The 72,089-nt window shown below is 31.5% G+C and overlaps 1 protein-coding gene across 1 annotated transcript; it reads right to left on the bottom strand.

Moving 5' to 3' along the window:
• Positions 1–17,661: 17,661 nt before the first annotated feature.
• On the bottom strand, positions 17,662–49,382 carry LOC145322909 (uncharacterized). The gene is made up of 4 exons (XM_080165262.1): positions 49,020–49,382; positions 22,977–23,095; positions 21,610–21,736; positions 17,662–19,401 (listed from the first exon to the last, which is right to left on the bottom strand). The coding sequence occupies exons 1-4, from the start codon at positions 49,254–49,256 to the stop codon at positions 18,244–18,246; spliced, it is 1,641 nt and encodes a 546-aa protein (XP_080021388.1). The 5' UTR covers positions 49,257–49,382; the 3' UTR covers positions 17,662–18,243.
• Between the last annotated feature and the right edge of the window lie 22,707 nt (positions 49,383–72,089).

The following is a 72,089-nucleotide window of genomic DNA, read 5'->3' as shown; positions in this document are numbered from 1 at the left end:
ATTTATGTTATATACTAAATAATGTCTATGACAAATGGTAAAGGCCTCCCATCCCCCCCCCCAAAAAAATGGTAATCATAAGGATTTCAAAAAGGATTTTATCTTATGTTTAGGGAGCCACTGATTCCCCCATTTTTGATAAAGGCCATTTTATTCCTACCCTACAATATATAGTAAAATCGCCTACTATACAAAGTTTGCATTTATATTGTACAATGTTATGTAAGAAATCAATTCAATTCAAATTTCATCTTCAGTATCCCCCTCCCTGTCATTCATCCATTATCCTTTATCTTTAAAGGATAAACTCCCCCCGCCCCCATTTTCTTCCAAAATCTTTTAGCAGTATGCTTACATCCTAGAGAGGGAAGGGGCATAGAGCTCTTTATTACACTAGTCCCCAAAGTTTTATAATAACGTTTTCTTTGGAGACTTTTATTAAATTTTGATTATTTGATTAATTAAATTGAGTTTCAATCACTAATTGTAATGTACAGAAAGGGTTATTTTGTGTATCATCTTTTGGGATGTACATCAATTTATCAGATATTGTTTTATCCCTTTATATCCCTGGTATGTACTAGAAGTGTTAGACAGAAACACAGAGAGACATCATAGTACTATTGATGAAGACACACTGTCAAAAAGAATATTACTATAAGAGGAACAGACAAATATCTTAGTATTAGCTAGGAAGATTGTACATGATATATGTACATATTGTACAAGATTGTGTACCCTATGAGTACAAGATATGAATACTAAGGGTTAACCATATATTAATGATCAAAACTAAAACAGATAGACTTCCTAGTACTTTGTACATTAGACAAACAGAAGACATCCTATTATTAAAGTGAGGTCTGTGTACCCTATGAGTACAAGATATGAATACTAAGCGTTGACCATACATCAGGGATCTATAAAGGATAAGACAATGGCCGATAAATTCATGTACATCCTCAATGATGATACACAGGTTTACCCCTTCTGTAGTGGTTAAAACATTTCGACACTCAACTTATTAAACTAACCAATCAATGTCCCCAAAGTTGTTTAGCAACAAATAAGAAAACGTTAATATATAACTTTGGGGACTAGTGTAATAAACAGCCCAATGTCCCCTCCCTCCCTGCTATATATAATATTTATCAAAACTGGAATGTCTGCGTTCCTGTATATTAGAAAAATAAAAATGTTGTTCTTCCAATTTTGCCAAAAAAGAGTAAGCATTAGTAATCATTTTTTTAGAAGACAAAGAACTTCCAAAAATGATTCAGTGATTTAGTCTTTTTGGCTCTCTACATTGAATATTTCAACGTATAAACATTTGTGGATGTTATGACAAAGGGAAAATTTTCGTCAATTTTTGTTGCTAACATGGACATCATTCATTGGTCAATTCATTCATCCAGTAGGATAGGAGGGGATGGGGTAAAAGTAGTGGATGAGAGAATCGTTAATTTAGCCAGCTACAAGTTTCACTTATTAGAGCACATGATAATCTAGTGTAACCTCCAAGTAATAATAAATCCATTAATGTTTCATTGCTGTATTCATTCATTATCTTAGAAAGCAGATTTTACTATTTTTAGGTTTATTTCAAAATTGCTACAAACATATTAATAATCTGTTATTATATATAAACACTAAAGAAAATGAAAAAAAACACACATAAGATATATATATATTTGTAAGGCTATGGTAGGGTGTAGTAAACACATCATTTTTCATCCTACAGCCACCCACCTGTATATATAGTTCATATAATATACCAGGAGAATTTATTCCAAAATTATCACAGAGGGAGAGGACATTGGACTGTAAATTACGCTAGTACCCAAAGTTTATTATTAGTTGACTTTATAAACATTGGGAACTTTTATTAATTATTGTTTGGTTTATTAAAACTAGCATTGTCCAATCTTTTAAATCATTATTCTTAATCTATAGAGGGGGTGATTTTGTTTATCATCATTGAGATATTTTTATGTTTGTAAGGATTTAAGGAAGGTAGTAAACACATCATTTTTCATTCCATAGAAACCCACCTGTATATATTAGGGATAAGACAATGACCGATAAATTGAAGTACATCCTCAATGATAGATTTCTCCTGTCGTAGATTAAAATTAGTTGTTGAAACGTTTGGACACTCAACTTAATGAAACAACCAATCAAAATTCAATTAAATTATTCAAAGTTTTTAAACCAACGAATAAGAAAATGTTATTATTAAACCTTGGGAACTATTGTCCCCTTCCTTTCCTGTGTATATATAGATAATCAGGAGAATTTATTCTAAAATTATAACAGAGGGAGAGGACATTGGACTGAAATTTACACTAGTACCCAAAGGCCTATAATTCATTGGTTTAAAAAAAATTGGGACATTTTTCATTTATTATTAAGTTGATTCAAACCATTCAATAAATAATCTTAATCTACTTATTCTAAGTGGTATTTTAGATTTTACCCCGATTTTTTACAATGTAAGTTAATCCACAGAATAAATTAATTTTGTTCTTCAAAAATTATCCTTTATATTCTTGAGAAGTTTGTTTATGGTCAAATTTTATCTTTTATTTTATCCTTTTTTTCTTTATAATATTTTCTTGTAGCGAAGTTCCTTTAAAATTAAATGTGTCTGTTCTTCATTCCGTTGATAACGCTGTTCTCTATTCGGTACTCTCTCTCTCTATTTCTCTCTCTCTTTCTCCCTCTCTCTCTCTCTCTCTCTCTCTCTCTCTCTCTCTCTTTCTCTCTCTCTCTTTCTCTCTCTCTCTCTCTCTCTCTCTCTCTCTCTTTCTCTCTCTCTCTATTGTTGGATTAGAACTGGTTTCCAAGAATACTTAAATATTATATATAGCATCGTAAACCAGACAATTTTCCACTAAGAAAAAAATAAAAAATAGTTTTAAGCATATTCATACTATTTCTGTTGGTAGCACAGTAAAACAAACTTTTGCTAGTTATTTATAGTGTCTTTAATTAAGCTTTTCGCTATTTAAACCAGTCCTTTTTAAGGTAAATGATAAAAAAACAAAGTAGCTTATTGTGCCAAATAAAAATGATATCATACAACACAAATGACCAATAATAGGCCAGTATATATTTTACCATTGGTCAATTACAATGTATACTGGCATATATTTGGTCATTTGTATAGTATGACGTCAATTTTTACTAGGCACAATAAGCTGCTTCGTTTTTTTTTTTACTTACCTGCTTCATAAAAAACCCTTTCCCTAAAATCTAAGATTACGTATGGTAAGGGATAATGCAAACCCACCCCTGTAAAGCAAAGCCTAGGGGCGAAGCCAACAATAAAATATCTACTTCCTAGTATATGTGTGTGTTTTTGTGCCTACAAACATTTGCTCCCGTTTTTTGAAAGCGAAGCTTTTCTATAATTAGGGTCGGTCCGTCCGTACGTCCGTTACAGTTGGCTCTTTCGATAATATGAACAGGTTAGAATTGTCCTAGCGAAGCATCTTTATAATCAAGTCCTAAAAATGTATGTATGTCTTTAAACAGTATCATTTATTTAAGCAGTTTTTCAACAAATTTACTTATACATTTATGTTCTGACACTCTACAAGTCTTAATGTTCGTTTGTTCTACTGTTCCAGAGCTTCGCTTTTTATGGATATTGTCATACTTGTAGTGCCTACAAACATTTGCTCCTGTTTTTATAATATCATTTACAAATACACACACAGCTAGGTTTTTTTTCATTGTTTTATTCTTTCAATTAATTTACTGTTTAGTCGATGTATAATACTTGTAAGATTTGTACTTATTGTACTATGGATACATTAAGTACAACATATAAAGAACACTGATCAAAACTAATGCCGTCAGTTTTGTATAATGTATGTGGAATGCCTTGACAAATATAAAGACAGTGTTTGGACTTTAGGGTGTTGGTTGTCTGTAGAATGTTAATACATATCTATCTATCTCTCTCTCTGTGTCTCTCTCTGACTGTCTGTCTTTCTCTCTCTATCTCTATTTCTCTACTATCTCTTTCTCTCTCTCTCTCTCTTAATTATTATCTATTCAAAATTCAATACTACTTTTTAAAAATGTCTAAAAATTGTGATAAAAAAGTACAATTTTCTAAATAAAATTTGTTTATCTCTAGCTCTGTGAAGTAATTATGCAATTAGGAGATTAGCGGAGTAATTAACAAATAATTATACAAACAAATCTACAGGGATCTAAAGGGATAAGACAATGAATGATAAATTAGGAGATTAGCAGAGTAATTAACAAATAATTATACAAACAAATCTACAGGGATCTAAAGGGATAAGACAGTGAAGGATAAATTAGAAGATTAGCGGAGTTATTAACAAATAATTATACAAACAAATCTACAGGGATCTAAGGGGATAAGACAATGGTCAATAAATTAGGAGATTAGCGGAGTAATTAACAAATATTTATACAAACAAATCTACAGGGATCTAAAGGGATAAGACAATGGAAGATAAATTATGAGATTAGCGGAGTAATTAACAAATAATTATACAAACAAAACTACAGGGATCTAAAGGGGTAAGACAATGAATGATAAATTAGGAGATTAGCGGAGTAATTAACAAATAATTATACAAACAAATCTACAGGATCTAAAGGGATAAGACAATGGACGATTAATACATGTTTATTCCTAATGATAATCAACAAAATTACCCCTTCTATACAGAGTTTTGAGGGCTAGGACAATGTATGATAAATTAGGAGTAATTAACAATTAATTATACAAACAAAACTACAGGGATCTTAAGGGATAAGACAATGGACCATAAGTGCATGTTCATACTCAATGATAATAAATAAAATTACCCCTTTAGTAGAATCAAGTTATTGGTTAAAAAGTTTGGATACTGTTTGTTTAAACCAAGATTTTATCAGATAGGACATCACAGGGTTCGCATTACATACAGATAAACAGACAGACATACAGAAAGATAGATAGACAGACAGACAGATAGATAGAAAAAAAAGGATAATATATGTATCTATGATATCTAGACTAAATACATAACCAAAGAAATACTATATATTACATATTATATTTCCATGAATAAGGGCATAAATGGTTTGAAAGAAAAAAAATAATTAGAATAACCTAAAACCTGCAAATACTGGTATCTGAAAACATAAAAACAAATATGTAATTATTTTATATGATGACAAATAGCCTAAAACCATCTAAAGCCATAAATTTGAAAATGATATAGCCATTCTGGGACCTATGTAAAGCTTTCCTATAATGGATAACTCTATCTATTGGTTCTGTTGTCATATTATCGAGATCATATTGGACCAACACACAAAAAACCTTACTACTTTTCACTATATGTGCCTATACATAAATGTATGAAAAAAGAGTAGTGTATTATAATATGTATATAATAGGATTATTGGTATATTCATAAAAAAGTATAATGTATATAACACATATAACACTCATATAAAAAAGCATAATACTCAGGAAACTCTTTAAATCAAAAGACTAGTTGTGCAGGGTAATGTGCTACGCCCCTAGAGGCCTCTAGGAGAACTTGAGGAGTGGAAAAGTATTCCATAAGCCAATTTTTTTTAGATTTTAAGTTTTTTTTCTCAATGGGCTATTTATCTTTGGAGGGTGGTTGTACCCTCCCCCATAATAGTTATAAACCTTCCCAGGACCTTTGAGAATCTATATTGCGCTTTATGGTGAATTAAAAGATTTTCTAGAATTTAGTATGTTTGTATGGACACTTGGTTGGTATGTATATTCGTCCATCCATCATCTAACCAAGTAGAGTGTCACATTTGCCCCTTTTTTAGTAGCGAAGCTACGCTATAATACCTTTTGTCGGTCCGTCAGTCGTCTTTCAGTCAGTTCGTAACGCAATCTATATTCTTGGATCCTATTAAAGAAAGACAACTGAAATTTTAAGTGACGATTCCTATGACATCTGTATGTTGGTCATGTACTTGAAAAGATGTAAACAATACATTTTTGTTTTCTTGTTTTTTGTATATTATCTCTCTTTATTTTCCTGTTATGACAACTGAACAACTGCTCCTGTTAGTTCATTTCGTTATTTTTGTGCTCTGCTAATTATGAATATTGTCATCCTTGTTTACATTAAGAAAAAAAGATATGTGTGTTTTTTCTTATCTCATGTCTTTTTATTACTTTTTATTATTTATTCTGTCTTTTTAGACTTTTTAAAACTTTTTTAGAGAAAGATCTAACTACATAACTTTTGTGTCACTTTTGAGGAAGACGATTCCCTTTTTTCCCATCATCTTCATCTTTTGAAAAGATTTTCTTCCCCCCTTCCCTTTTTCTTTTCCCTTTATTTGACGTCATTTAGTAATCGTCTTCCTCAAAAGTGACACAAAAGTTATGTAGTTTAGTCTTTCTCACTTTTTTTATTTGTTGTATTTCTTATTATCAGAAAAGACTGAAGGTAAAAAAAGTTTTCTCAATGGCTTAAACATACTTTCTATCCTTCTCTTTTACTCAGGGCTCGAAAGCAGCGACAAAGCCTCAGATTGAAAACTGTTTGATTGATTCAATTTTTTACAAAGAGGGATTGCCATATTTTGTTCAGGTTTAGACTACCAGCTGATTTTTAAATCGCAAAAAGTTGATTTCATGCAGCTGACGCGATTCATTACCACTGGATTAAAGTCAGTTCTGAGCCATTACCAAAAACCTTGTATCGTAATATAGACAATTTTACACGAAATCCTAAATCTAATTACTGTTTTATTTGCTTGAGCCTTCCGTTACTAAGGTATATACTAAAATTAATCCTTTAACTTTTCTATCCGCAGAAAACTGTCTATAATTCTACAGATCGTACCCGTAAGTAGCATAATATATTTTTATGTAATTTTTCCCCCGAACTATTTTACTTTTATTTATTGGGAGGAAGAATGGGTTAAAGGTTAATTTAAACGTCATTAGCCTATTCATCCCTGATCTGTATATTAGATCTTTTCATGAAAATACCCTTTCTCGAATTTCATTCTTCTGCTAACCTAAAAAGTTACTTTAGGGGACTAGAAATACATGTACAAAATTTCAGCTCTTTATCTCTACTGGCGACCTAGCGCCAGGCAGTCAGACCGCTCCTTATCCACTTTTTTTCGGCCAGCCGCTAAATATTAAAACTGCTGTAGAGCAGCCAATTTTAAAGATAAGAAAACCAAATTTTATGATGAACTATTATTTTTTATAACAAAAAAATACCTTTTCTGACCATCGCCGAAAAACGAAAAATAACGGAAACTGCCAATTTTGGAGGTAAAACGGCGGTTGGCGGCGCTAAATAATATTTTTATCTGTTTATAGTTACAACTTATTAAGATATTATTCTCAGTTAAAAAAAATTGGCGCTTCAAGCACCAAAACCGGCAAAAACAGGCAGTTAATCTTCTGTACCCCTACTTAACCCCCTAACAGACCCCCCCTCTATCTTGGCTCCTGTGGTTCATGTGTATTTTTAGAGAAAATTAATTTTTCTAGTCATAGAAGTCAGACCGCTCCTTATCCGCTTTTTAGCGGCCAGCCGCTAAATATTTAAACTGCTGTAGAGCAGCCAATTCTAAAGCTAAGAAAACCAAATTTTATGACGAACTATTATTTTTATAAATAATATTTTTATCTGTTTATTATAGTTACAACTTATTAAGATATTATTCTCAGTTAAAAAAAAATTGGCGCTTCCAGCACCAAACCCAGCAAAAACAGGCAGTTAAACTTCTGTACCCCTACTTAACCCCCTAACAGACCCCCCCCCCTCTATCTCAGCTCCTGTTATAGATAGAGACGTAAAACTTGTTCATGTGTATTTTTAGAGAAAATTACTTTTTCTAGTCATAGCGGTCAGACCGCTCCTTATCCGCTTTTTAGCGGCCAGTCGCTAAATATTAAAACTGTTGTAGAGCAGCCAATTTTAAAGCTAAGAAAACCAAATTTTACGACGAACTATTTTTTTTTATAACAAAAAAAATACCTTTTCTGACCATCGCTGAAAAAATTACAAATAATGGAATCCGCCAATTTTGGCGGTAAAACTGCGGTTGGCAGCGCTAATTAATATTTTTATCTGTTTATGATCACAATAAAAGACTTCATACAAAAATTGGCTGATTAAGGTCTGGAAAGGGGCAATACAGTTAATTGTTGAAACTAATGTAACAGATTTTTATTTTAGTCAGATGCCAGACGCAGACAATTAAAAAAATTAACATTTAGAAATATTATCAATTTGTCTACAAAGGGTTAAAAACAAAATGAAAATATACAAATCTCATTATTAAAAACATCAAGGTGATCTTTTCCATCCTATTACATATTATCTTTCTTATTTTCCTTTTCAAATGCAAGATGTATTTTAAAAATTTAGCTGTTGATAGAAAGATTCTGGATCATGGAAAGAAAACAAAGTTGCTGGTGATTCTCATGTGCTAGTATGCATAAAATGACTTTAGAAATGTCTTCTGATTTTTGTTGAAAGGTGGATACAATAAGTGAAGGACCTATTTTTATAGTATCTAACAAAAAAAAGTTTATAATCAGTGATAGTGAGAAAAATTGTGTCTATGGTTGTCTTTATTTAAACTTTTGTAAAATATTTAATATTGATATAGTGTAAAAAATAATTATTTAGCGCCGCCAACCGCCGTTATTTGTTGTGTTTTGGCGATGGTCAGAAAAGGTATTTTTTTGTTATAAAAAATAATAGTTCATCATAAAATTTGGTTTTCTTAGCTTTAAAATTGGCCGCTCTACAGCTGTTTAAATATTTAGCGGCTGGCTGCTAAAAAGCGGATAAGGAGCGGTCTGACTTCTATGACTAGAAAAAGTAATTTTCTCTAAAAATACACATGAACCACCAGAAATAAGTTTTACGTCTCTATCTGTAACAGGAGCCGAGATAGAGGGGGGGTCTGTTAGGGGGTTAAGTATGGGTACAGAAGTTTAACTGCCTGATTTTGCTGGTTTTGGTGCTTGAAGCGCCAATTTTTTTTAACTGAGAATAATATCTTAATAAGTTGTAACTATAAACAGATAAAAATATTATTTATCGCCGCCAACCGCTGTTTTACCGCCAAAATTGACGGTTTCCGTTATTTTTCGTTTTTCGGCAATGGTCAGAAAAGGTATTTTTTTTGTTATAAAAAATAATAGTTTGTCATAAAATTTGGTTTTCTTATCTTTAAAATTGGCTGCTCTACAGCAGTTTTAATATTTAGCGGCTGGCCGAAAAAAAGCGGATAAGGAGCGGTCTGACTGCTATGACTAGAAAAAGTAATTTTCTCTAATTATATGAACCACCAGAAAAAAGTTTTACGTCTCTATCTGTAACAGGAGCCGAGATAGAGGGGGGGTCTGTTAGGGGGTTAAGTAGGGGTACAGAAGTTTAACTGCCTGTTTTTGCCGGTTTTGGTGCTGGAAGCGACCATTTTTTTTTAACTGAGAATAATATCTTAATAAGTTGTAACTATAAACAGTGAAAAAAGGAACATTAAAAAAGATATTTTTTAGGCCTTTTTAAAAGGCAGTTTTGAAATCCCGTTATTTCATAAAAAAATTTAAAATGCTTAGAGAATGGCTTGGAAGGTGAATTTAGGTGTTCTGCATATTTCAACTTAAACACATAAGGCCTAAGATATGATATCCCAAAAATCTTTTGTCAAAGTCTACTCTACACCTAGCGCTGGCGATTTCATTTTTCACAGGTATAAAATGCATGATTTTAGAAAACTGACTGGCGCTAGGTGTAGAGTAGACTTTGACAAAAGATTTTTTGGATATATTATCTTTGGCCTTATGTGTTTAAATTCAAATTTGCAGAAGAGCTTAAAACCTGCACATTACTGAGATATTATTAAAACCGCCGTGCTACCGTTATCTGTTGATATTTTACATGCCTGGCGCTAGGTCGCCAGTAGAGATAAAGAGCTGAAATTTTGTACATGTATTTCTAGTCCCCTAAAGTAACTTTTTAGGTTAGCAGAAGAATGAAATTCGAGAAAGGGTATTTTCATGAAAAGATCTACTGTATATCTAATATTGTTTGAAGTATGTATCTATAAAGCATAGGAAACTCAGGGATAGGACAATGTCCGATAAATGTATGTACATCCGTAAGGTTGGTACACAAAATTACCCCTTTAGCAGATTACAATTAGTAGTTGAAACGTTTGGACAATCAACTAAATGAAAAAACCAACAACAATTTCATGAAAGTCCTGACGGTTGTTAATCCAAGAAATAAGAAAACGTTATTATAAAACTTTGAGGACTAGTGTAATAAACAGCCCAATGACCCCTTCCTCCTTGAGAAAACTGCATTTATTCAATATATCTCTTTACAATATTCAATATCAAAATATTCAACAATAAAAACAGAACGAATATATCCATATAAAGTCATTTCAATCACAATAAGTTATTCTTATCGTTTTAGGAGTCACTATTTCAAAATTAAAGTAATCAAATCTTGTAAAAAAAGACATCAATATCTCTTAAATGGAAAAACTGTTATTGGTTGTTATTGAGTTGCTACACTTTGATAGGTTATTAAATATAATGGAATCCTTTTTAATAGTTTAAAATCGCTATGATGATTCTAACAGATTTTAATCTTTGCAGTAAGACCTATATATTAAAGACTTACTTCGCTTCAAAAAAATATTGATAAAAAAATATGTAAAATAGAACAAAGGACAAAAAATCTCTTTGAACCTTGATATTTGACAAATATAAGTATTAGGGTGGGTCGATTTTGGAATTTCACATTAGTAGACATTGGCAAGGGTTACTGGGCCAATATAAAACCCTGTGAAACTTGAAAGAGTTTTTTTCATCCAAAAGCAACGGGCGCGCAGGGGTTGTAAAATGTGCCCTCCCCCTTATAAAACCAAAAATTTAAATTTCTTCAAACACAGGCATGTTGCATATCAAAATGACCGCATTGAAATGCTGATTACAGATCTGAAAACCGTTTTGAAAAATATTGATTCAGTCTGAAATGATTTTCAAATAACCTACCAAAATGAACATTTTTGACAAAATCAGCTGTTTTTAGGTACTTAATGAGATCTTATTCAAACTAGGAGCAATATTTTTCAAAACGGTTTTCAGATTCGTAATCAGCATTTCAATGCGGTCATTTTGATATGCAACATGCCTGTGTTTGAAGGAATTTAAATTTTTGATTCTATAAGGGGGTGGGCACTTTTTATACCCCCCCGCGCGCCGGCAGCCATAAGAGCCAAGTCACTTTTGAAACTTGAATGGGGCTTATCATACATATATATGACTTCCACAACTTATGATAACAGTAAAATCTAAAAAAAGGGGGAAATGGGCCCACCCTAATAAGTATATGTAATTTTTTCCAGGGATCAAAAGGGATAAGCCAATGGCCGATAAATTGATGTACATTCCATATTATAATACATAAATTACCCCTTCTGTAGATTAAAATTAGTAGTTAAAACTCAACATAAGGAACTAACCAATCAAAATTCAAAGTTGTTAAGCCAACGAATAAGAAAACGGTGTTATGAAACTTTGGGGACTAGTGTAATAAACAGGCCAATGTCCCCTCCCTCCCCGAGAATATGTATTTTTTCAATAAAAAAATCTATCAGTACAACAAGAACAGGGATGTGCATTCGCTTTTGCAAAATAAATCACGATTTATTTATATTACAAATTATTTCTAAAGATAAAAGTGTTATGATTTTTATTTAAACAACCTTTATAATTTAATTTCAATTTTGTCTTTTTGTACATTAAAATATATTTTTATTTTCGTCAAGTAGCCTCTAACACAACTCGATTTTACATTAAATAAAACTATTTGTTTAATGTTATGTTGATATCTGATTATCTTATAATATTGTATTCATAAAATTATAATTTAAACTTGCAATAATATTAAGTGTTTGAGTTTTCCTGCAACCCTGTTAAAATGCATTAATGTAAGAAGAGCAATGTACTCAACAATTACATGTATCTAAGTATATTGTAAACAGGGAGTGGACAACCAAAATATATTTTCTACTGCCAGAGAAACCCTATATACTAAAATAAAATAAAAAATATCCGCAAAAATATCATTCAAGGTTGGATCAATTGTTCCATAACTTTGAAGGAAGTTTCTTATTGGTCCAGTGAAAATTTTTGACATATTGGATGAGGGTAGGAGATATAACCTGAAATAAATTCCCAAGACGAAAATAATAACACTTCGTCCCCTTCACTTGTTATTGCTGAGCTGGATCTTTAAATCATTTAGTGGTGAGCCGGATCGGGGTGCGCCAGAGGTGATCCAGATTGGCGCACCTCATATCGATCTTTATATCAAAATGGCTAGTGATCTGACAACACCAAGCCGAAAAATCTTTTAAAGATCAATGTTTTTTAGCAGTGGCTTTGGCTCATCTTCGGCCCACCTCCGGATCACCTTTGGCGCACCCCGATCTGGCTCACCACTGAAATTATTTAAAGATCCAGCTCTGCACTACTTATGGACATCTTAATTGTCCTTGTTTTTTGATGGTTTTTTCAGGGACACCTTGTTTGAGTCTTCCATTTTGGACACAAGATTCTACTCTACTGTAAGCTTTGCCAATAAGTGTTCTTACAATGAGAAATATTTGTCATACCATTATAGCAATCTTAAGAAAAAGAGTCATGAATCGAAAGTAACAAAATTTCCTAATAAATGTAGGAATAAGATCTCATTAACGGCTGGTGTTTACCCCTTTTAAAAAAATACAATAAGATAACTCTCTCAAACCATTTAAATTCCTCATTTTATACACCTATAAAAAAGCTTTGGCGTCTTTGGCATGGTATTTGAGAAAGCTTTGTAAGACTTTTTTATATTCTTTATTTTATGAATTTTATTGGGTTGTATTGAGGAAACACTTTGCGAACTATTTTGCATTTGTGCATAGAGTTCCTACAAAATAGCATAAAGTTTTCTTGAAAAATTAAAGCTGTTTTAGAGATCATAATCATCATAAAAAAATAATAAGTTTATTAAAAAAAAATTAAAGATTTCTTCATCAACATATCAGATAGAAAACTTAATCGTTGCAAGAAACGTAACAATAGTTAAATTTAAGATAAGAGCTATAGTTACAGAAGGTCACAGCTTACAGAATAGCTAAGATTTTAATGATCACTGAACCGATTTGGTATCCAATTCATTGAACTATTTAATGTAAAGATTAAAGTCTTAGGATGGTTTTATGCTATTTTCTTCCAATCTTGGAAAACAGGGGATCTTTTTTCTAGGGAAGTAGCTCCTAGTGCTTTTAAAACTGTTGGTTGTATGTTGGGAACACTAGAGTATGCACATTATATGTTGTCGCATAGGTCAGGACAACCTTAGACTTGACACTTAGAATCAAGAATAAATTATCTTGGGTGGCGCAGCCGCTATCATTCATTAATAAACATACCAGGATGTATGTCTGCCTGTCTTTACAGAGGTCCAGAATGCTAGAGGCGCTGCTTTTTAAAACTGTTGTATTTTAGGAACATTAGAGTATGCACAGTATATGTTGTCGCATAGGCAAGGACAACCTTAGACTTGCCACTTATAATCAAAAATAACATTATCTTGTGTGGCGCAGCCGCTATCATTCTTTAATAAACATAACAGGATGTATGTAGGTCTGTCTGTCTTTACAGAGGTCCTAAATGCTAAAGGCGCTGCATTTGAAAAGTGTCAGTTGTATGTTAGGAACACTAGAGTATGCACATTATATGTTGTAGCATAGGTATAAGGACAACCTTATAAACAAGAATAACATTATCTTGAGTAACGAAGCTCTATCATTCTTTAATAAACATAACAGGATGTATGTCTGTCTGTCTTTACAGAGGTCCTAAATGCTAGAGGTGCAGCCCTTGAAAACTGTTGGTTGTCTTATAGGAACACTAGAGTATGCACATTATATGTTGTCGCATAGGTAAGGACAACCTTACACTTGGCACTTTAAATCAAGAACAACATCATTTTGGGTGGCGCAGTCGTTATCATCCTATTGTATGGTAGTAAAGTTTTTTGTCTGAAGCTCATAACTAAACTAATGGATTTTCTTTTTTAGGCTAGCTTTACATGGGTTTTAGACTAATTTAAAACTGTTTAAAATTCTTTTGGAACTTTTATATGTATGTGATGCATCAAAGAAAACAGTCAATATAATAGAAGAAAATAAATATTTGATCTTTATTCTATCTAAATCACATTACCTTTTTAGCATTTCAGGCAGACGGACTGTTATATGATCATTTTTCTAATCGAACTCATAAAAGCTACATTTCCAGATGGACGGACAGACATAGTCAATTATAGACTCGTTGAGTAGCTTCACTACCAATGAAAATAAACAAAATCTAAAGTGTTGATCATTATTCCTGAATAGATAGTATCTTTATAGAAGGCGCAAAAACCTCGTTACGGACGGATGCACAGACATAATCAATTATAGAGTATCTCCACTACCAATGAAAATAAACAAAATTAAGGGGTTGATTTTTATTCTTACTGAATTAATAGTATCTTAATAGAAGCCGCGAAAACCACCTTACGGACGGATGGACAGACATATTAAATTATAGAGTAGCCTCACTACCAATGAAAATAAACAAAATTTAAAGGGTTGATCTTTATTCTAACTGAATGTATCGCAGCAGTGATAGAACACTCGGGGTAAAACAAATTACAAAACAAAAAATGTTCATATCAAGAAAAAATATGGGTTTTTTTGACAAATTTTTAGGCTGCTAGTAGCTAAACGGCTTAACGTACTGGATAAACTCGAATAATTTATTAAGCCGTTTGGCGGCTGGCAGCCTTAAAAATTGTCAATATCTACTTAATTCCATATTTTTTACTTTATCACAAAAATTAAAATTACAATATTATGTTTAACAAGTTTACATTACATTAAGCATACAAAATTAGGGATTTAAAGGGATAAGACAATGGCCGATAAATTGATGTACATCCCCAGTGATGATGCACAACATTACCCCTTTTATGTAGATTAAAAATATTGGTTCAGACGTTTAAACACTCAGCCCATTGTCACCTCTATTCCTGACACAAAATGACTTATTTTCAGGGATGTATGGGGATAGGACAATAAAAGATAAATCATTCTTTTCCATTTTGATGTATCCACGAAGTCTTAAGAACAAAAGAATTCTTTTTCTCGTATTCATTTGAATCCGGTGGATAGGAACCGGTTCTCATGAATACGAAAAAACTATGTCTAGCAGCGTATTATATCCAGTTTTCTACGAATATAGAAATGTACAATCATAAGATTAAAACTAGTTTTTTTTAGCCCCGTGGTGCCGTGTACATTCTATATCCGCGGAAAGCCGTTTATAATACGATACGAGAAATAACTATTCCAGTATGGCTTCGAAACCGATTAATATCCGCTGGATTAGAACCGGTTCTCAGCCATACTAAAAAATCCTGTATAGCATCGTATTACAGGCAATTTTCCACGAATATTTAAATAACAAATTTTAAAATTAATACCAGTTTTGTCAGTCTGGTGCTAACAAAACTGAAAACTTGTTTTAATCTTACAACTTTTCCGCGCTGAAAGCTGTCTATAATACGATGCGATAAATAAAAGCTCCATTAATAAATCAATAAACTTTTAAACTGGTGAAAAATAGTTATCCTTCAGATGATAAATCCCTTCTTGGTTTAAAATATAATTGTAATTGCAAAATCTTATTACAGATTAAAATTAATTAAATATTGCTGTAAAAGTAATTAGGATCATGTCAGCAAGTGTGTGAATTGCCAGCTGCCAAACGGCTTAGAACTAGCAAAGGAAGGCAGGGATCTAAAGGGATAAGACAATGAAAGGTAGATTGATCTATATACCCAATGATGATAAACAAAATTACCCCTTTTTTAGATGACAATTAGTGATTGAAATGTTTAGACACTCATTTTAATGAACCAACAAATCAAAATTCTTTAAAATTATAAAGTTGTAAAGCCAACTAATAAGAAAACATTATTATAAAATTTTAGGGACTATTATAATAGACAGCCGTTTACCCGCTAGAGGCCTTTTTGTAAATTAATTAATTGATACTTTTCTTTACATTTCCGACTTGATCCTGTAATTGATTTAATGGCCCTACTCCAACAGTTACACTTCTTATTATTTTAAAGGAAGGTATATTTTATTTCAAGAAAAAAAACAGTTTTGCCTTTAATTTTTCGGCCAGTAAAGTGTTAAATAAAGCAAATTTTTCTTAAAGAGAATATTTTTGGACGAATTAAGGATTTCCTGTCCCTTGCTTTTTATATTTAATCAAAAATCAAAATTTAATGAATTGAATGAGCATCAAAAGTAACATCTTTATATATGATGAAACAGTAGCAACGATCTAAAGGGATATTACAATGGTAGATAAATTGATGTACATTCCCAATGATGATGCACAAAATTACCCCTTTTGAAGATTACAACTATTGTGTGTACACTCAACTTATTAAATCAACTAATAGTAATTTATTAAAAGTTCCCAAAGTTATTAAGCCAACGCATAATAAAACTTTGGGGACTAGTGTAATAAACAGCCCAATGTCCCCTCCCTCCCTCTCTGGTAGTTGCTGCTGTGCATAAAAATGTAATTTTTTCAATGTTTAAAGTATTTTTGACAAGGCATTTGAATGAAAAGTTGACATAGCTGCAGGGAGGGAGAGGACATTGGGCTGTTTATTACACTAGTCCCCAAAGTTTTATAACAACTTTTACTCATTGAATTTTGATTATTTGGTTCATTAAGTTGAGAGTCTAAACGTTTCAACCACCAAGTGTAATCTACTAAGGAGTAAATTTGTGTATCATTATTGGGGATGTACATCAATTAATTGGCCATTGTCTTATCCCTTTAAATCCCTGGAATGGTTGACATGGTTGACAAGCTGACAGTGTGTAGGATTTTTTTTGCATACTCAGGGATCTTAAGGGATAAGACAATGGTCGATAAATTGATTTACATCCCCAATGGCGTTAGAACAAAGTTATTGGTTGAAAAGTTGAAACACTGCTATATACACTATTATTCCTTGATTATAAAACTTTGGGTACCGATGTAATTAACAGTCCATGGTCCCCTTCCTCCCTGGCAATTTGATGTAGAATGTGGAATCATTTTTGAATATACAAAGAAAAATGTCAGAGCAAAAAATACATTAATATTATAGGAAGGGTGGGTTTATAAGATTGAAGTTAATTAAATTAGTACCCAAAATATTATAAACACGTTGAATACTTTTGATTAATTTAAATTATTTAATTCTTGAAAAGGGTATTTTGTTTTTATTGTGGATCTACAGTAATTTATAGGCCATTGTCTTATCCCTTTAGATCCTTGCATATAAAGTAACTAAATGTATAGGTATTGTCTTAAAGGGTATTTTTTTCAAGTAAATTAGAATTAAGAAGCAGCTTATAGTGCCTAATAAAACATGACGTCATCCAATACAAATGACAAATGATAGGCCAGTATGTATCTTAATAGACCAATAGTAAAATTTATACTGGTCTATCGTTGGTCATTTGTATGACGTCATTTTTCAAGCTGCTTCTAAAATGAAGCACAAAAACAATGCATGATAAAATTCAACAACAGTCGATAATTAGGTTAGTCTATAGGATTTGTAAAGCTATTAATATAATGTTACAAATAAATGTACATTGTACATACTATTAGGTAAAAATTGGTCCCTTTAACTAATATAATTTAAGCAAGGGTTTTTTGATATTTTATAATAATAATAACATGGTTTCTTTACTGAATGAAATATCTAATAAGTTTTTAAAAATGAAATTTAAAATTCAATGTTTTATTTTTTTTTGTAAAAAATGATGTGATTTTGCAAAATTTAAAGTGACTTTGCCTTATAGATATTAAACTAGCGGTTACGATCATAGCCTCTAAGGGCTTAGATGAAGTATAATAGTAATTTGGGGGGTCTTTAGTTACCCTGCCCCCCCCCCCCTAAATAATAATATCACACATAAGACATTCTATTAAGCTTCCCTCAAAATAAAAGCTCAATCAGATCAATAAGATCTTATAGGACAGACAGACATCTTATCACTTTTATATTAGGATAACTAATAAATAACAAGGACATAACAAATGCACTACGTAGGGTCTCCAGACAAGGGATCGGCCGCCGTCCGAAACAGTTTAACGGGATCACCGGCGGCAAAACACGGCGGTTGACTACTATGACTATGGTGGCTGCTATCACTAGAACTAGTTGTAGATATGGTAACATCACTGTTCAACGTTGTCGGCGAGATTTCCCGGCTCCCCGCCGAGGCGGTGGTGTCACGTGACTCGCCGCCACTGCTGCTGCGCGTGTCCGCCCAGCTGCTTACGCCGACGGATGCGCGGCTTTGTGTCGGCGTATCATTCGCCCAGCCGGATAAATCTTTGCCCGCTCGTAAGCTCGCTCTAACCGCGCCGGGACAGTCTAGCGTATTTTTACTAAACTCGTATTGCTGGCGGCTTTTGCCGCCGTTTCCAGCCACTGACAGAAGCTGTTCAGTTTCACCAGAGGCTGCGGATACAAGACCGGCATTGCGCAGCCAGTCATTTGTCCCCGAAAAGTCGGTCCACGCTTCGCGCGGCAAAAAGTCGTTTTGATTTCCTGCGGCGGTGCCGTTTTTGGGATGTAGCGGCGGTTTGGTATGCGGTATTTGGTAGCGCGGCGATTCACTCCGGCCGAAAACGTCGGATTTTTTAGCCGCTGTGTTGGATGATATATTGGAAGATAGGTGTCTGACAGGATCTAAGGTCTGCATGCGGCCGCCATTCGCGGTTGTTGACCAGCCGCCACGGCTGCGCCACTGACTGTCATGATAGCCCGGCGGCGGCTGAAACATGGAATCATCCGCTGTAATATCACAAGTTTTAGCGCCACCGCCGAAAAACGGACCCGACTTAATAATTGGCGGAAGCGTCTTTTGCGCCGAAAATTTACCGCCATTTTTACTTGTGTTCTTGGTGTGGCCGTTACTTTTGGGGTAAAAGCCGCCGCCGTTATTTTGTGAATTCCGTTGATTTTGCTGATTATTTGTCCGTACTGAGATCATATTATTCTGTAGAAATGGAATAGATTCAGAATATGGAAGGGTGGCCTCGCTGTATGGCAGCGTAGAGTAGTCAGAGTTTAGCAGCTGGTATTCGCCAGAGACGGCGTAGTGTGACGCCGTTGTACCGCCAGACATCGGTGTCGGTATCTCCTCGTACAGCGGGTGCATGGTTCCAGTGTAGAATACGCCACTGTCTTCCATCTGAAAAATAGAATATATATATTTAAGGGCAAAATAATCCTTAATATCCCAATAAAAAGGCATTTGACTGTAAATTACACTCGTAACCAAAGTTTTACAAACACAATAGATGATTTGTTGGCTTAATAACTTTGGATACTTTCATTAAATCTTGATTAGTTCAAAACTAGTAGAGTTCATATTTTCCATCAATTTAATCTACCAAAGGTGAGAGTTTGTTTATCATAATTAAATGGGTGATTAATCGTTCATTGCCTACCCCTATATCTGTGTTAACAAAATAGATTTGAAAGAACCCCCCCAAAATACCAATAAATATTGTAAATATCAGGGATATTAAGGGATAAGTCAATTGACGATAAATTGAGGCACATCCTCAATCGTAATAAACTAGATGCTCCATTTGTAGAATACTATTATTTGTTGAAAAGTTAAGCTACTGTCAGTTTGGAAAAATCAATCAAATTTCAATTTGTCAATTTTTTTGAGTCAACGAAAAAACCTAATGAATTGGCTTTAAACTTTGGGAACTAGCATAATTTACAGTTCATTGTACCCTCCCTTCCAGGTAAATATAGACAGAGAAATCATAAATAATAAATAGGAAAGCTCTGGGGAGGGAGGTAATATTAAATTGTAAATTACACTGGTACCCAAATTATTATAACTTCTTTATCTTATTCGTTGGCTCAAAAACTTTGGGTAATTTTCTATTGTTGGTTAAAAACTTTTCATTAATAATTTAATCTACAGAAGGGGTAATTTTGTTAATCATCAAAAGGGAATAGGAATGTATATCAATTTATCGACCATTGTCTTATCCTTTAAGATCCCTGGAATTCTCATACAATAATGTGATTTATAACATGTACAATTTGGATTATGAATAATCTATAACCCACAGGTATCTAAAGGGATAAGACAATGAGTGATAAATTGTATTTTGTACATTCCCAATGTCTTATCCTTTAAGATCCCTGGAATGCTCACATAATAATGTGATAAAACATTTATAACATGTACAATTTGGATTATGAATAATCTATAATCCACAGGGATCTAAAGGGATAAGACAATGAACGATAAATTATTGTACCTCACCATTGATATAACAACATTGAATTAAGCCTTCTATAGATTGAAAAGTTTGTACACTGGTGATAAATGTCCCCTAAGTTTTGAAACCAGCGAATTAGAACAGGGAACTAAAGGGATAAGACAATAGCTGATAAATTAAAGTACATTGCTATTGATAACACACAAAATTACCCCTTCTATACATTACAGTAAGTATTTGAAACGTTTGGACATTCAACTTAAGAAACCATCAAATAAAATTCAATAATATTCCAATAAGTTTTTAAGCCAACGAATAAGAAAATGTTATTATAGATCGTTGGGGACTAGTGTAAAAACAGCCCTTTGTTCAATACCCTGAAATTTGAGACAAACATTTACTTCTTACTTATAGAATAGCTTCGCTACTAAAAAGCTTCTCATAACCTGATTTCTAATAGAGTGATCAAAAATAGTATTTATTCATGCATCTATTGGTTAATGGAAAATAATATATGTTAAGTTAAGACAGAACATACAAACAGACCAAATTATAGAGTATCTTCGCTACTAAAAACTAAATAATTATACAAACCTTATTTCTAATAGAGTGATCAGAATAATATTTATTCATGCGTCTATTGCCTGATGGGAAATAATATATGTTAAGACAGAACATACAAACAGACAAAATTATAGAGTAACTTTGCTACTAATAACTTAAATCATAAATACCTGATTTCTAATAGAGTGCTCAGAATAATATTTATTTATGCGTCTATTACTTGATAGGAAATAATATATGTTAAGACAAAACATACAAACAGACCAAATTATAGAGTATCTTCGCTACTAAAAACTAAATAATTATACAAACCTGATTTCGAATAGAGTGATCAGAGTAATATCTATTCATGCGTCTATTGCTTGATGGGAAATAATATATGTTAAGACAGAACATACAAACAGACCAAATTATAGAGTAACTTTGCTTGTTAGAACTAATAATATTATACCTGATTTCGAATAGAGTGATCAGAGTAATATTTATTCATGCGTCTATTGGTTGATGAAAAATAATCTATGTTTAGACAGATAAACAGACATTATTAACCTATAGAATAACTTATTAGAACTAATAATTATAAATACCTGATTTCTAATAGAGTGATCAGAATAATATTTATTCATGCGTCTATTGCCTGATGGGAAATAATCAAAGTTTGCAGAATCAGATAAACGACATTGAAGGTGGGATAAACGGGATTTCTTCTGACGTCTGAAAAATAAAAAAATATATTAATATTATTATTATTAAAAATAATTTGCCTTATAACTCTTATACACAAGATGAAAAGAAATATATATTATTGGTGGAAAAGGTGAAAACACTACAAGTTTTTAAAAGGCATAATAAAAGTTGCTTAAACGTAGTAGGATTATTGTTATAAGAATCTACAATAATCAAGAAAGAAGCTTATCTAACATTAACTGACAAAAACTGTAAATTTTAGTTCAAGATGAAACCGCTAGATGTACTCACCGTTTCCACAATAAGAATATTGCGATACAAGAGACAGTATTACAGACACTGTTGTATTTTAGTTCAAAATTATGTCACTAGGTGTATTTTTACAATAACAAGAGACTATACTGGGAAAAAACTTTTGATAGTTTAGTTCAAAATTAAACCGCTAGATATACTCACCATTTCCACAATAAGAATATTGTGATACATGAGACAAGAATGCAGACGTAATGTAATGATCATAATATTATTGTTTAAAAATCCACTTTGTAATAAAAGTATAAACTGTGTGTTTTTCGTTGGATCCTTCCTCTAGGCAAAATATATTTTAGTTCAAAATTTGACCGCTAGATGTACTCACCGTTTACACAATAAGAATATTGTGATACAAGAGACAAGATTACAGACACCATTGTATTTTAAATTATGCCATTAGAGGTATTTTTACAATATATTTGGAAGATACATTTAATATTTTAGTTCAAAATAAAACCGCTAGACGTACTCACCGTTTCCACAATAAGAATATTGTGATACAAGAGACAAGATTACAGACACCATTGTATTTTAAATTATGCCATTAGAGGTATTTTTACAATATATTTGGAAGATACATTTAATATTTTAGTTCAAAATAAAACCGCTAGACGTACTCACCGTTTCCACAATAAGAATATTGTTATACAAGAGACAAGATTACAGACACCATTGTATTTTAAATTATGCCATTAGAGGTATTTTTACAATATATTTGGAAGATACATTTAATATTTTAGTTCAAAATAAAACCGCTAGATGTACTCACCGTTTCCACAATAAGAATATTGTGATACATGAGACAAGAATGCATATGTAATGTAATGATCATAATGTTATTGTTTAATAATCCACTTTAAAAGTAATAAAAGTATAAACTGTGTGTTTTTTCGATGGATCCTGCCTCTAGGCAACATATATTTTAGTTCAAAATTTGACCGCTAGATGTACTCACCGTTTCCACAATAAGAATATTGTGATACAAGAGACAAGAATGCAGACACAACAGACAGCAACTATCACAGACAAAATGTTCATCCCATGGTAGGGGGAGTCAGCTGGCACGTCACCAACCTGAAAAAATAAAAAAAGTATTAGTTTTAAAAGTATCTGAATGTTTGTCTGTGTGTGACTAAGATTCTTGATAACCGCAGAACCTTTGCATCATTTAGCTTGCTAAGTTCCTGCGATGGTTTTAGGCTACTTTATTTAAAATTTGAGTCTTAGGATAGTTTTAAACTATTTTTCGTCCCTCCCCTTAAATGCGGAACCCCTAAGATCTAGGGGCGAACCCTCTAGTTTGATTATTAAAGGTATACATTTTTAATAATATAAAAGAATTAAATAAATTTCATGATTTAAATACAAAAATCAACAAAAAAAGTTATATTTTCAATTTAAGTCAAAATTTGTCGGTAAAAAAAATTTATATTTGTCGGAATTAAATTTGAAATAAATTAACAAGTGTTTTTTCAGCCGTAAAAGATAAATTAATTAGTAGCGAAGCTACTCTCTACATACTAGGAAATGTCCGTACGTCAATTTGTCCGATAGAGTAAAAAAAGGGCCTTAGTATTACTTTGTTATTATCTGGGATAAGACAATGGAAGATATATTTCAGTACACCTCACATTATGATAAACTATATTACCCCTTCAATAGGTGAAAATTATTAATGTAAAAGTTTGTAACACCCAATCAAGATTTTAGAAAAATAACCGAAGTTTAAAGCCTAAATTATGAGAGATCGTGTTTATAAAACTTTGGCCACCAGAATAAGAGGGGCGGTGGGGCGTAATGACATCTAAACTTAAACAGTGAGCAAAATAGTCTAAATATTGAGCTAGATTCTTAAAACTTGGTACATGTACTACATCTAAATGAAATAAAAATCTTGAATTTTAGGACCACCTTTGAGATTCATTTGGTATTATTTTGTTTATTAACGAATATCCAAGCTTAGCTTGTTATTGCTATGCCACTTTTGGATATAATTATAATTGTATTAATAAAAATGATAATCAACTACTAATTACGGGAAAAACAACACACATATATAAAATTACTAAAATATAGGAATTGTGTATTTTGAGGAAAAAAATGTTATTATTCTATAAAATATAGTAACAGGATGTTTGGCTATCTGTCTGTATGTGTATATATGTATGTCAGTAAAGATATCTTGAACGTCAAGTTCAATATTGAACTAGGACAGGTTTAAGGCTATTCGGTGGGGTTAATTAGGGATAAGTCAAAATTTACTCCCCCCCCCAAAAAAAAAAATAAATATTTTATTTAGGTAAAATTTAAATTTTCAATACATAATCCCTTTTGCTACTGAATTAAAAACTTATTATGACGCAATGAGTAGGAAAGACAAAGACAAAATTATACTTTACACCTCAAAGTGCTTATCGGTAACTGACCCCGGGCCTCCCCCCCCCCTTATTTTGTAACCAGTGGGTTGGGTCCTATCCATGCCGGGCCCTGAACTTGCAGACCTGGTATCTACCTAACCTAAAGTAAAAAATAAATAAACTGAAAATACACTCTCCCCTTATAAATTTACATTTTTTTTATATAAGAGGCGGGAGGGTTTCTAAGATCAACAAAGCACTTTGAAGGGAAATCGCCGTCAAAATAAAATAATACATCAATTCACAGTTCATTGGAGCAGACAATATTTCTAGTAGCGCAGCTACTCTACAATTAAATAAATGTTAGTCCGCCTGTTTCTGTTTTTTTTATGGATCTTAAGGGATAAGACAATGGTTGATCAATTAATGTATAATCACAACATCGATAAACAAAATTACCCTATCTTTAGATTAAAATCATTAGTGATTATGTTTTGACTCTCAAGTCAAAGCCAATGAATAAGATATTATATGTATAAGACTTTAGGTAGCAGAATATTTAATAGGCTGTTGTCCACTACCTCCTTGTGTAAAACCATCAATTTTGATTTTAAAAATACTGATTAGTATTGATTAGATAAATATTGTAAAGAATTGCAAAATATAATTCAGGGAGGTTGGGGGATAAGACAATGGAAGATAAATGTATACAACCAAAAAAAATCAAAATTCACTAAATGGACCCAAAGTTTTATAATGACGTTTTCATAATTGTTGGATCATCAACTTTTGAGACTTTTATTTAATTGTGATTGGTTGGTTCATTAAGTTGAGTGAAAAAACTTTTCAACCACTAATTGTAATCTACAGATGGGGCAATTTTGTTTATAATCATGTACATCAATTTAAAAGATATCGTGTTTTTTAAACTTTGGGTACCAGTGTAATTTACAGTCCATACAATGTCTCCTTCCTCCCTGAACGATAATACGATATTTTAAAACAAAAGCCAATATCCTGTCTTTTATTCTTGATTTTAATTATCAACTTTCCTTCCTTCCGGGGAAAAAACAATAGAACGATTAGGTATAAAAGAATGGATGTAGAATATACGTGGATACTATAACAGGAGAAAAATTGTCGTAAAATTTGGTTGCTAACATGGACATCATTTATTGGTCAGTTCTTTCATTCAGTAGAAGGGGATGGTATGGAATAAAGGGGGTGGATGTGGGTTGTATCGTTATTTTAGCCTGCTACAAATTTCACTTTATTAGAGAATATAAAAATATGGTGAAAGATCCAAGTAATAATATTAATCCAATTATAATAGGAATTAAGGAGTTTTGAACAAAATAAAAGCTTTTCTTTTTACACCAAGAACAAATTCTTTTATTTGTTGGCTTCAAAACATTGGGTTATGTAATGGAATCTTGATTGAGTAGTACAAACTAGAAGTGTCCAAACTTTTCAACCAATACTTTTGTTCTACAGAGGATTAATTTTGTTTGATATTAAACCCAATGATGAAAAACAAAGTAACCCCTTCTGCAGATTAAAATTATCGGTTGAAAAATTCAACTAATCAAAATTTAATGAAGGTTTCCAAAGTTTTAAAGCCAATAGATAAAGTATAAAATTTGGGTACTATAATAATTTACAGTCCAAAATCCCCTCCCTCCCCATTTCTTACATAATTTGATTAAGTCACTTTAAAAATGCAAATAATCTATCTGATAAACTTAAAACTTGACATTTATTTACACTTAAAATATCAAGTTTTACATTTTATTAGCATAATTTGGTAATAATTTAATTCAGTGAAAAAAAACTTAAATTTAGATTTTGAATTTTTCATAAAAATATTTTTTTTTTCGAATCTACAATTTTTAAAAAAATACTCTTTAATTACTAGATTGATCTAAGGGATAAGAAAGCGGACGAAAGATTGATTTACACCTTTATTATACTTAAACAAAATTACCCCTTGTACAGCTAATTCTTCTATATAAAAAATTTACAGTCCAATGTCCCCACCCTCCTTACCGGCTAAGCGGATTATAATGGAATATTTTGTAGAATTTTATCTCATGACAAATTAAAGCATCTCTTTTTCAAATTTGTTCATTGGATGTACAAACGTTTCAACCACTAATTATGATCTCCAGAAGGGGACATTTGTGTATCATCAGTGGAGATGTACATCAATTTAATGGCCATTGTCTTATCCCTTTAGATCCCTGTATAATAATGCAAAATTAAAGCATCTCATTTTCAAATTTGCTCATTGAGTGTCCAAACGTTTCAACCACTAATTATAATCTCTAGAAGTAGTATTTTGAGTATCATTAAAGGTACATAAATTTATCGGCCATTGTCTTATCCCTTTAGATCCCTGAATAATAATGCAATATTATGTAGAATTGTATCTCATGGCAAATTAAAGCATCTCATTTTCAAATTTGCTCATTGTATGTCCTTACGTTTCAACCACTAACTATAACCTAAAGAATGGGTAATTTTGTGTATCATCATATATGATGTGCATCAGTTTATCGGCCATTCTCTTATCCCTTTAGATCCCTTGATTATAATGCAATATTTTGTAGAATTATAACTCATGACAAAATTAAAGCATCTCATTTTCAAATTTGCTTACCAAGAACTGTGCATAGTCTTACAAACAAATACAGGATGGCTCATAAAAAATAAAACTCTGATTTTCTAGATAGTTTTTATAATAATTATTTATCGCATCATATTATGGACAGCTTTCCATGGATATTAAAATAAAAAAATTATTAAAAAGATTATATTATTTTTATGATATATAATCGGTTTCGAAGCCATACTGGAAAAAGTTTTATCAAAGATTTTAAAAACACTTTTGATGTATGCTTTAAAAGTTTATATTTTAATATAAAATATTTCAGTCCTATATATTTTACTTTAATAAATATTTTTGATTTTTATTTTAAAAACAAATTATTATGAAGTTTGGGGACTTTTATTGACTTTTGATAAGTTGGTTAATTAAGTTAGGTGTCCAAACAATTCAACCAATAATTTTAATCTACAGAAGAGATAATTTCTGGTATTAATATTGGGTATGTACATCAATTTGTCGACCATTGTCTTATCCCTTAAGATCCCTGATTATTAAACCACCTTTTTTCTGGATCACCCTGTAAAAAAAACTGCTCACTACACAATATCCTTGCTTCTGTACCCACCCATATCATATAATACTACGGTACTCATCACAGGGATATAAAGGGATAAGACAATGGCAGATAAATTGATGTACATCCCCAAAAATATCCTTGCTTCTGTACCCACCCATATCATATAATACTACGGTACTCATCACAGGGATATAAAGGGATAAGACAATGGCAGATAAATTGATGTACATCCCCAAAAATATCCTTGCTTCTGTACCCACCCATATCATATAATACTACGGTACTCATCACAGGGATATAAAGGGATAAGACAATGGCAGATAAATTGATGTACATCCCCAAAAATATCCTTGCTTCTGTACCCACCCATATCATAATTCTACGGTACTCATCACAGGGATATAAAGGGATAAGACAATGGACGATAAATTGATGTACATCCCCAAAAATATCCTTGCTTCTGTACCCCCACCCATATCATAATAATACTACGGTACTCATCACAGGGATATAAAGGGATAAGACAATGGACGATAAATTGATGTACATCCCCCAAAAATATCCTTGCTTCTGTATCCACCCATATCATAATAATACTACGGTACTCATCACAGGGATATAAAGGGATAAGACAATGGCAGATAAATTGATGTATATCCCCAAAAATATCCTTGCCTTCTGTACCCACCCATATCATATAATACTACGATACTCATCACAGGGATATAAAGGGATATAAAGGGATAAGACAATGGCAGATAAATTGATGTACATCCCCAAAAATATCCTTGCTTCTGTACCCACCCATATCATAATACTACGGTACTCATCACAGGGATATAAAGGGATAAGACAATGGACGATAAATTGATGTACATCCCCAAAAATATCCTTGCTTCTGTACCCACCTATATCATAATAATACTACGGTACTCATCACGGATATAAAGGGATAAGACAATGGTAGATAAATTGATATATATCCCCAAAAATATCCTTGCTTCTGTACCCCCACCCACCCATATCATAATTCTACGGTAATCATCAGGGATATAAGACAATGGCAGATAAATTAATGTACATCCCCAAAAATATCCTTACTTCTGTACCCACCCATGTCATAATACTACGGTACTCATCAACAGGGATATAAAGGGATAAGACAATGACCGATAAATTGATGTATATCCCCAATGATGATATACAAAATTACCACATCATTATATTAAAATTGTTGGTTGAAAAGTTTGTACACCGCTATTTTGAATCAAATAAATCAGATTTAATAGAAGTCCCCAAAGTTTTTTTTAAGAAAACGTCTGAGAGATTGAGAACATGCAATTTTCAGTTCATTGTCCTATCCCTGCTCTGCAACTATCCATGGAAAAAAATTAAAATATGATGAACCGTTTAATTTGTGTCATACTGCAAATTCAGTTTTTATGTACTACATTAAATATTGTCAGGGAGGGAGGGGACATTGGGCTGTTTATTGAACTAATCCCAAAAGTTTTAGATAAACGTTTTCTTATTCGTTGGCTCAACAACTTTGGGGACAATCTTGATTGGTTGGTCCAAACGTTTCAACCACAATCTACAGAAGGGGTAATTTTGTGTATCACCATTAGGGATGTACATCAATTAATCGGCTATTGTCTTATTCCTTTAGATCCCTGAAATATTGCACAAAAGGATAATCATGCTCATTAGTAGCGCAGTAATACCTAACAAATTTAAAAAAAATTTTGAAAAAAAAATTTAAATTGATAATAGATATTTGTCGCATCGTATTATAGACAGCTTTCAACAGGAGATATTATAATGAAAAATTATAAGATTTAAACCTTTTTTGTTATGCTTATAATATTAGTTGAAATTGTTTGTAATGATTTTTCAGTATTGCTGAGAACCGATTCTAATCCAACGGATATAAACCAGTTTCGAAGCCATATTGGAAAATAGACAGAACTAAATATGGCAGGCATTGAAAAGTTATACTTTGATAACTTAGATTTAAAATCCGACAATAAACAAGAAATATATATCCAATTTTCCTATATGAGTAACTTATGGACATTTACCATAGTTATAGAGTAGCTTCTTAATCTATAGGGTGATAAATTGCAAAATAAACTCTTATCCTTCAAAGTATATGCTTATTCTTGTTATTAAGTAGAGCGATAATTTAGTATTATGCTTGTAGCTATTCGAGTATTCGAGGTTTATATACTCAAGATTATAAAATTAGGGCTTATATTAGAATTATATTTTAAATGGACATTGCTAGGGATGGAGGGGACAATGCACTGTAAATTACATTGGTACCCAAGGTTTTACAACCATGTTATCTTACTTGTTGGCTTAAAACTTTGGGTACTTTTATTGACATTTGATTACAAACTAACAGCTTCGACCAATAATTTTAATTCATAAGGGATAATTTTGTTTGCCCTCATTGGGGATGCATTGTTTTTATCATTAATTGTCTTATCCCATATATTTTCTAACCCCATAGTATTAAACCGAAAAAGACACTCAAACCCTTTTTAGAGAAAATTATACAAAAAGAGTTTTTGGAACTAATTTCAAGTCTAAGTTGTAACTAGAGACGAATAATAAAAGACATTTTGCAACATTAATACGCCCTGTATTATGTTTCTTTTAATTAAGGAAAGTTGGGATTATAAAAAATAGTGACTTCAACCCTAGCCTGTAAGTGTAGGGTTGATTTGGAACCATGAACAATGGCCTAAAACTATCCAAATACATATGTGAAGCTTTTTATGATATCTTAAGTAGTTTAAATTGACTTCGAATTATAATTTTGACGATTTGTCAGTATTGACCACATTTACATAAGGGTTTATTGTCGACTAAAATATTCAAATTTGGTATGAAAACCTTATTCAAAAATGTTTAGGTATCAACTAAAAAAAATTAATTCAACATAAAATATCAAATTTCAATTTCAACTTTTATTTCACATTTTTTTTCGAGGATTTTGACATTTTAAAATTTGCGTAATTTTATTATAAAATTTGTACAAAAATTGCAAATAATTTTCACACTTTAAGGATAACAACGTTATTGAAGCGCACTTGACTGTGAATTTCAAAGCGTTTTTGTCTTACAACCGCAAAAAAATACCCCAAAAATATCTAGGGATGGAGGGGACATGGACGGTAAATTGTACTGGTACCCAAAGTTGTTTCTTTGGTTCAACATTAGTTTGTAACGTTGGGGACTTTTATTTCCAGTTTGGCTTCGAAACCTATTAATTTTCGCTGGATTGGAACCAGTTCTAAGACATACTGAAAAATCATGTATAGCATCGGATTACAGACAATTTCTCACGAATATTAAAATGGAAACTATAGTTCAAACTAGCAGCAGGCAAACTTTCCAATTAATAATTTAAATCAAAATAATTAATATTTTTTGTTAATCAAATTTGAAAGTATGCATCAATTTATCATTGTCTTTAGAATATCTCTTTTAATATCTCATGAGACCAAAAATTATATTACTTGACTATCAATGATTTTAAGTCTATAACTGACATTTTATCGACTTATTTTTATTTTTCTAATTTTTAACATTTTCATTGTGAAAACGTCAATTTTAGCAGCAAAAAGATGGTCCAAAGGCGTTATTTAGCAAGACGCGTAAAACAGTAAAAAAAACTTTATGATTTTGGCATTAAAATTCCTTACAATTAAAGTTTAAAAGTATTTTACTTTTTACTTTAAAAAACAAACAAGTTTTTTGTCATTTTATTACTTTTATAGGGATCGAAAGGGATAAGACAATGGCCTTTAAATTGATGCACTTTATACACAAATTAATCCCTTCTGTAGATTACAATTAGTGGGTGAAACATTTGGACACTCAACCAATAAAAGTTCTCAAAATTAAAACCAAATTTACCCCTTTATATAGATTAAAAGTATCGATCTATAAGATTGGACATTGTTATTTTTTACAACTCAATCGTATAATGCAGTACAAGAAGAGAGTGAGGGGACATTGGGCTTTTTATTACACTAGTCCCATATGTTTTGTAATAACTTTTTTCTTACACGTTTGTTTACAACTTTAGAGACTTTTGTTTACTGGTTGGTCCATTAAGTTGAGTGTTCAAACGTTTCAACATCTAATTGTAATCTAGAGAAGGAGCAATTTTTGTGTTTAATCCTTGGAGATGTACATCAATTTATCGACCATTGTCTTATCCCTTTAGATACTAGAGTCTATAAAATTTAGGTGGAAGTAAAATTTGAAGGCCATTGTCCCCTCCCTGAAAAAACTAGCACAATGAAATTATTTATGAAGTCAATTAATTTGAAAATACAGGTGTAATATAAATAATCCAGTAATTCCAGGGAGGGAGAGGACATTGGACTGATAATCAATCTAATACTCAAAGTTTGATAAAACATTTTGGCAGGGATCGGAAGCCTCACGTAAGCCGCGCATAAGCCTCAGTTTTAAACCTGCTTGTGAGCAGAAAAAAAATTTTAAGAAAGAAGGATTGTCTGCTAAAGAGCCGTTTTATACCTCCAGCTCAATTTTATAGTGATAAAATCACGATTTCACTGAGGCTTACACGCGGCTTACGTGAGGCTTCCGATCCCTGCATTTTGGGATCTTTTATTAAATCTTGATTGAAATAATAGTAGAGTCCAAAACTTCTAACCAATCTAACCAAGTGGAGATTTTGTTTATCGTCATTGTTAATGGATATTATTTTATCGCCCACAGTCTTATCCTTTTAGATCCGTGGGTGAAATATAAAAATACTCCAGTAATCCTAAACTTTTTATGATACCTTTCATTTGGTGTCGCAGCAATTCAGCATATTTCTTTTTTATCAAAGAGTTTCAACGTTGCAAAAAGAAAAAAAATAGCATCCCAATTGGTGTTAGATTATAAAGTTAAAGCTAGAAGGGTATTACTATCAGGAATCTAATGGAATATGACAATGGCCGATTAATTGATTTACATCCCCAATGATGACACAAAATTACCTCTTCTGTATACAAAAAAATTGTGGTTAAAACGTTTGAACACACACCTAAACATAACCAACCATTCAAAATTCAAAAAAGCCCCAATAGTTGTTAAGCCAACAAAAAACAAAACGTTATTAAAACACCAATTTTCCCTCCCTATCTGCATTGCTATAAAAAATATTTTGCTGTTTTTATGATTTAGTTTATTTTGCGCATTTGATGGAACTCCTTTCCTTTTTTTTAGTGTACCCCTTCTACGTGATCTATTTAAGTAGTGAGGTCCAAAAATTGACTTCTGTAAAGTAGAACGACAAAAAATCAATTAATTGCCCATAGACGCTGGGAGCTTTGTTTAAAATAGGATTTAAAAAAAAACGTCCCTCAACCCCCATAACAATAGATAAGATATGTTAGAATTTAGAAAAAAATTGCTTTAACAAACCGATGTCAATTGAAAGTCCTCACCTTATATATAAAAACATAAATAATTTAAAAATAACTCTATTACTTCAAGGATAACTATAATAACTATTTGGGGAGGGTACGGTACCTCCACCCTCAAAAGAGAATCGACCTTTGCAAAAAAATATTCATACCGCCCCCCTTTTTCCCTAAAAAGTCATCCAGAATCATATAATTATAAATAAGCATTAAGAAAGTAATAAACCAATCACCAACGACAAAAATCTCATTAAACATACCTAAAATGAAACAAATAATTAAAAATACAATTTTACATCACTGTCTTATCCCCGAAAAAAAACTGAATTACTCTTTTTATAACAGTATCATAAAAAGGTGTGTATTTACTTCTGCATATGTATTTATAAACCTTCCCAGGAATCTATGAGAAGCTACACTGTAAAGGAGATCCTTCGGTTAGCGAGATCCTTCGGTTAGCGAGATCCTTCGGCACACACAGACAGACAGAAAGACACACGGATAGACAAACAGACGTCCTGTAACTTTTTTTTATACTTTTCATAAAATATCCCTTATTTGTTATTAAGACTTTTTGACTAGTTGACATAATAATATGCGAATGGATATAGGATATGCGTGGATATATTGACAGGGGAAAATTATTAGAGTACATGAAAATCTAGTACAACATCCAAGTGTTAATATATGATATATCGAATAATAAGCAGAAATGAACACACACCTCTATAAAATGTGATGATACCGGGAATAAAAAGAGTTGAAAAATTGTCCACACTTGTCATAGGATAAAATAAGTACAAAAAACTTCTACTTTTTGTATTTTTGCTTATTCTATATTTTAGTAGTGCAACTGCAACTACATTGAAATCTGCTTTTTTAAACATTTTTTTAAAAATATTGATTGCTAGAACGATTATTCACTATGATAGATAATAGATATAGGATATATGTGTTGCACAGGGTAAAAATTGTCGTCATTTTAGTTTGCTAAAATGGAACACATTTAATGGTCAGTTCGCTCATCCAGTAGAAGGAGAATGGGTGGGGTAAAAGGGGTGGATTAGGGGTTACGTTATTTTAGCCAGCTGCGAACATTACTTTGTCAGAGTAATGAAAATCTGGTGCAACATCCAAGTAACAATATATCGATTGGAACAATGTTATAAGCGAAGCATCTCTAAAATGAAGTTTAAAAATGAGCTTCACTTTCATGGATGTTGTCATCCTTGTTTAAGAATAAATTGTATTACTGCCCAGAATAAAAAAGAAAATTAGGATTTTTATAACTTTATGACTTTTTACAAGGGAAAGAAAAATAAAAAGCACTGAATAAAAATATGATCCCCCCTTTACTTTAAAACATTTTAAAGTTAGGATTTTGAAATGTATTTGCTCGTATGCAATTTATAGTATTAAAAACAGCTCTGCTGAAATTTTGAGAGAAGCAATGTATTGGTTTGAGGCTATTTTGCAGGAGGGGTAAGGTTACCATAACCTTCCTTTCTCCTCAACCAAAATTTATATATAATGTAGAATTAGGTCTTAATGACATCTCTTTCATTGCAAGATCTTTGCTTTGAAGTTTGAACTGTTTATGTTAATTTATTATACCTTTTTTTACGTCTTAGCCTAGCGTTAAACCCGAAGCTTTTAACTTCAAATACACATACATTCTAATATATCAAAGTTCAGTCTCAGAGATATAAAGCAACAAGTCTTTAGAAGTCCTAACCTAACAATTTATATATATCCTGAAAATCAACTGTCTGAAATTTTCGAGATATAAAGCGACAAGTCGCTAGAAATCCTAACTGAACAATATATCTAATATCCTGAAAATCATCATTGTGAAATTTTAGAGATATTAAGCAACAAGTCTTTAGAAGTTCTAACCAAACAACTTATATATCCTGAAAATTAACGCTGGAAAATTATAGAGATATTAAGCAACAAGTCTCTAGAAATCTTAACTCAACAATATATTTATATCCTGAAAATCAACGGGTATGAAACTTTAGAGATATAAAGCAACAAGTCTCTAGAAATGCTAACCCATCAATTTATATATCCTGAAAATCAACAGTGTAAAATTTTAGAGATATAAAGCAACAAGTCTCTAGAAATCTTAACTGAACAATATATACAATATCCTGAAAATCAACGATATGGAATTTTAGAGATATTAAGCAACAAGTCTCTAGAAATCCTAACTGAACAATATATTTATATCCTGAAAATCAACGGGTGTGAAATTTAAAGGCTCAAACATAATTTGATCCGAAAGGTTTGGTTGGTCACTGTGATCTAAAGGGATAAGACAATGGGCAATGAATTGGTGTATATCCCCATTGATGATAAACAAAATTATCCCTTCAGAAGATTAAGTTGGTTGAAAAGTTTAGACACTCCAAGTTTTAAAGATCAAAATTAAATAAAAGTACCCAAAGTCAACGATTTCATAAAACTTTGGGTACCAGTATAATTTACAGCCCAATGTCCCCTCCCTCCCTCCCTGGTTGGTAGGTCCAGAAAAATCAAATCAGACTAAATTATTTTTCCATCATATTTATTGATAGTAAAAAAAAAGGTTTTGTTTCATTTAATTTTATTACATTATCATTATTAAAATAGAATTGAATTGTAAATTATACTGGTACCCAAAGTTTTATACACGCATTATATCATTAGTTGGCTTAAAAACCCTTGGCTACTTATATTTTGGTTCAAACTAGCAGTCTCTAGGGGTAATTTTGTTCACCACAATTGTTGGTGTACATCAATTTATCTATCATTGTCTTTTCCCCTAAAATTCACTTTTATCAGAAAAATATATCATACCTAACTAAAAGATAAAATAAAATCATATTTTTTTTAAATTCTTATTTTTCAATATTTAATATAATAATATTATTTTCATATTATTTTTTCTAAGAGGATATTATATTCAAGAAAAAACAAGATCGAATGTGTTCTAAAAGATCGTAGCTAAAAAGTAAATTTATTTTGAAGGGGTTCTATTTAGGGGGTCTAAAGGGATAAGACAATGGCCGATATATTGATATACATCCCCAATGATGATTTACAAAATTACGCCTTCTGTAATTACAATAAGTGGTTGTCACGTTTGGACACTCATTTTATAATGAACCAACAGGTCAAAATTCAATAAAAGACCTCAACGTAGTTAAGCCAACGAATAAGAAAACGTTATTATAAAACTTTGGGGACATACATCCATAACAAACCAAGGAGTGGCACTGCTATCATCTCAAAATTTGTATTAATTTATTCGAATGACGTTTACACATCTATCTTAGATTTCATCAAAATTAATATTCAGTGCCAGATTCTAGAAACAGCTTTCCAGTATGGCATCGAAACCGATTATTACCCGTTAGATTAAAACCCTTTCTAGCATCGTATAGCAGACAAATTTAAGTAAAAATCGAAAAATGATTACCAGTTTTGTTTGCCTCTCGGGATTAACGAAGCTGGTTTAATATTATTTATTCATTTTCATATTAATATCTGTGGAAAGCTGTCTATGATATGATGCTAACAATAGTTTTCATTTAATTTTAAGAAGATAGCCTAAAACCATGCTGTATTGGCAAATATCGACAATTATTTGTGTAATAACAGTGGTAATGGCTGACTTATTATCGATATGCAATTACTTTAATGATATTTTTAACATCGACTGTATAGTAAAGTTTTCTTTAGCTTGTTTGTTAAGATATCGCTTACCACTGAACCGGTTAAGTCCTCCATTTTAGGGAAGTCTTACATTGTTTCTGGGTTGGTTTTAGGCTATTTTATTTGAAATTCATATCTTACTAATGTCTAAAAATTGAGATTTTCAACAACATAAAAATGATTTAAAGAATATTCCCTTAATTTCTCTCTTTTATGGTGATTAACTTTATTCAAAGCTCGAACTAGATTTTCAGAATTATGAAACCAGGTTTTTTTGTATGAGAATTTAAAAGCAGTTCTCCACATATTGCAACTGGATCACAAATGGCCCTTTTTGAAAAGCGTATTTTTTATGCTTATTTTAGGTTAGGTTAAGTAAATTAGGAGAATCTCCGCAAGAGCTAGAAATATGTTTTTTTTTCAAAATAAGGTGGAAGGGGTTCGGTGGTTTAGAAATAGGTGTAAGAGAAAGCATCTAATTCAAATAATTTTCTTAATTTAGATTTTGAAAAAGCATGATTTTTCTTTATGAAAATGATATTAAAATAAAATTTTGATTTAAGTCGTTTTAATTTGTAGAAGCAAATTAGCTACGGCTACAAAGGTAATCCGTGTATAAAATAGATGTATAGCGTTGACTTTTAATTAAATAGTTTTTTGTCGACAGCAAATGTGGCAATTGCTGACCATCAGAGATCTTAAGGGATAAGACAATGGAAGATAAATTAATGTACATACAATATACATACCCAATGTTGAAGAACTAAATTACCCTATAGATTAAAATTTTTAGATAAACCCACCTATCTAGATTATACAAAAGTACCCAAAGTTTTTAAAACCATTCAGAAGATAACTTTGGGTACCTGTAATATTTTTAGTCCAATGCTAACTGCAATTACTAAAATTCATATAATAAATATGTTGATAAAATAACAGCACAAAACTTTAACAGGGAAATAGTTTTTTTTTGTATTGAATAAAATTCTTAACAAAAAGCTATGATGATATAATTTTGAAAGAGAAGAATAGTTATTTCTTGCATCGTATTATAAACGGCTTTCCGCGGATATATAATGTACAAGTATAAGATTAAAACCAATTTTTTTTAGCCACGAGATGCCGAAGACACGGGCTAAAAAAACTGGTTTTAATCTTATGATTGTACCTTTTTATATTTGTAGAAAGTTGGATATAATACGATGCTAGACAATATAATGATACAATTCAGAAAGCGTAATAACAATTGTCTTTTAGAAAGAATTAGCCATTTTTTACATGAATGTTGAACCATATTTTCGCCTATTCTAATAAAATGGTCCTTTCAGCTGGCTAATATAACAATAACCCCCCCCCCCCATCCAACACTTTTATATCATCCCCTCCCCTACTGGAGCAAAGTACTGACCAATAAATAAGTACTTATTGGAAGACAAACTTTCCGCTGTCATAATATCTATGCATATTATATCCATTACAAAACTTAATTTTTCTAAATTATGCTGATTTAAATAAACACCCTACCATTCAGTGATATTTTAATCATTCTCTAAATTTTTGTATTCTAAAATTCAGTAACTAAATAACAAATATACAGATATATTTTTTTGTATTATTATATAGGTTTTTAAGTGATTTAGCATTTTGAACTATTTATTTTTGCTTTAAATGGAAGCTATTTTGGTTGGATTTTACTTTTTTTTTTAAAAATGAGCTATTTTGGTATCTAAATAATCTAAAAGTTTATTCAAATAGATAGACAGCTTTTTGCCGATAATAAATGAAAAATAATAAAAATATAGTTACGATACATGTGTTTTCAACACAGTTTTAAAAACAGTTTTTGTATAGTACAAAAAAATTTGAAGCTTTAATAGATATTATTTCAAGAAACCAATTTGGTTTTGAATAAGGCTTTTTTCAGCTTAATCAAAGCCGTTAAAAGGGTCGAATAAAAATGGCCTTATATGTATAAGAATGACAAAAAATACGTTTGGTAAGATTAGTATTTTAGGGGTTTAAAACCAAGGATCAAGACATATTTAAGTAGCGCAGCTCTTAAACATACTTATATAAAAGTAACAGTATGTATGTTTTGTGTCTGTCTCTATGAACCGCTGAACCGATATAGTTCTCCTGTACTATGTAACTTCTCACCACCCTCCCAAGAGAAATCGCTTCTAGAAAAAGGTTACCAACCCCAATTTGTCATACTCTTTCAAAAGACTTCTATCTTTAATAGCAACTAAGAAAATTACCATTCATTCATATCTTCCTCAGAGTGTTATTGATTAAAAGGAAATCTTAAGACGTAGATTTCCACATCACATTATAGAGCAGCTTTGCTTCTAACAGACAACCAAATTTTAGCCTATGTAACTTAAAAAGGAATATTACTTGTTTTACATGTTGAAATCTTTAGACGTACAGACCACAATTCCACATCACATTATAGAGTAGCTTCGCTACTGACAGACAACCAAATTTTAGCCTATGTAACCTAAGAAGGAATATTACTTGTATTACATGTTGAATCTATTAAAAAGTCAACGCTCTTAATCAAAATAGGGTTTGAATCAGGGATCTTAAGGAATAAGATAATGGAGGTTAAATTGATTTATATTCCCAATGACAATTAACAAAAATATTCCTTTCTGTTGGATAAAATTATTGGTTAAACAGTTGGGACACTGTTAGTTTCAAACAACCAATTAAGATTTAATAAAATTTATTTATGAATGAGAGAATGTGAGTATAAAACTTTGGGTACCAGTAGAATTCAGAATAGCTTTTCGTCGCATCGTATTATAGACAGCTTCCCGCGGATATTGAAATAAAAAATATAAAATTATAACCATTTTTGTTGGCCACAAAGAAGTTCCGGGCTTTCAAAACTGGTATTAATTTCAAGATTTTTATTTAAAATATTCGTGTAAAAGTGTCTGTTATACGATGCATTACCTGATTTTTCAGTATGGCCGAAAACTAATTCTAATCCAGTGGATATTAAACGGTTTCAAAAGCCATACTGGAAAATCAATTATCAAAGAATTAACAGGAGAAAAGTCTACAAAAGAAATTAAATTGTAAAAAGATTATCTGTCTGAAAAAAATGTATTGACAAAAAAGTTTCAATTCTTTAAAATTTTATCGGATCTTCTTTTGAACATTTCTAGAAATCTTTCTGTTTTTTTTTTAATAAAAAGACGGTACATTTTAAAATTATTATTTATCCGATCATAATCTAATCAAAATGATGGACACCTCCAATGACGATTCACACAATTACCCCTTCTGTAGATTACAATTAGTGGTTGAAACGTTTGGACACTCAACTATAACCAAAATTCAATTATAAGTCCTCAATATTGTTAAGTCAACGATTAAGGAAACGTTGACATTTATTATAAGACTTTAGGGACTACTGTAATAAACAGTTCTTCATTTTGGGGGAGCTTTACATATGTACCGGGATAGTTTTAAGCTATTTTACTACCCTTTTCCCTCCAGCAATCTAGCTAACTAAGAAATTGGGAGAAAAAAGTTTATAGTAATGTCCTGATTAAAGCCAAGACATGACCCCTACTCATAGTATAAGTGCCTTGATCTAAAAAAACTGTTGCTGTTTAAAAATAGGAAAAAGTTTTTTTTAAAACCATCGGACAGTCCTTTTTGGAAAACTTTTTAGATTGGAATGTCTTCAGATGATAGATAGGAAAGCCTTAAGAACAACCACAAAATTATTTCACATAAAACAGCAAAAATTAAATTCAAATTCGACATTTCAGAGATTTTAAAAAACATTTAGACTTTAAATATGTTGCTTTTTGGCATTGTAAGATCATAAGATAATTTTCATCAATGAAGAACGAAAAATATCAGAAATTACCGAGATCTTTTGGTACTGCATATACAAATATATCCTTACTCTTTTATAAAGAATGAACTGTTATTTTTTAATATAAGTAACAACATACTATCGTTTTTTAACAATACTAGCGGCTACGCCTCTAGGGAACATTAGGTTTTTTTTTGGGGGGGGGGGGGATTCGAACCCCACTCCTACAATTTTCAATTAAAATATTAGAAAGAAAATTATTTAGGGGGATGGTAATTTGTTCTAGGGTAATTTCTCTATGGAGGGTGGGGATACACTCCCTCAATATAAACCTTCCCTGGATCTATAAGAAGCTTCACTGTAAAGGAGAATTATATCAGTTTAGCAGTTAGCGATATCCTTTGCTAAAAACAAAAAAAAATACTACTTTATGCAATACGATAAGATTTAAGGATTATTTTAGCTAAATTAATATTGGTATCATCATATGAACACTGAAAAACTGCCTGTAGGAATTATAAGACAAAATACAAATGTCGAAAATAGTGGCCAAACAAGTCAGCAGATTTTTGAAACGATTGGACACTCAACTTAATAAACCAACCAGTCAAAATTTCATAAACTTCTCCAAGGTTGTTAAATAAACGAATAAGAAAACGCCATCTTTACATGACAGAATTGGGGGGGAGATTAATCAATTTTTAATTGTCTTATACCTGATTCTAAGGTTAATTTTCAGCTACTTTTTTAATATAAAAAAAGTTTTTTTTGCTTAATTAATAGAACATACAGAAATACCATGTAAGAAGAAGAAATTGCCAACTTTTAATTAAATTCTTTTTAAATGCTGTTTACAGGTTGTAATTAAAGCTAAAACAAAAATTAAATGTTTACATACGATAAATTGTTAAAACTTCGCTATTTTGTATTGAAAGTAATATTTATCAAAACAAATATTTTTGACATGTTAGATTTGTACTATCTATTTTTAACATTGCTTGTATTAAGACTTCTTTATTATTCAAATTTAAGGAACCCTAAAATATTTTTTTTAAAAACGCATTATAAGTTGCAATATTAAAGTAATTTATTGTTGCAATTCCATAATAAGCACTAATATGCTTTTAGTAGCGAAGCTGTATTGTGACTCCCTTTATCTTTCGTCCGTCAGGAGATCATAAATTTTACTGGGAGGTATATTTTAATTTTTTCTGTTTATCAACAATATTTATATTAATTTATATTTAGCAGCTTCACTAACAAGGTTGGTGTCATCTTTGTTTTAAAACGTTTAATTAATATTTTCTTTCTTAAATCCTCATAATAAAATTAAAATTGAGATACTTAACTTTTTAAAACATAACTTTTTTTTTATTTGCTTTGTTGGCTATAATGCCTTTTTGTAAAGGCGTGATAAGAAAAATGTCATGAATTTTGTGTAAATCGTGGTTAACGAATATATATCTTTTCTTTTTGTCTTTTTGTTTCAATAGTGAAGTTTCTCTATAACTAACTTTGTCTGTCCGTCTGTTAGAAATGTTTTATGATGATTCCCGTGACTATATAATTTACTTTGTTTTCCTATGGTAGTTCAAAGATAGAAGTCTGAATTTTTAGTGATGATTCTCTTGAACATGATCATCGATTTTTATAACATATTGGAAATATTATTACTTGGATCTTACACCAGATTCTCATGTTCTCTAATAAAGTGTAACACGCAGCGGGCTACAAACTGACCAATAAGCGAGTTATCTCATACATAATTATCTCATTTAAACATACCTAAAATGTAATTAAAATTTATTAAAAATAAATTTCGACAACAGAATATCCATTTTTATAACTCTTTAATTACTATCGCTACTTGTGGATGTTGTCATTCTTGTTATCTTTTGTTTAAACTTTTCAAAAACGCAGGAATCTAAAGGGATAAGAAAATGTCCGATAAAATGATGTACAATATACAAATTTACCCCTTCCTTGGATAACAATTCATGGTTGAAATTTTTAGACACTCACATTAAACAAAATTCAGTAAGAGTCCCCAAAGTTTTAAAGTCATCGAATAAGAAAACCTTGGGGACTAGTGTAATAATCAGCCCAATGTTTCCCCTCTCCCTGAAAAAAAGTGTGTTGATTATAATTTTGAAAACAAAAGTTATCTGTTTTATCTCCAAAAATAATGAGCATGATTTTCAGAACTGTTAGAAAAATAGTTTTTTGTCACTAACTTTTCTGCCAATTAAAACAATAAATAAAATCCGTAAATGACAGAGAGAGAGAGAGGACAATGAGCTGTTTATCACAATAGTCCCCAAAATTATAAAAAGAACGTTTTTCATTTGTAGGCGTAACAACTTTAGGGACTACAGTGAATTACGATTGGTTGATTCATTAAGTTGAGTGTTCAACCGTTAATCTAATCTAACTACTAATTCTAATCTAAATAATTTTGTGTATCATCTTTTAGGATGAACATTGATTTATCGGCGATTGTCCTATCCCTTTAGATCCTTGGTAAATGGTGAAATTATATGATTCTACCTTCCCAAATAGCATAAAACCTGATCAAGACTTATTCAAAGATTCCTTGAATATTAAATAACAATCAATTTCTGAGATCTTTTTTTAAAAACAATCTCACATCACTCTAGGGATGGAGGGGACAAAGGACTACAAATTATTCTGGTACCCAAAGTTTTAGAAAAGATTCATTTGTTAGCTGAAATCTTGATTAAGTTGTTCAAACTAGCATTGTTCAATCTTTTCCATCAATGATTATAATCTACAAAGGTAGCAATATTGTTTCATGAAAAAATTCTTAAAATGACATATCTCCGTCCTTATTTATAATAATCTAATAGAATTATAAGCATTGGATATGGACAAAGCATAGCAAAAAATGCATACCTGGCAAATACCAGGTGTACAACCACTTCCACATATTATTATATCCATAAAGTGTTTCATATTTTAAACAAGGATAACAACACAAGGATAAAAAGGAATAATGCAATGGCAGATAAATTGATATACAAAATAAACAATGATACACAATATTACCCCTTCTGTAGATTACAATTCGTGGTTGATAGTTTGGATACTTGAATTAATGAACCAACCAAATAAAGTCCCCAAAAGTTGTTAAGCCAACGAATAAGGAAACGATAGTATAAAACTTTGGGGACTAGTGTAATAAACAGCCAATGCCCCCTTACCCTGCCTGATGACATCATTATCCATAATTAGTGAAGCATAAAAAATCATTAGTTGGCAATTTAACAATGTGAATTATATAGAACAAATTTTAAGTTGCATCACTGATATACCGACAGATTAAGTATAATACATAAGAAATATATAAGAAATCTACACAAAAAAATCAACAATCTTTCTTTCTGGTAGACTGACAGACAATAAGGGGAATTATAGAGTAGCTCCACTACTAAAAACAGGCATTAACAAAAAAATAGATGTTTATGATAATTGGGAAAGGGTAAAATGTGCTGTTGTAATAATGTACGGAAAAGAATGCATACTTCATACAAATACCAGGTTTTAGTGACAGGTTACACTAATGGATTTATTATTACTTGGATCTTCAACCAGAATGTCATGTAATCTAATAAAGTTAAACTCGTAGCTGGATAAAATAACGACACCTTAGATCCATTTACTACCCCATTCCCTTCTCTCCTAGTGGATGAACAAACTGACCAATAAATTATGTTAGCAACCTAAATTGACAACAATTTTTCCCATGTCCTAATATCCACGTATATTCTATATCCTTTGTTACAGGACAAAGCCAGATTAATAATAATAATTCTTAATAAAAAATGACCTACAATTGTTTTTATTAATTCATAACTATGCCTTTTTTGTTAGGTAGGGAGGGGACATTTAGCTTTTTATTACACTATTCCCCAAAGTGTTATCATAATCTATTCCTTTTCGTTGGCTTAACAACTTTGGAGACTTTATTGAATTTTGATTGGTTGTTTTATTAAATTAAGTGTCCAACGTTTCAACCACTTATTGTAATCAGCAGAATGCGTAATTTTGTATACCGTCATTTGGGATGTACATCAATTTATCACCCATTGCCTTATCCCTTTAGATTCCTGCTTTTTTGTCATATAGAAATTAAACAAAAAGCTTTATATCTGAAAACTAAATTATAATATTTTCATTATTCATAAAATGTATTTTAAAAAAAAAGATAAGTATTTTCCAAAATTTTGGGGTAGAAAAAAATGATTTCTCGTGAATTGAGGTTGAAATAATCATGATATACCATCATAGTCCTTCATATAGGGATATAGAGATAGGTCAATATAAAAAAATTTACCACGCTTTTTTTGCTTGGAGTAAGTGAAATTGAATTGTGAATTAAACAGACCCTAAAAGTTTGAAAACACGTTCTGTAATTTATTGAACAAAGGGGAATAGTGTCAATTCTTTTACATAATTTAGTTTAATATTATCAGAAGGTAATTTTGTTTGTCATAATTAGGGATAAATAACTTTATCGTATTTTATTAAGATCCCTTATGATTTATATCTTGTTTCAGAAATACAAAACTACTATTTTTTAAATATACCTATTCCTGGATCCCTAAATAATGGCAATCTTCAAAGTTAGTGTCCATACAGCCATAGAAAAAAAAATTTATATAGCCTTTTAATATCAGTTTTCACAACCCTATAATATATGAAATAAGATTTTTTGTCTGTAGCTTAAGATTTTTATAAGTTTCTACTGAGCCGATTAGGTTCTCCCCTTTAGAAAAGCTTAACATAGATCCCAGAATAGTTATTCGATATTTATTTTTATATTGAAATCTTGGGATGGTTTTAAGCTATTTTTATGCCCAATATATGCCCCTTTAAATACAGATCCCCTCCTAGGAACTAGGGGTGTAGCCGCTAGTTGCCTCTAAGTAAATGTCTTTTTGTGCTGCATTACATGGCCACTCAATGAAAATGTCAAATTCGTGCCAAAATTGGTTTTACATCTTCAGTCTTATTTCGATTATTATAGTTTTACATTTTTTTCCAAGATTTTTAAAATCAAAACTAGATGCCCCATAAAATGCTGTGAATTAATCTAGCAATTCTTGAGATCTTTTATTCCACACAAAAACCACAACAGTACCAGTAGGTATGTTCCCTGAAGAGTAAAGCCCAATAGGTTTAGCGGTTACCGAGATCCTAAGCTTTAGACAGACAGGATTATCTTGCCAAGATAAAAAAAGATGTCTCTAGAAAAAAATACCTAATTCACAATATTATTTTTCTTTTTAAAACTAAAATTAAAACCAGAGTGTTGACCTCCCCATCCCCCTTTAATCAAGGCCTTTAGGGGCGTAGCCGCTAGTATTTTAATATTTTGATTAAAAAATAAATCTTGAATAGAATTGTTTAAAATTTAATAAAATTCAAAATACAATGTTAAAAATAAAATCTCGACACAGAATTATTTCTAAGAATAAAAAAATTGGCAAAACCTCTTAAATTGCTAGCGGACAACCTATAGGTAAAAACTTCTACTTGTTGTACTTGTTTAGGTTAGGTTAAATAAGGACTTCCCAAAGTTTTACAAACTCTTTCTCATATTTATTGGCTTTAAAACTTTGGGTACTTATTTAATCTTGGTTGGGTTGTACAAAATTTCCTTCTATTAATCTTAATATACAGAAGGGGTAATTTTGTTTATCATAATTGGAGGTGTATTTTCCATTGTCTTATCCATGGGGATAAGGAAATGTAAAACTAAATCAACCATTGGGTAGCCTAAAATTCTTATAGCTAAAGGAATGAAGGGGGGGGGGGTAGAGTAACTAGCAAAAAAAGAAAGCTAGACTGAAAGTTCCATTCAATATATTGTTCAGCGTATTGTTCTCAAAATAATCCTTTGGAAAAAAAAGTTTATAAAGAGAAAAATAGCTAGAAATAGGTAAGATTTATCAAACTTTTCATTATTATAGTTTTGTATTTAAGATATCATCGATTTAAACAGTGTAATCGATTAATATTCATTGGATTAGAACCGGTTCTCAGCCATACTGAAAAATCATAGGGGAATTACATAAATTAACGTCCATTTTCTTATCTTTCGCATAGACAAGGGAATAAAACATCTTTTTTGATGTCTTTTTAAATTTCAAATGAATTCTTTGGCTCTAAAAAAGCATAATACTATAATTTTAAATTTTATGTACAAAACATTTTTCGGCCCTATATAGAGTAGATGGATATTTGTACAAATAATCTATCTTGAAACGCAGTTGAGAAAATGACATTGACAATCTGACAATTACCAAAGTATAGAGTAACCTTGCTACTAAAAACTAAAACTTTGCAGATGCTTTGCAGGTATAGTCCCTTTCGTGGCAACGCTCCTTAAAGGGCGTTTCTTTTTTTTCTTAGTAGCTTTTTAAAATGAGGGATTTATTTCCAGCCACTGCCAATTGCCTAACCCTGTGGGGCAATCACCTAACCCAATATAACCTAACCTAAAATAACCTATCAAAAGCCATTTTAAAAATACAAAGAATCGCCCCTTAGGGGGCGTTGCCACGAAAGGGACTATTCCTAAAACTTTAAAGAACAGATCTATACAGAAAACTACCTTCCTTAATTTTTTAAAGACCTCTTCCGTCTGCTTCTAAATTATTTTCTGCTACTTGGCTTTCTAAAAGCGACACCATTGGTTGATTTTCAATGACCAAATAGAAAGGTTGCAAAGGCGGTTGCGATGGGGAGATACAGTTATTTAATTTAACTATTCTCCCTCTAGTGTTTTACTCTAATCTTTAAAGATTGAATTCAATTATATAACTGTGTTTTAATCATTTAAATTTAAAAATATTAATTACAATAATGTACCTACTAAAATTTTAAAATGTAAATAAATTAGAAATTTTAAATACGTAGAAAAACTGTGAATTAAAATTAAAATTCCCTCGTCTAAGTTTCATGATCAATATTTAATTAAATTTAATTTGGAAAGTAAAACAAAGTTTGGAGTCTAATTGTAGTTTTGCATGTTAAGTATTACAGGGATCTAAAGAGATAAGACAATGGCCGATAAATTGATAGTTTTCACAATTAATTCGTTTTTGTTTATCATCATTGGGGATGTATATCAAATTATCTTCCATTGGCATATCCCTTATTAATATTATAATTACGATTTTTTAAATAAGATTTTTAAAAGCGCTCTAAAACTTTTTTTCATAAATATACACTTTTCATGTTATACTTTTTCGACTTCCTATTCATAAAAAAAAGCTTTTCAAAAGTAAACAAGTATGACAACATCCATAAGTATGGCGAAGCACAAAACATTGTGAATGGACTTGAATAGCAACGGTTTCTTTCAGGCAGACAAACGGATGAATATCCTATTCTATAAAGTAGTAAGGATTTTATGTCTGAAGCTTAAGATCTTAATAACTACTTAACTGATTAGGTTCTCTATATCATGACATTAGTTTTATTTTTAGATTAGAGTCTTGGGATTGTTTTAAGCTATTTATCTAGCCTCTTTCTGCCCCTTTAAATACAGAGTCCCTAGATGCTAAGGACGCACCCGCTATTTACTAATTATACAGTAGCTACGCTACTAAAAAAAACCTTCTATTATTTTTTTTTGATAAAAGGATTTATTCAAAACAAAGATTAAAATTCTCAGAACTGAAAAGTTTAATTTAAACTAAATTTTCTCTCAATCATTCTTTTATTTTATTTTTCTTTATAGAAGCGAAGCTATTCTATTAATAGGGTCTTCCGTACGTCCCTAACGAAGAGTAATTATCGTTAACTTAGAATTGTTCTATTGATTTGAAATCTTGTATGAGGATTTTTTCAATAATTAGGTACAATTTATTAAGCGAAAGTACTCTATAATTATCACCAAAAAGTTATAAACGTATCATCTATATAATCAAGTCTTCAAATGTAAGTACGTCCGGAATTTTGACAACTTAAGCGATAGATTTATAATAATTTTTATACTTTGAAATTATACTCTGTTTTTCGAATATTAGAAGTTTTCCATTAAAATGTGTTGTTAAACAAAATTATTCCTTAGGTAGATTAAAATTATTGGAGGAAATTTAGACAGTGTTACTTTTTACATTCCAATTTTTCAACTCATTTTTGGAAAATATAATTTTTATTTTCAAACTTTGAAGGGATTGGTGATAAGACTGTAAATTATATAGGTACCCAAAGTTTTATACATGCTTTCCCCCATTCGTTGGCTTAACAACTTTGGGTACTTGTAATAAATCTTGAGTCCAACTAACAGATTCCAAAGTTTTTACCAATAGTTTTAATCTAGAGAAGGGGTAATTTTATTTACCATTATTGGGAGTTTACGTCAATTTATGCTATCGTATTATTTCTAAAGATCTCTTAATTTTTTTGTTTCTGAAACTAAAAATAGCAACAAACCTTCTGATTAAAACTGGAGCATGTATCACTAGCTGAAGAACTATAAAGCATATGACACTCCTCCACATTTATAATATCTAATGGCGGTGGGGGCGGAGGCATCAAAAATGGCCCAGAACCTGGAGGCCCGGGCCCGTGGACACCAAAATATTGGGCCAGCTGGTCATCTGTTAGTAAATCACTAATTATGTATTCGTTATATTCCAACCAGGGAATATTTTCATCTTCCTCGTACATTTTTAATTGTTGTAACAGGTTTTTAGCTATTTTTAATAGGTTTATTCATCACTGATTATTCACATAATGATTTATTTTTTTCTTAAAATCATTGTGTAGATATATGTTTCACGTAGTAATAAGAGTAACCAACTGAATAAAACCGTAACCACACAAACATTTACCCTCTTCTTCGTGTAGGTAAGTGCGGGGGAGAGTTGATTAGTGTGTGTGTCTGTGTGTTCGCACGTGTGTGTGTGTGTGTGTGGTAGAGTGGTTACCGGAGAAACCACTGCACTGGGATAAAACCAGTGCAATGCAACAGAAGATTTAACAGAGTACGCGGAAATTGTGGCGGTACGGTACAACTAGATTCCATTTCTCTCTCTTCTCTCGCTGTCTCTCTCTCTCTCTCTTACTCACAGATGTTTTAAAGAGGAAGGAAGAGTAGAGAGGAAGAGATAGAGAGAGAGAGAGAGAGAATGAAGGTGTGTCGGAAGAGTTGCCAACTTCACATCAAAACGCGACAAATATTTGATCTTGAACTTTTTTTAAAGTAATTTTTAAAAGGGATATTTTTTGGAATATGTTATACACACACAACCACACTTTTAAGTTAGCAATATAAAAAGAAACCTACAACAAGGATTATTACAGGCTCATTAAAAAAATCCTTTTACAACAACTAACAATATTACTCATTCTTTTGAACATTTCTATCTTAAACAAACTATATGAAATTTTTAAAAAGTACCCACAGTTTTTGATTCATTGAATGGAAAAAAAATGTAATTAAATCTGTAGGTACCAGTACATCCTTGTTTTATAATTTATAATAAGAAAGCGAATAAAGTAAACTAAAATTTTTAGAAACTGATTTTACAGAATTAATCTTTTGTCACTCCCAATATCTGATAAATGGGTTCACGCCATATATTGGTTCCTATTATTGCCTAAATAAATGTATAAGAAAAGACTTGTAAAATTTCTCTTATTTTCAGGAATATAGGGAACATTCAATTGTAAATTATACTTAACCCCAAGCTCTAGAAATAAGATCTCTCAATTATAGGATGAAAAATTTAAATGGAAACTTAAAAGGAGTTAAATTAGCTCCCAGCATTAAAAAGTACCTTCTCTTCACCATTTCATGTTTTGTATACCCATGAAAAAGATAATAACAAAACATATCAAAATCTGCAACTTTCCGTTTTATTAAAAAGGGCCATTTTGAGTCCAGAGGAAAAAATGGATGGAGTACAGGGTGGGGGGAGTTTGGACAGAAATAGTTTTTTTAAAATTAGATATCCAACAACAAGTTAATAATCTGTAAATTTATATTGTAAAATGGGCAATATTAGATAAGGGGGACCCAATTGAAACTTGGGGTGTCATTTACAAGGTAGAGGTGGAGTTCAAAATATTGCAGACAAACTTTTTGTCCAACTCCTGAGCTTGTTTTTTTCATATTATGACTGTTTTAAAAGGAGAATGAATAATATTATTGTTTAACTGTTTTTAGTTTGGATATTTTTTATTGGAAAGATTTATTCACTATAAATATGTAAAAAAAACAATTGCTGACAACCAACCCTTTGATAGCATAACCTTTATTTATATTAGAATTATAATTAATAAGTTATGAAAGTTCCATGCCCATGCATCCCACTATAATATCATAATGTGGCAAATCTGAAATAGTAGTAGTAGCCTTTTATTGTCTTTAGTTATGACACAGTTTGGACTTTGTATATATAACACAGTATTTGGAAGAAATAGTTTACATATATCATACTAAAATACTTTGGTGAGTGTATGTGTCTACTTTGTCACGGAGAGTTCTTGATACATCAAATGCATTTTATACATATTTAAATAATTTTACTATTTAAACACTTGTGTCATTCTGGTTATGCTCATAACCTCCAGAGGCTCTGTATTAGAAGAAGAAAAGAGGGGCTAAAACAATAAACCACCCTAAGACTTAAATATGTAAGTACAATAGCCCAAAGCCATCACAGCAGATATGCAAAGCTCATTTACAAAAAAAAACTCAATTGGTTAAGTAGTTATTAAAATCTTACACGTCAGACAAATTTTTTTTTACTTTATATAATAGGATTATACCAAAATATATTGGTATAGCAAATACTTATTGGTTGGCAACATTATTTATATGAGAGAGATAGAATGGGAATTGAAGAAGTGTATCCCTGTTTAAGGAGAGACAAATTTTGAAGTGAGGGGGGGGTAAGATGAATATTGTTGTAAAGACTAATCAAACAGGAAATTGCACACTTTTCTATATCACAGATTAAAATTTGGCAAGTGTGATAGAAAAGAGCAAAATAGACATAGAAATTGAAATAGGATAACAATATACATACATGAGTGTTAAGCACAGAAAAGAACTGAAAAGATTCTTGTGCTGACTGGGCAGTAAAATCTAAAAAATAAATTGCTGCCTTCAAAGTTGAAATTTCACCTTTCCGTTATGGACGGTCAGACAGACAAAGTTAGTTATAGAGTAGGTGAAATTATCCGTTTTTTGAATTTTTTGAATAACCATACATGATAGAATAGACGTACAGACAGAAATTTGTAATTATGCAGTTGCTCCGCTGTTTGAAAGATTGAGAGAGTAAATGTGAAAGATAAATATAGAATTTGAATAGATAGGAACCTAAATTTTTCTTTACAATTAGAATTGAATAATTTTTTTTATTATTTAAACACAGATATTCAAATTAAAAATAAAATCATAGGGAGCAAAATTACTCTGTGTATGATAACAAATGTCCGCCAGTTCGTATGTAAGTAACGTCATGAAGATAACTTTAGAGTTTTATATAACAATGTTTTTTAAAAGCGAAGCTTTTCTATAATTAGGGTCGGTCCGTCCGTACGTCCGTCACGGATAGCTTTTTTCGTTAATTTAGACATGTTAGAATTGTCCTATCGATTTCAAATTTTCATGGTGATTCCTTTAGTAGTAAGGTACGATTTAGAAAGCGTAGCAACTCTATAATCATTACCAGAATGTCCGTACGTCCATTTTAAACATGTTGATTTTTTTTTACTTTTTTAAATAGCTTTTTTCGTTAATTTAGGCATGTTAGAATTGTCCTATTGATTTCAAATTTTGCATGGTGATTCCTGTAATAGTTAGGTACGAGTTAGAAAGCGTAGCAACTCTATAATCATTACCAGAATGTCCGTACGTCCATTTTAAACATGTTGATTTTTTTACATTTTTAACAACAAATTTGTATGTGACCTAATTATCCGATTGGTCTGATTTTTGGTATACTGATTCCTTGGACAACAAAGTACAATATTATAAGCAAAGCAACTCTATAATCAAGTCCTAAAAATGTAAGTATGTCCATAATCATTATCCTGTATCAAGCAGTTTTTCAACAAATTTACTTACAATTTTGCTTTGACTCTTATACATTCGCATTCTGATTATTCAGTTCTGACATTATACAAGTGTTAATGTCCGTTTGTCCTACCGTTTCAGAGCTTCGCTTTTATGGATGTTTTCATCCTTGTTTTGTTAAAGCCTTGTATTTCTAATCATAGAGGGAGTTGGTATTGGGCTATTTTTTACCCTAGCCCGAAAGTTTTATTATAACAATTTCTTATTCGTTGGCTTAACAACTTTGGGGACTTAAAGAAGGGGTAATTTCTTTCGATCATTGGGATTAAATTTTAATTTATTGGCCATTGTCTTATCCCTTTAGATACCTGATTTCTAGTGAAGATTCTACTAACCAATGTGCATCTACTCTATAACTAAATTTGTCAGTCGGTTCAGTTGTTTTCTTTTTGAGCTTCGCAACATATGATTAATAGTATCCCTTAAATTAAAAATTAATAATATTTAAGTGTTCTTTATTATGTTTGTCAAGAGCTTTTTATTAATATACTTTCAAATATTTTTGATAATGGAGTTATTAAAAATATATTATTAAAATGCCAAACAATAAAAATACACGTTACATCCACTTATATAAAGTAGTAAGGTTTTTTGTTTGTAGCATAAGATTTCGATAACTACTGAACCGATCAAGTGAAAAGCAAGCTTCTTAGCCTCCAGGGTTGGTAATAGGCTGTTTAAATTTTAATTTTGGTTTTTGGATGGTTTTAGGCTTTTCTTCATTACACTACAACTACCTTTTAAACTGAGCCTCTAGATGCTAAGGGCGCCTCCGCTATTATAGAATTATAACTATAAGTCGAAATAAACAATCTTAAAAGACAATGGACGTTGATAAATTGATGCTAAACCCCAATTACGGTAAACAAAATTTCTCTGTAGTATTTTAACAATATTAGTGGAAAAGTTTGATATGATAGTTTGTAGCATCAAGAAAAGTCCCAACAGTTTTCTGAATCCCGCCAAACAGAGAACGTTTAAATAAAAGATTGGGGACCATTTTCATTATCAATCATTCAATCCTTCTCTAGTTTTTTAAATAGTCAATATAAACTTTGGAAATTTTACATCAAAAAAATTATAAAATCAAACTTTTAGTGACACTCTACATATATAAGGCTTTCTTTCCACTTATTTTATTGTTACAAATGTATAATTTTATAATAAGCATTATTATGAAGAAAAAAATGTAATAAAACCACTTATCTTACCCTTATAATGGATAATTGGAGCTATTATTATGGAATTAAGTTTTATAATCTTCACCAGGGAGGGAGGGGACATTGGACTGTTTATTTCACTGGTCCTCAAAGTTGTATTATCAAGTTTTCTTATTTGTTGACTTAACAACTTTGATGACTTTTAATTGGTTGGTTCATTAAGTTGATTGTCTATATAAGGGGTAATTTTGTGTATCATCATTAGGGATGTATTGTACATCCATTTATCGGCCATTGTCTTATCCCTGAATCTTTACTCAATTAAATAAAATAAGCTCACTTCAAATTATAATACATATGTGTATCATATTACATTTTTAGTAGCGAAGCTACTATATAAGTTAGCTGCTAATTTGTCCGTTTTTTATAATATAATATCAACTGCGCCCCTAGCATCTAATGACTCTACATTCATTCAAAAATAGCCTGAGACCATCTCATGACCTATGTGATGCCTAAGACCTAAAATGGAGAACTCAATCGGTTCAATAGTTGAAATCTTAAGCTAAAGACAGAAAAAAAATCTTAGTTTTTTTTATATTAAAGGATATATAAACCTAACTGTTATACATAGGAATCATAATGCAAAGTTTTAATTTGATAGGACGTTTCTAACTTGTCAATTTGATGATAATACCTTTCAAAATATAGACCTATTACGTTTAAATATATTATTAAAATTTGTTTTTGTAACCGTGAAGTAAAAAAATTGTTATGTTTAAAATAATTTATGCGACAGTTTTGAACATGTTTTTAGTTAAGACAATATCCACATGACATTTATTTGGACCCAAGGACGTACAAGCTTATTTTTTATGGGTGGGGGGGATTTGGGCACCCATTGGACGTCCTTGTTTTAACCCTCCCCAATTAGCGCAGATACTCTATAATTAGGACTTTACGTTGGTCTGTACATTATTTGGCCCGATAACGTTTGGAAATTACTTACTAAAACACTAGTCCCCAAAATTTTATTATGCCGTTTCTTATTTGTTGGCTTAACATCTTTGGGGACTTTAACGAATTTTGATTGGTTGATTCATTAAGTTGAGTGTTCAAACTACTTATTCTAATCTACAGAAGGGGTAATTTTGTGTATCATTATTGGGAATGTACATCCATTAATCGGCCATTGTCTTATCCCTTTAGACCCCCTAGTAATATGCTTCAAAAACCAACTCAGCCGTCTATCTTAATCAACAGCTAAGATATGGGGTCACATCTGAAACAGAATGGAGAACTGTTTATTCAAATGTAACCAAGCAATAAATAATGACTCAAATATGCTGCAAGATTTATATTCTGTGTTTTAGTTAAATACAAACATAAATACCTTAATTCTTCTCATACATAATTTTCAGGGATCTAAAGGGATAAGACAATGGCCGATTAATTGATTTAAATCCCCAATGATAATACACAAAATTACCCCTTCTGTAGATTACCTTAGTGGTTGAAACGTTTGTATATTCAACTTAATTAACCAACCAATTAGTATTATATAAAAGTCCCTAAACGAATCAAAGATGTACATCTCCAATGATGATACACAAAATTACCCTGGTTCTGTAGATTAAAATTAGTGGTTGAAACGTTTAGACACTCAACATAATTAACGAAGAAGATATTCTCTGATAATTAACCTACCAATCGGAAATCAATAAAAGTTTCTAAAGGTGATAAGCCAACGAATAAGATGACATTATATAAAACTTTGGGGACTTGTGTAATGTAACAGCCCATTGTCCTTCCCTCCCTGCAAAATTTTAGTTGCAAAGCTACTCTTAAACTCCAAATATTCGTCTGTTTGTCCATTTCAACATCTTAGGCCCAAATTAACTTTATATTTAATCACCGAGGGATAGCTTTTAAACTGCCATGGAACAATAAAAATCTGAAAATTCAGAAATAATTAAGGAAAAGACAATAGACAAAAATTTATAAATCCCCAATAATGCATAACAAAATTACCCCTTGTACTTTAAAATAGGTTTCAAAGCTTGGGGGCTGTTAGTTTTTACCAGCTAATCAAGATTTGATTAAAGGCCCACAGTACCTAATCTTACGTGATTTAAAAACTTTGGGTACCAGTATAATTCACAAGTTCTCTCCCCCAAATGGATTATTTCTTCTTTAATCAATTAAAAATCTTTAGGATGACCTCAAGTTGGATGGACAAGGATGGCAACATCCATAAAAGCAAAGCTCCAAATTCTAAACTTTACTTACATTTGTTGCAAAATTAAATATATACAGGATACAATAAAAGGACACACTTTCAGGATTTGATTATAGAGACGCCTCGCTTATAAAATCGACCTTGTTGTCCTAGGCAACATTATTCCAAAATCAGATAAATAGGTTAATTATATCATATAAAAGTTTAAAAAAGGGCATGGTTTAAATGGACGTACGGACTTTCTAATAAAGTTGCAACGCTTTCTAAATCGTACCTTACTTTTGTAGGAATTATCATGCAAAGTTTGAATCGATAGGACAATTCTAATATGCTTAAATTAAAGAAAAGAGCTACGGATGGACGAAACGATCCGTATTATATAAAAGCTTCTCTTTTAAAAAGCTCTAATATATGTAACCCCCTTGCGATAAGAATCATGTTTTTTCATGTAAAATTAAATGTAATGTTGTTATGAGATCAGAGAGGTTACATTCTTACACGTTACTACATAATAGTTAACAGCTTTATTATATACTAGCGGCTACGCCCCATAGGCCTCTAGCAGCACTATATATGTTTGTTCTTTCTTTTAAAAATCTAATTTGAGAAATAGTTGTCTATGTTGCGTTCAAGTCTCTACGAAAAGCGAGAATATTTAAAATTTTCGATTATTTTTGTGATTTCTCTTGGGAGGGTGGTGGAACCCTCACAAAAAAATAGTTATAAACCTTCCCAGGACCTATGAGAAGCTATCCTGCAAAGGAGAACCCGATTAGTTCAGCGGTTAGCGAGATCCTTCGGTACAAACATACAAACAAACAGACATCCTATTACTTTATTATAAGGACTAGCGGCTTCGCCCTTAGCCTCTAGGGGCTTTGCCCCAAGAGGTGATAAAAAAAATTTGGGCCAAATACGTAAAAGGACCAAGGAAATCCCCTACAAAAAAAAAATGGGGGGGATTTTTTTTGGGGGGTGGGGGTTGGGGGTGTCCCACCCCCCAAGAAAATAGCCTAAAACCACCACAGGACCAGTAGGTATATTCCCTGAAGAGTAGAATCCGATCGGTTCATTGGTTACCGAGATCTTAAGGGACGGACAGACAGACGGACGGACTGACAGACAGACGGACAGACAGACATACATCGTTTTACTTTGTATTATAGATATTCATATTCGATATATTATTAATTGGTTGTTGCATCATATTACATGTACCCTAGTAAAGTAATGGTGCAGCTGGCTAAAATGACGATACCCCCTTTACCCAACCCTCTCTCCTCCAGTGAAACATACAAAATGGCCAATAAAGGAGGTCCATATTAGCAAGCTAAATTGACGACATAATTTCACCTGGCATAATATCCACGTATATTATATCTATTGTTACTACATAATAGTTTACAGCTCTATTATAAAATCCTAGAAATTGAAAATAATTGGTATGGACATTAGATATAAAGGGAACTAGATAAGTTTTAGCAAAATGTAAGGATTTGATAAGTCCTAAAATTTAAAACCAAATAGCCTTAAACCATCTCAGGCCGTCAATTTTATATACATACCCAATGATGATACAAAAAATTACCAATTCTTCAGATTACAATCAGTGGTTGAAACGTTTGGACAATCAACTTCATAAATTCACTAAAAGTCCCCAAAGTTTTTCAGCCAACGAATAATAAAACTTTGGGGACTGGTGTAATAAAAAGCCCTATATTTTTCGAATTGCATAATAATCTCGCATTGTGTTTTATGTTAGGAATCTAAAGGGACAAGACAATGGTCGATTAATTTATGTACATCCCCAATGATGATACACAAAATAACCCCTTCTGTAGATTACAATCAGTTGTTAATACGTTTGTATAATCAACTTAATGATCTAAGTAATCAAAATTCACAAAAAGTCCCCAAAGTTGTTGACCAAACAAAAAAGAAAACTTTATAATAAAACTTTGGGGACTATAGTGATAAAAAGCCTAGTGTCCCCTCCCTCCCAGTTGTATTATTGGAATTGCATAATCTTCTCGCATTGTGTTTTATGTATTATACTTTACTATTGCACATATTACAAACTTATGTAATACATAGTGTATTTTAAAAACAGCAAAAAATCCATTTTATTAGTTAATTATCGTAACGTATTATAAACAGCTTTCCGCAGATATTAAAAATAAAAAAATAAAAGATTAAATCCTACAGTCCCTCGGGGCTAACAAAATTGGTATTAATCTTATCATTTTCATTATAATATTCGTAAAAAAAATGTCTGTAATACGATGCTATATAAATGATTTTTCAAAATGGCTGATAACAGGTTCTAATCCAGCGGACGGACTGACCCTAATTATAGAAAGCTTTTAAAAGTACTGCAAGTATAGCACGACAAACCCATGTCATAACTATTTTTCAAAAATGATTGCATTGTAAGTTAACCTTTTTTTGTGTAATATTTATGTTTCTGCTTGTTTATATACACAATATGTCAACCATCAAGAGATACTTCGGCATTTGGTTTTACTATTGGTTACGCCCCTAGAGTACTCTTGGGGCACTTGGTTTAGGGAGAAGGGGGGTAGTAGAACCTCAACATAGTATCAAAAAGTAATTTTTTTAGGCGGGGGTGTATTTTTATGAATGGAGATAATCTACCCCACTCAATTGTTAAAAAACTTTTGTATAAGAAGTCTTAATGCAGAGGAGAACCATATTGGTTCAATGGTTGTCGAGATATTTTGGTACACACATATAGAGCGATATCCTTTTACTTTATGTATGATATGTTCCTTTTAATGAAAATTTTTCGTATTTTATTATGTATGATTTTTTTCTATAATATGAATAAATCATTTAAACACTTTGTAATATAGATGCTTCATTTCTTGGTGATATCTGTCAGAGAGGGAGGGGACATTGGTTTATTACACTAGTCCCCAAAATCTTATTAACGTTTTCTTATACATTGGCCTAACATCTCTGGGGACTTTGATTAAATTTTGATTGGTTGGTTCAATTAGTTGGATGTCCCAACGTTTCAACCACTAATTACAATCTACAGAAGGTGTAATTTTGTGTATCATCATTGGGGTTACATTAATTCATCGGTCATTGTCTTATCCCTTAAGATCCTTGATTATCTTTTATCTTTTATCCTTGATTTATACTTTTGATATTCCAAAGTTGTGGAGTGTTCCTTTAACCCCTAATCCCACTACTCCCACTACTCCCCCTACTCAAAAATGTAAGGAATAAGAGATAAGGAAAAATTGTCTAAAAAATTTAAAGCAGTCATTTATATTGTCTATGTAAGATTTCATCGATTGACGTCTTCGTAATTTGGTACAAAAAAACGCACATACCCAATGATAATAAATAAAATTAACCCTTCTATGGAGAAAAAATATAGTGTTCAAAATGACACAACAAGCTTTAATAACCGACCAATCGATGTATAATGATAAGGTTTTTTATAGCCAATGAATTAGATGACTTTTAAAAACTTTGGGTGCCAGTATAATTTCTACTCCACTATCCCTATCCCCCCTGTGAAAGCTCTTAACCGGACAATGAACATGAAACCATTCATAATCTTTAATCTGTTGCATGAGAGCCATGCCAAAGAGGGTTGTTTTAGGGCGGTTTTAGATATATTATATGACATACTATCACAATATAATATAAGATGAAATATTACTGTTATAAAGATAGATTAAAGGATTAAGGAACCAGATATGTTTTTGAATGTTTGTAAGTGCTTAAACTATGAGTAATTTATTTAAACAATGCTTTTCTATAAATTTAGGGATCTAAAGGACAATTGTCAATAAATTGATGTACATTGTACAACCTCAAAAAACAAAATTACCACTTCTGTAGATTACAATTAGTGGTTGAAACGTTTGGACACACAACTAAATAAACCAACCGATCAAAATTTCATAAAAGTCCCCAAGGTTGTAAAGCCAAAAAATAAGAAAACGTTATTATTGGACTTTGGGGACAAGTGTAATAAACAGCCAAATGTCCCCTCCCTCCCAACTATAAGTAATCTGTGTTTTTTTAGAATAAAGAATAAAGATAGTTTGTTAGTATTTACAGATTTAGATATTACTTAGCTTTTTAGGACAGCATTTTGTATCCTATCTTTTGCAATATGGACAGGTATGAAGATGACATTTATCGAAAATTATACTGGTACCCAAAGTTTTATCATTACGTTATTTTATTCATATTGGCGAACACAGTAATAGTGTCTGACTGATTATGACGTAACAAAAAAAATTAGCCAATGAGAGACCGTTATTGACCAATGGTAAAATTTATAGTGGCCTCTCATTGGCTAATTTTTTTTTGTTACGTCATAATCAGTCAGACACTATTACTGTGTTCCATATTGGCTCAAAAACTTTGGGTACTTTAATTGGTGATTTGTTGTTTTAGACTAGAAGTTTCCATCTGTTTCAACCAATAATTTTATTTTACAATAGATGTAATTTGTTTATCATCTTTAGGTAAAAATATCTTTTATATCCTAAGATCCGGTCCCTACAAACATACAATTAAATTTTGGGGACCAAGCACCTCCATTTTCAACAATTATTATCCTTATAGGTAATAAAGTGATGTATGAATTATGTATGTTTGTTTGTCTGTACCAAAGGATTTCCCTAACCGCTGAACCGATCGGCTTCTCCTTAATAGGGTAGCTTCTCATATGTCCCGGGAAGTTTTTTGGGGAGTGTACCACCACCATCCCAAGACAAATCGCCCCTAGGCAAAAATTCCCCCCCTCCCTGTTTAAACTAAAATAAAAATGGTGTTTTTGTGGGGTTCGACCTTCCCCCCTTCACCTCAAAAACAAATTTTTTTAATACAAAATAAAAATAAATGGGATTCAACTTCCCCCCTTCTCAAGTGCCCCTAGAGGCCTCTAGGAGCGTAGCCGCTAGTTAATACTAAAGCCAAATACTTAAATATTTGTTGTTATAATAACTTCACAATTGGGACAATAAATAATTTATACGTTGGGCTTTTATCAGGGATCTTAAGGGATATGACAAGGGACGAAAAATTGGTATTTATTTTCAATGATAATTCACAAAATAGCCCAATATTCATATATGTAGTTAAAACTATTCGTTAAACAATTTAGATAATTTTAAATGATTTTAAAATAATAAATAAGATGATGTGGTTATAAAACTTTGGGTACCAGTGTAATTTACAGTCCAATGCCCAACCCCTCCACCCTTCCTATTATAAACTTATACATTATAGTTATAAAGTTATACAATACAATAAATTAAAAGCGAAGCTTTTCTATAATTATGGTCGGTCCGTCCGTACGTCTGTAACGGATAGCTTTTTTCGTTAATTTAGGCATGTTAGAATTGTCCTATCGATTTCAAACTTTGCATAGTGATTCCTGTAGTAGTTAGGTACGATTTAGAAAGCGTAGCAACTCTATTATCGTTACCAGAATGCCCGTACATCAAGTATTAATGTTAGTTTGTCCGCTTTTGGATTTTGTCATCCTTATATTATATAATGAATGTGAGTTAAAAGTTTTATCTTAAAAGCCATTTGGCTGATATAGATGCACTTAAACTTTATAAACAATGGATATACGTGGATATATTGACAGGTTTCTAATATGGAACTCATTTATTGGTCAGTTTGTTCATTCAGTAGGAGGGGAGGAATTGGGGGTATGGTTTTTTTAGCCAGCTGCAAGTATCACTTTAGCAGAGTACTTGAAAATCTGATGCAACATCCAAGTAATAATATATCTAGTACTTTAACCTATTTACAAATGATACCAAGGACAATTAGGTACACACAGTAGCGCAGCAATAACATAAATATAAGAACTAATTCGTATTTTTATCCTTGTAATAAAGTAACAGGATCTCTCTAACCACTGAACCAATATGGTTCTCCTTTACGGTGTAGATTCTTAAAGTTCGGTGGAATGTTTATAACTATTTTGGGATAGGGTACCACCACCCTCCCAAGAGAAATAAGAAATAAATTACCTCTGAATAACGCCTAGAGGCCTCTAGGGGCGTAGTCGCTGGTATTGTATTTAAGCATGAAGTACTATACTAATATCAATTAATTAAAGATAGAGACTTTTATTTTAAGGTTTAGGAAATGTAAAGAAACAGCAAAAAAAGTTATTATTTTGTTTTCCTTTAATGTTTTCCTCAAAGAATTTATTTTTGAACTCCTCTAGGCTTATGGACAGGCGGACAAAACATATTATAGAGTAGCTGCACTTATATGCAGGGAGCTAAAGGGATAAGACAATGGCTGATAAATCGATGTACATCATCAAAGATGGTAAACAAAAAATCTCCTTATGTAGATTACAAATAGTGGTTGAAACGTTTGGACACTCAACTTAATGAATCAACCAATCAAAATACAATTAAGTCCCTGAAGTTTTTAATCCAACGCATAAGAAAACGTAATTATAAACCTTTATGTATTTGGTAAAAAGTATTGGCGGAAAAGATTTAATACTGCTTAAACTCTTATAGAAACTCTTACAATAGAAATGTACGACGTGCAAAACTTGAATACTATAGATCAAATATAAGAAATTGCGGCAGAGACAGTAAAAAATTATGGCGTTGTTTAAAAGATATGCTAGGATTTGATCAAAAGAGTGCTGAGTGTTCATACTTGGAGGTCGGGGATAGGAAAGTAGAGGGTGACCAAGCTATCGCTAACGAATTTAATTCCTATTTTAGCCAGATTGGAACCTCCCTTAAACCTGAGATCCCAACAACAGAAAAAAAAACTTTGCAGAGTATTTACCCCCTCCCATCCAAGACTCAATCTTTTTTGAACCTCTTTACCCCTTCAAAGTAATAAATTTAATTAGAAACATTAGGCCCAAAAGGTCCACAGACATTAATGATGTAAGTATGTTTTTAATTTCCCGTTGTGCGGATGTTATCGCACACCCCCTTTCACATATCTATAATCTTTCCCTTCAATCTGGCATTTTCCCTGATGGCATGAAGATAAGTAAAATCATTGTCCTCCACAAATCAGGTTCACTAAGAGTCTGAGCGCATCTTTCCGCGCACACTGCAAATCTTCCTTCGACGATAAGGACGGCGGCTTGTGTGCGCCGCAAGGAGCACAGCCCGGACAGGTGGCCAGTCAAGCTGCGGGGTTGCCTGACAAAAATAAATGAGCGCAGCTCATTTATCTCGTCATAAATCCCAGCCAATTCGAGGTAAACTTCGTCCTCAATTTGAACCTCCCAGAGATAAAACTCTGCTAACAAAGAAGCGTTTGTTAAACGCTCAGATAAGTTACTCCAAGGACTGGCCGCCGCGGTCAGAACTCTGGTGCGCAGCCGCTCGAGCGCCGTACCTGCCATCTCCATCTCCATCTCTATCTCTATTCTAGTCCTTGTCCTTGCTGCCAAATAACTTCTCTACAGTCAAAATTCTCTTCTTAACGTCTTAACGTCTTATTAATCCTTATACATGAATCTTCACTTGAAGAACAATAGTAGTAAACTGATGTGTTTCTAAAAATAGTTTTTATCCTCCTTTAAATTGAATTATACAAAAAAGCACATTCTTAATACCAAACTTAAATAAGAGTTACATTTCAAAGTTAGCAAAGCCACTCTATAACAAACCTAGCCGAACATACTTACACACGATATTAAAACTGTCAATGCACGTCGCCACTAAAAACACTTAAACAAAAATCAAATTAAGTCAGTTTTTCTCTAATGCTCATAATCTTTTTAGACTTCCTTTTTACTTAATTTTTTACTTAACTTTTCAGATAACATTCTTCATTTTTTTCATGCTAGGTACATATGCACGCCCATCGTGAATATGTAATCCTTGTTATTGCAATGTTTAAATGTGGCTAAAAATCCATCAAGCCCTCAAGTTTTTACCTAACGAAAAACACAAATATGTAAATTTATTCTTATGTAATAACGCCACCAGGGATGTGGGAATAAAGTGTCGGTTCGGAAATAAATTAGCAGGTATCAAAGAAGTGTGGGATTAAATCCCACGGGATTAAAATACTCAGTTCTTAAAATCATTAAATCCGGGACCGATAGGGCGGTGGGGGTCGCAGTTTATAACGGGAATAAAAACATGGCTAACTTCCATGGCACCGATAACCTAATTGTATTGGTCTTATTTTTGGAAACCCCGTATGGATTCTAGTGGAATGATTGTTAGATGGTATATTCAGCATACCTTAGTATAGTAGTTTTATATATGTCTTATATATGTCTAGTTATGTAACTTAATTAATTGTTACAACTATTTCTAAGCTCTGAAACGACTTGGTAAGCGCCGCGCAGAACTGCGGTTCAACAACCCCGGCTGGGGTTAAGCCATCCACTCGCTTCACAGCTTGCTCAGTGTTCAATTATATATTAATTGTATAGTAAAATGTAAAATGTAGGTGAACGGGGAAGGAGAAGTTCACTACAACCCTGAGCTAGGTACATAAATAGTAAATGTACTTCAGAAACTTAATATGCTAATAAATTACAATTTGATTATTTATCTACCACAATGAAAGATGTGTTCTATAATATGTATTTATTTATTATCTTGCCTGCAATCTCTTTCAGGAAGAAACTTAGTACCTTATTAATATGCATTCTCTTTCAGGAAGAAATCATATAGTCAAAAATTGTAAACCTTTATTAGTAACTCGCCCTAATTATATGCACCTTAGAGGAAATAAATCTTATCTTATCTTATCTTATCATGAATTAATAAAAAAAAAGTTATGAATCTAACGAATAAGAGAACATGTACTGTAAAAGTTAAGGGCCTGTACAATTTAAAGTCCAATGCCTCCAAGAGCGAGAGAGAGAGAGACAATGAGCTGTTTATTACACTAGTCCTAAAAAGATTTTCAATAACGTTTTCTTATTTGTTGGCTTGATAACTTTGGGAACTTTTGCTGAATTTTGATTGGTTGGTTTATTAATTTAATTAAGCGTTCAAACGTTTCACCTTTTTTAATCTACAAAAGTGGTAATTTTGTGTATCATTTTTAGGAAAGTACATCAATTTGTCGGCCATTGTCTTATCTCTTCATGATAAATCCCTGGTCAAAACAAAAATAACAAAACAATAATTAAACTTTTGATAATATCCAAGTCATACTAAAAACATTGGTTATTATTTTTAAAAGCGAAGCTTTTCTATAATTAGGAAATGCACATTCGTCTGTATGTAATGGTTAGCTATTTTGGTATATTTATGCATGTTAGAATTATCCTATTAATTTAAAGCTTTTCCTGTTAATTCTTAAAACAATTATGTACAATTTAGGAAGCGTATCAACTGAATAATCGTAAACAGAATGTTCGTGCGTCCATTTAAGATATAATGATTTTTAAATGATGTAAGTATGTCTTTAAACAAATTTTTGCAACAAATTTACTGCAATTTTATTTAGACTTATGCATTAATATTCTGCTTATTCAGTTCTAACACTCTACAAGAGTTAATGTTTGTTTGTCCTACCGTTTTAGAGCCTCGCTTTTAAGGATATTGTCATCCTTGTTTTTATATTTCAATAATGTACAGGGTGTTTTTTTTTATTGAGTTAAAAGTATTGCTTAATTTAACCCACTTGCCATTGACAGAAATTAATAATCAATATCTTAATTTCTTCATTGATGTGGGACATTTTGTATGAGAAAAAAATATTTGGCGATTTTCAACAAATTCTGCCTTAAAAACCGGTTTTTCCAAAGTACCTATTTTTGGAAGATTTTTGGATCATGACTAATTTAAAGAGTGTGCAAAAATGGGTACATTTTAAAAATCAAATTGCGCGGATTGTGTTAATAGTAGAAAAATGTTATGCATACCGTTAGAATTGTCATAAACTCTAGTTTTTGGAAATATATGTATCATATTAATGCTATTTGTAGTATAGAAGCTACATTGGAAAATGTAAGAAATGTTAAAAATTTGAAGTAAGTTGGAACATTTTACCACGTAGCGATCCTAAACTATACGTAGCACAGGAATAGTTCTTAAAAACCTAAAAACTAGAGTTTAAGACGATTCTAACGATATGCATAACATTTTTCTACTATTAACACAAGCCGCGCAATTCGATTTTTAAAAATGTACCCATTTTTGCACACTCTTTAAATTAGTCATGATCCAAAAATCTTCCAAAAATAGGTACTTTGGAAAAACCGGTTTTTAAGGCAGAATTTGTTGAAAATCGCCAAATATTTTTTTCTCATACAAAATGTCCCACATCGATGAAGAAATTAAGATATAGATTATTAATTTCTGTCAATGGCAAGTGGGTTAAATTAAGCAATACTTTTAACTCAATAAAAAAAAACACCCTGTACGTCGCCTTATAAAGAAAAAAGAAAATTTAACAAGTATGACAACATCTATAAGTAGCGAAGTAGAAAGGCCATGGAAAAATTGGGTTATAGAGTAGATATTTAGAGTTTAAAAATAAACTAGCGGCTTCGTCCCTAGCCACTAGGGGCTTTGCCCCAAGAGGTAATTTATAAAAAAAAATAAGTATTTCTGGTGCTGCCATTTATTTTGAAATACTTTCCCCAGAATTTTTTTTTTTTTTTGGGGGGGGGGGGAGGTTGGGGTTATCCCACCCCCCAAGAAAATAGCTTAAAACCACCACAGGACCATTAGGTATATGCCCTGAAGAGTAGAGCCCAATCGGTTCAGTGGTTACTGAGATCTTAAGCTTCAGACGGACAGACATCAAGCTACTTTGTATTATAGCTATTTAACTAAAAAGTAAAAACTACATAAAGCGTTTTCTTTAAAATATGTATTGGTCTTTTGTAATACGACCGATAGACTGCCGGAACAAGTAAATGATAGCGAACATTTCGAATTATAGAGTGGCTCGACTACCACAAAAAAAACAGAGATCGAAAGGGATAAGACAATGCCCGTTCAATTGATATACATTCCCAATGATGAAACACAAAGTTACAATTGAAATTTTTGGACATTCAACTTAATAAACCATTCAATAAAAATTCAATAAGTTCCAAAAATTGTAGAGCCAACGAATAGAAAAACGTTAATGTAAACTTTGGGGACTAGAGTAATAATAACTGCCCATTGACCCCTCCCTCCCTGACAATGCAATGACATGAAGAAAATATGATTTAAATCTGATGCTGAAATTACTGTTTATCGCAACTTTGTTTTTATTAGTTGGGAGATTATTGTTATTTGTCGCAAGGTGTCAAAGACAGCTTTCTACGGATAGTAAAATGAAAAATTAATAAAACCAATTGTGTTATACCTGTTATTGTCTATAATGAGATAATATACAAAATGTTTCAGTGTGGCTGAAAAAACCGCGAAAGCACTATTGAAAAGTGCGATTCCTGTGAAGTCATATAAAAAGGGAAGGGGGGAAGAAAATCTCTTCCCTTTTCTCCCATCTCTTTTGAAGAGATTTTCTTCCCCCCTTCCCTTTTTCTTTCCCGAAACGTATATGACGTAACTGGAATCGCACTTTTCAAAGTGAAAAAAAAATCGAAACAGATTGGGCTTTCTCAAAAAACCGGTTCTAATATATCAGTTTTGAAGCCATACTGGAAAAGGGTAAGTAAAAATTTTGCTATTTTGATACATAAGTAACAGGATGTGTCTGTGTGGGGGAGAAATGTTTTCGCTTACTACTGAACTAATGATTTTGGGGGATTTAAAATATATATTCCAGTCATAAATAATGCATTAATGTGAACTGAGGCCTTATAGGCTTGCAGAATTATATATCAAGATGTTATATTGCAGAAAGTAGTTGCTAATGAAACTGACAGTTTTGTAAAATATATTTAACTTACTAAGTATTTTTCAACTACCTGTGTAAAAAATACTTTATTTATCTTTATTTTCTTTGTTTTTAAACAAATTTTAAATAACACAATTTTGAATGTATTTGTATATTCAATAGAAATTATTTTAAAAAGAATTATTTAAATAAAATAAACATATACAGGGCGTTTCAAAAAAAACTGCGTTTTCCGGTTTTGGGAAACAACCAGTAGGAGTATGAAAAAAATAATTATATATTCTTATTCTCTATAAAAATATGGATTAATTTTATAAAATGTGTTTATTGATTACTCTAAAAACAACGGCGCATTTTAGAGTTGATTAATTCTAAAAGGCATGAATGATAATTTTTTCGGTCAGTTTTTAAGGCTTTTTATATTGTTTTATAAAAAAAATACTATTCCTATCTGTCTAAAATGATAAACAAACATATTTTATTTTCATTTCAATTTTTATTCAACTTTTTTACAGGTTTACTGAAACATAAAACGCATTTTTTTATCATAGACAATTCCGGTCAAACTTTAAAACCTCCGCCCACTTTTGGCATCTAATTGAACGAACTACTTAACGGACATTTATAATCCACCCCTCCCCCCTTCAAATACGGATCAAATGTTTTATATTTACATCAACATTTAAGCTATTAATTTGTAGGTTGCACTTTTAAGTAAATAAAACAAACTGCTGTAACTTTTTTGTTTTTAAAGATAACTTCTTGGGATAAAAAGTATTTTAATTTCTATGTTGTAATCTAAAATACTATAAAGAGTTAGTCACCTAAAGTTTGTTCAACCAAGAAAAACGAGAAATATTGCAATTTGTAAGGATCTAAAAAGCGTTTTTCAGAGAAAAAAAAGGGAAATAATGACAAAAAATTAAACATGCACTTTCATTTACCCATTTACCATATTATTAATGGGATTTTAAAACTTTTTTCTCAAAAATTTACAAGTTATTTCAATCAAATTGATATATCAAATTTAACATCATGCATTTTTCTCCTACATGTACCTATCAGAAAAGCCGTATTTTTAGAGATATTAAAAAACACCTTAAGCAAATCTGGTGTACATTTATACATAGAATATGGACCTATAATCATTTTTTTCATACTCCTACTGGTTGTTTCCCAAAACCGGAAAACGCAGTTTTTTTTAAACGCCCTGTATAATACTGCCTAGCGGTAATTTTTTTAACTAAAATCTTTAATATTGAAAAGTTTTATATTTTCAAATTTAACTCTCTCCAAACAAAATTATTCAATATAAAAGTGTAGATTAATTTTTTTTTATTATTTTTTTACTTTTTCTTTGAAATTATACATTCATCTTAAATATATCAGTCTAACAAATTTTGTCTGTAAATGACATAAATTAGTTGGTTCTTTTGAATTGTTTGAATTCAACCTACTTGACTTTTGATTCCCCCAGAGAGAGATGGGACAATGGACTGTTTATTACACTAGTCCCCAAAATTGTATAATAACGTTTTCTTATTCGTTGGCTTGACAACTTTGGGGACCTTAGTGAATTTTCATTGGTTAGTTCATTTAGTTGAGTGTTCAAACGTTTTAACTACTAATTTTAATCTACAGAAGGGGTTATTTGTGTATTATAAATGTGACTGTTCATCACCATATCGGCAATTGTCTTATCCCTTTAGATCCCTGGTTATTCCCTTTCTAGATAAAAAAAAAGAGTTTTATGGGGATGGATCATAGATAATCCAAAGTTTTTTTTTTTTAAATTTCATTAGATTTCTCCCTTAAACCTTTGGAACCCTCAAAATTAAAAGCTTTGACGTCCCCAGGATAGAGAATTCCTAACCGACCCTGCTTGAAGATAGATATGTCACCGTCTAATTTTAAATCAGGCAAAGTAGTCGGTGTAATTACTTGAAAATATTATCAAATAAATTAACAACATAGATAACAGATTAAACCTAATTACATAAATACTTCACTTACACATTCAAACCATGATCTGAACTACCCTACAAAAGATAGCAAAGTTCTCTATAATCATTACGATTTACTAAATGAGCCAAGATGGCCTCCAAATATACTACTAGTAATGCTGAGAGCATTATCACAACTTAACTAGAAAGCGTTGTATTTTACGGTTTAACCAAATTATTCTGATCGATGTAATGAGCCATTCAAAACAAGTAATAATTTTAGTAAATGTTCTCCTTTTTATCATAAAACTTGTTTTTCCGTATCATTCTATATTATAAAGTAAGATTTTATGTTTTTATTTTTGCAATAAAAATAAAAAGTTTTACTAAATGAGACACCTAGCGTCAAAATTTACAACTAAAGTATCGCCATTACGAAATGTGTTTCGTGGCTAAATTTAACCCTTTAAAGACAAGATAATATAATGAATATTAAGATTTGATAATATTTTATTTTTTTACAAATTTAATCATTTTGAAACCGATTTATATCTGCTGGATTAGAACCGGTTTTAAGCCATACTGAAACACCTGTAGAGCATAGTATTACCGATAATTATCAACAAGAAATATATTTTCCTTTTCTATATTCGAAAATTTTTGATATGTCGTAAGTTTAAATGACAGTCACCTTTAGGAATTGTGACAATCTTGATAAATGTTGAAAAAAAAAGCCTAATTGACTTCCAAAGAATTCATACAAATGCGACAGCTGTGGAGTTTGCTTCTATGCTTGAAACTAGTAATTTTTGCTGTCTATTTTATCTTCATGCAAATTAAAACCTATTTCGGGTAAAAACAATTTTTTTCACATCACTTCCTTTTTTTTAAAAATGAATAATAAATACATTTTTATTAAATTGTATAAAAAATTGCTACAAATGTAAAAAAGTGATCCAAATCATTTAAAACTACCAAAGCTATTATCACCTAGTGGTATTATTTTTAACTAAAATTTTAGAAAATTGTAAAATTTGTTACTACCAAATTAAACCCTTTCTAGACGAGATTATGCAATATAAGAATTATTAATTACTAACAATATATAAAAGAACTATATTGTCGAAGTTGTAATTTTTAACAATTTTAATGCTCAGCAAGATCTAAAAAACGGCTTAACAGTTTTTTACAGACTCTTCATACTACTTATATGTCTATAGCATTATAGATTTAATCAATTATGGCACAATACAAAAACGTCATTATTAATAATGTCATATATTCATATAGTGGCTGCGCCCCTAAAGGCCTTGAGTGGGAGGGGAAAGGGTTCTCACTTCCTAACTTTGAATTTTTTTTCTCGGGGCGAATTTATTTAGAATGTTGATGGATAACTCATTCAAAATGAGTTATAAACCTTCCCTGAACCCACTCGAAGCAACATTGTAATAGAGAACCATATCAAACAAATGTTCTTTTTTTGAGACCAGGCAGCGAGGAGAGCTGTAAATCACACTTGTACCCAAATTTTTGTATTGTTTTCTCCTCCGTAAAACTTTGGGTACTTTACTTAATTTCATTAATTGGTTAGTTCCTAACTAGCACAGTGTCTCAACTTTTCAACAAATAATTTTAATCAACAAAAAGGGGTAATTTTGTTTATTATCATTGGGGATGAATATGAATATAGCGTCAATTGTCTTATCCCCTCATATCCCTGAGGGCCACTTGACTGATCCTGTCTTTTGTGATGGCACGTGTCCCAGGGATCTAAAGGGATAAGACAATGGCCAATAAATTGATATGCATACCAAATGATGATACACAAAATTCAATCTTCTGTAGATTACAATTATAGGTTAAAACGTTTTGACACTTAATGAATCAACCAATCAAAATTTCACTAAAGTTCCCAAGGTTGTTTAGCCAACGATTAAGAAAATATTAACATAAAAACTTTGGGGACTTTGAGTAATAATATCCCAGTCAATAAACCAAAATGGATTTTTAGCTTTTTTGGAGGCAAAATGATTTTTTCTGAATGATTTACCCCTCCTTGATAACATCTAATTTACTTTCTCTCTATGCAATTCTCTTTCATTTCATTTCTAGTAGGTTTTTTGATCTTACTTCATTTAATACTAGCGGCTTCGCCCCTAGCCTCTAGGGGCTTTGCATCAAGAGGTTTGATCAACCTAATTTTTAGTATTTTAGATTGAAAAAGAAAATTTTTTTTTTGGTGGGGGG

This window comes from Acartia tonsa, chromosome 6, assembly GCF_053477335.1.
Source record: "Acartia tonsa isolate MP-2025a chromosome 6, ASM5347733v1, whole genome shotgun sequence".
Taxonomy (NCBI): domain Eukaryota; kingdom Metazoa; phylum Arthropoda; class Copepoda; order Calanoida; family Acartiidae; genus Acartia; species Acartia tonsa.
This window is presented reverse-complemented; position numbering and strand designations above follow the sequence as displayed.

Coding starts and splice junctions, on each gene's coding strand:
- LOC145322909 (XM_080165262.1), bottom strand. CDS start 49,256: ATGTACGAGGAAGATGAAAATATTCCCTGGTTGGAATATAACGAATAC. Junction 21,737..22,976: donor ATATTCTTATTGTGGAAACG/GTGAGTACATCT, acceptor TTTATTTTTCAG/ACGTCAGAAGAAATCCCGTT. Junction 19,402..21,609: donor ATCACTCTATTAGAAATCAG/GTATTTATAATT, acceptor TCTATTTTTCAG/ATGGAAGACAGTGGCGTATT.